This window comes from Heteronotia binoei, chromosome 10 (assembly GCF_032191835.1).
Source record: "Heteronotia binoei isolate CCM8104 ecotype False Entrance Well chromosome 10, APGP_CSIRO_Hbin_v1, whole genome shotgun sequence".
Lineage (NCBI taxonomy): Eukaryota > Metazoa > Chordata > Lepidosauria > Squamata > Gekkonidae > Heteronotia > Heteronotia binoei.
Genome location: NC_083232.1, coordinates 101049392 through 101121480, shown reverse-complemented (window position 1 = coordinate 101121480; position 72089 = coordinate 101049392). Strand labels below are relative to the sequence as shown.

Here is a 72089-nt window from a genome sequence, read left to right as displayed (position 1 = left end):
GTCAAGCATGCGGGTTCAATGACGAGTCGAAGTTGATACAAAGACTATGTTTATTGATAGACCGATACTTTCTGTGTAACAAGTTCTTGAGAGTAATGCTGCCAATACATTGATACAATACTTTTACTTCAAAAGGATTCCAAGGGATGGGGTTGCGGGGTAGCACTCACACATAAACTATCATAAATGTCTACGTTCCCATAGTGTTATCAGGACTTCGTCCTTGCTTTCCCCAGATGTCTCGTACTCCCTTACAGGAATGTATGGGAAGGTGCTGATTACTTAGGCCGTTTTCGCACTAGCGTTTGCTCCAGCGTAGCGCCCCATTTACCTCCGGATCTTCTCTTGGATTTCGCACATCTTGCTCCGGCGCTGCGGTTTGCTCTGGCGCTTCAGGGATTTTACGCCGGAGTATGTTTTTCAGCATTCTGCCGGAGTTTCCGAAAACCTCCGGATCCACTCCGGATCCACTCAGCGGAGTTTGCTGTGGGAAATCCATCCACGCCGGATCGACGCTTTGTGGGCGGCACCCTCTCCCTTTCCGTCCTCCCACCCCATCCACCCCCTTGGCCAATCATCAGCCTTTCGCGGCGCTTCCCCGAAGTGCCGGCGCGGCCATTTTTTTTTTTAAACTTCACAGTTTTGCGTAATAGCGATATTTCGAAATTAACAAAGGGAAAAAACCCCTCCTGGAATAGTTGCGTTATTTCGCTGTTGCGTTATCCCCCGCCTCTTCTCCCTTTAGGGGCCCCGGTGGGGGGACCGCGGCAGCCCCCCCAGCAGGCCTTTTCCAGCCAGTTCGTTTCGGGTCTAGTTTGGGGAGGGCGAGCGGGAAGGAGGCGGTTTCAGCGGGCCGGCGGAGGGGCCCCGGCAGCTTCGACTCTCCCCAGCTCAAACCCCCCCACTTCACTTCCATTTGCGCCCCGCTTGACCCCGCCGGCTTCCCGCTGCCGCCGCCGCCTTGGCAAAGGGAGCCCAGCCGCCCAGAGACATTTGGCGGCGGCGGCGCTTCTCCATTGTTGGGGGGGGGGAATCTAGTGCCGGTGCGGGCCAAAGCGTTCATGTGTGTGTGTTAAAAACGGAATGCCTCCCTCAGCTGTGCCACCAGGATTTCTGGACCTGCACAAAATCGCCATGTATAAAATGGGAAGTTGGAGTCCTGCATTCTTCTCCCTGGCTACATTCTGCTCGGTTAGAAAATAGACGGAGCTCGCTCTTCATACCCGCCACAGAAGGGGAAGGAGAGAATGGGGCGGGGGGGGGGGGAGCTCTGGCAGCAGGAATCAGTCAGGTCCCCCGTTGCAAGAGCCAGCCGGAGAGGGGAAAGAGAGCGGAGGAAATCCCAGCTTCGCCACCCGGGAGGGAGCGAAGGGAAGAAGCTGCCACACACACACACACACACAAACCCCTCGATTTCTCTCTCTTCGTTATTGCGATATTTCGCAACTTCAGAATTTGGGGGGGGGGGAATATAGCGCTAGGAATGCTTCTGTTAATACATAAAGGACTGTGGAGGATTCTACAGCTGCAGCCAATCCATGAGCAGCAGCAGCACACGTGATGCGGTTTGTCCACGAAATGAAGGGGAGGGAGCAGCTCGATGTTACGTTAGTACGTTAGTACATCATTACGCAACCAGACTTGCGCTTAAAAAAAAAAATGATTGACAGGGCATCGAACTCAAGTCGATGCCAGTGGGAAAACGATTTGAGCCGGGGCTTCAGGGAAGGCGACTCCGCAAAGAGTCACTAGTGGGAAAACGAAAAAAATGATCCGGAGATAATTGCGCCGGGGAATAAGGGGAGCAAACGCTAAGTGGGAAAACGGCCTTAGTTTCAGTTCTCACTACTAATTTTAAGCCATAAAGCAAGATGGGGGGAAGGGAAAGAATAACAAAGCTAACAAAGTTGGATCCTCCATGACACTTCACAGACCAGGTTTAGGCAGGACCCTATAACAATCAATTATCAATGGAATTTCACCATGCTTGACATCCACAGCAGTCATTTTCTCTAGGGCAACTGATCTCTATCATCTGGAAATCAGTTGTAGTTCTGAGAGCTCTCCAGGCAACCATAGGCTTAGCCTTGCCACAGGTTTGTCAAAGCCAGGAAGCCTGAAGTTCCCTTCCAGATCAAGGCTGAAGCTCCAGGTTAAAGTCTGCTTATATTTCCGTGAAGAAGAGAAGGAGGAAAAATATCCAGCAAGTTATTTCTTTTGTAGGGCTGTTTACAATGCCAGATGTGCTTCTGTAAAAGATGGATTCACAGTCAGTGCAGGTTGAGCTGGTCAGAGATTCATGATAAATGTAATTTCTCTTATTGCCCTGCAATTTATTACATAGTTATCATTACCATATCACTAGTAGCGAGGGGTGTTCAAGCAACACACAGTGAAGTGCTGTGATAAACTGCCAAGCCCCTGATAAATGGCATTTTCATACACACTGTACTCATCTGCGCACAGGATATTAAAGTGCAATTTCAAAGTGTTCCCTTCCTATCTGTTCTTTCCATCTTTCTGCTCCTCCCTGAACCTCCGTGTCTTCAATCATTTCTTCCATTTCAGAGCCTGGATTGATCTCCCCATCCTTCATTCTCTTTGTTGAGGTGTTACTTGAGATGGTTATGAGCAAACAAAAGTGACAGGAATGAACACTGATGTAGGTGTCCCTGCATTGCTCAAACCCGCTGCACTCCATTTTCCCTCCTGAAGGGCTGCTGGGCACATTCCTTGTTTGATGGACAAAAATGGCAAACCCAGGATACGTCTCTGACACAGACCTGAACACTTGACCGGGCACCCTTCTGAACACAACCCACAGTTATCTGTTAGGGTTGGCAACTCTAGGTTGAGAAATTCCTGGAGATTTGTGGGATGGAAACTGGAGGGTGAGGTTTGGGAGGGTTGTCAGTCTCCAGAAGATCTCTTGGGATTAGAACTAATCTCCAAGTGGCAGCGATCAGTTCATCTGGAGAAAATGGCTACTTTGGGAGGTGACTGTATTGACTGGGTTGCCAGCCTTCAGGCAAGGCTTGCAGATCTCCTGTTATGACATCTGATCTCCAGACAATAGAGATCAGTTCCCCTGGAGAAAATGGCTGCTTGGAGGTGGACTCTGTGGCCTTATAGCCCGCTGAGGTCTTTCCCCTCCCTAAATCCCATCCTCCCAGGCTCCACCTCCAGAAACTCCAGGCATTTCTCAATCTGCAGGGAAGGGACTTCAGCAGAGTATAATGCCACAGTGTTTATCTTGCAAAGCAACCATTTCCCCCAGGGGAACTGATTTTTGTGGCCTGGAGTACAGCTGTCATTCTAGGAGATCTACAGGCCCTACCTGGAGGTTGGCAACTCTAGGGTATGCCAAAAGGCTAATTACCACAAATATAAGGCCCAAGGACTATCAATTAAAAACATTTATCATAGAATCATAGAGATGGAAGGGACCTCCAGGGTCATCTAGTCCAACTCCCTGCATTGTCTGCCAAACCCTCAAATGAAACACAACCAGCAGGAATTCATTTGCATATTAGGCCACACCCCCTGATGGCAAGCCAGCTGGAACTGTGTTCCTGAGCGTTTCTGCTCAGGAAAAAAAAGCCCTGAACAAAACACAAGTTATGCGTTAAACTGGGAATTTTATGTATACATAAGTTGATCTGCACCATCTCAATAACACATTAAAGCATAGGGTGTACTGTTTTTGCAAAGCAAGCATCCTAACAGGATCCTTCTGGACCTTTCCCATCACAGCCTGCGCATCAGTGCATAGAAGGGAGGGGAGGCACATTCCAGCCAATAACTGCAAAGCCTTGAGGCTTGTCACATGCTCCCTCAACCCCAAAGAGGCCTCCAACCAAGACGCCCTGATTGCAAAGCCCATAGATATCCAGTGTAAGGAACTCTACCCCCGTCACTGATGGGGTGCTCTCCAACTCAAAATTGCTTCAACACATGCTCTTCCTGCCATGGAGGGGGTTAGCCTCAGCTTAACTTCCCTTCCGCTACCATGAACCCACCATGGTCACACAGACCGCCCTGCAGATCAGCTAAGCAAATAATTGACCCAGTAATCCCATTGTGCCCAAGAAGGTGCAGAGCCAAGGACTTGATCCCGGGGTGGGGACTGCCAATCTAGAGCTCTGATCACCACTGCTGAAATGTATGACCACAGCCCAGGGAAGTGCTCCCACCAACCAGTGATCAAAAGGGAGGGATAATGGCAGGCTCCAACGCACTCCACTCTCCATCAGCCATTCAAGAGAAGCCACTCTCCGGCCCCTAGCCAGCTGCCAAGTTGGAGCTGCCAACCATTACACTGGTGGCCTCTGTCCTTGTGCCACATCCTGTAAAGAAATGCATCAGCCAGCACCAATGACGTCCAACCACACCATACTGCCGGGAGCTCCCACAGCCCAGTGCTGGACTAGACCCTAACCCCGAGGTTGTCACAGCTGCTCCAGTGCCAAGGAGTGAGTACCAAAGTTACTCCTCGCTAGCCATCCATCCCATGTGATCACCCTGACCAATTTGGCCTCCGATTCTGGCAAATTGTTGTCCCCAACCAATCTGAAATGTGATGTTTTCGTGCTGCCACTTGAAAACATTGTAGCCATATTTTATTTAAATATGAACTGGTGTCATTAAGTTCGGAACATTTTTACCATTGCTCATTGCCCTAAGCCCTGGGTTTTCAGTTAAAGGTGGTCTACATGTTTAAATTAACTAAACAAACAAATACAAAACGTGCTCTGGGGGCACTTCACTCGCCTTCACCAAATGTTCTTAAAGATACAAGAGCAGCTTTGTTCCACTTGGTCATATTTCAGAAAATGGTATAGCATTTTTAGAAGCAAAAACAGACCAAGTTAATAGACTCATCGAACTGCAGAGTTGGAAGGGACTGCATGGGCCATCTAGTCCAAATCCCAGCTCATTGCAGGATCAGCCTAGAGCATCCCTGACACGTGTTCATCCAGCTACTGTTTGAGGACTGACAATGTGGGGGAGCTCACCTCCCTCCCAGTAGCTGATTCTACTCTTGATCAGCTCTTACTGTAAGAAAGTTTATCCAGTCAGTACCTTCCCACCTTTAATTTAAACCCATCGCTGTGAGTCCTCTCCTGTGTGGCCAACAGGAACAGCTCCCTGCCCTCTTCTAAGTGACAGCCCTTCAAAAGAACAATCCTGCCCCCCTCAGCCTCCTCTCAGCCTGTCCCTCAGTCTGTCTTCATAGGGCTTGGTCTCCTGATCTCTGATCATCTTCATCACTCTCCTCTGCACCAGCTGCATTCTGTCCACATCCTTCTTGAAGTGAGGCCTCCAGAACTGCACACAAGACTCCAGGTGTGGCCTGACTAATGCAGAGTACAGAGGATACTGACATGGATTCTCCTTCAATGTTTCCAATGTTGTTTTTCCTAGTGCGATGATTTCCAGTAATAAGAGTGCTGTCATAAATTTCACAAATCATTTGCATTACCAGGGCTTGAAACTCTGAAACAAAACAACAGAATTATATACCGACCCTTGATACAAATTAAAATCCATTTTTCCCCACAGCCTCAATAGCAATATTCCGGTATTTAAAGTCAATGCATTCAAGCAGATGATAATAATTTCACATCTATTGTTGAATGATTTTTTTTTAAAAAAAATAATAATAAGCATGACATAGCTGAATTGTGGAACAACACTTTTCTATTCAAAATAAGGATACCAAAAAACCAATATATGTTTCTGAGAACTGAGCCATCAATAAAGCAGACATACCCCAATAAACTGGCACCATTATTCCTAAACTGGGGAGTGAACTGGGGAATGCCAATGCTGACAGATGTTCATCTGACATGGATGAATAGAGGTAGGGTCATATTAGGTTCAGTTGGAAAAATCTATGTTTCGCAGCTGCTGCAATCACCAGAAATGTCAGTAATTGTCCCATTGCAATATGACATTTTGCAGATATGTTCCACTAAAGATTTGTTTGGCACTGCAAGGAGGAATAGCTACATGCATCTGTACTTTTCTAATGAGACATGGGGCACTTTCACACATACTAAATAATGCTGTTTCAATCCAGTTGCAAAGTAGATTGAAAGGGCACTATTAATGCTTTGGGAAAGCACCCATGGTCAGACAAACCAGAAGAATCTTTGTTAACTCTCTTGCCAAATCCATGAGCTGTCTTTCAGTTGATTTGCTCTGTTTCTGTTTCCTGGTTCCTTGGCCCTGCAAACTGAAGTCTGCATCTCCCTCCTTCAAGTAGTATTTTCAGACTGTAAAAATAGAGTTCATTAGGGAGCAATAACAAAAATGTACACAGGACAGAGGAGCATCTGATAAAGCACCTACCCCCCCCCCCCCGCCCCGAGATCCTGGGAACTGACCTGGGGCCCTCTAAACACAAAGATAGATAGATAAATTTATTGTCATTGTTCTCAAAAAAGAAAATGAGAGCAACGAAATGAGGTGCTCTTCCACAAACATACCAACACATCAACACCCCCAAAAAGGACATATACATAGACCATTTAAATGCATCTAAAAACAAATAACCATTCATGACCCTGCGTTTAGCCTAACCACGGCACTTGGATAAAAGCTGCCCTTGAATCTGTTGAAGCTGCCCTTCAACACTCTATATCGCCTACCTGACGGTAAGATCTCAAATAGCAAATGGCCCGGATGTGAAGGGTCCCTTAAGATCATTTGTATCTTCCTTTTACATCCCATATTATACAGATCCACCAATGAGGGGAGAGAACATCCCCAAATCTTCTGTGCTCTTACCATCACTCTTTGGAGCACCCTTCTCTCTGCTTCCGTGCAGCTCCCAAACCACATGCAGAGGCAATAAGATAAAATGCTCTCAATGGAACTACAATAAAAGGCAACCAGCAGACTCCCTGACAGTTGTGATCTTAAGAGTCTTAAATAGTATAATCGTTGCTGGGCCTTTTTCTCTAGAGCTAAAGTATTTGCCCCCCATGTTAGATCCTGTTTCATAGTAATTCCCCAAAACTTCCATTCTGTCACCTGTTCTACCATAACACCATCAATAAACAACGGCTGAATGTCCAGACTACTCTTCCTATAATCCACTATAATTTCCTTCGTCTTATTTACATTAAAAATAAGATTATTTACTTTACTCCAGAGGGACAGCTGATGAACTTCCCTCCTATACGCAGACTCATCATTCAGATGCTCTACTGCTGATGGAGCCATGGCTGGAAGGATACTAGAAAATTAAAGCACTGAGAGAAGTGGTGATGGAGGGTGGAAAAGGGAGGCCACCCACCCTCTTATGGAGCCCTGCCACAGGCTGGAGGACCAACAGGTGCACCAGCCCCTTTCTGCAAGGGCCCCAACCCCACAATGACCCTGCTGCCCTTGCCCTTGATGAGGCATGGGAAGGAAGCTGCTGCCAGCACCCCACCTCACTGCTGGAGGCCAGTGGTTGGTGGGGGCCTCTCAATGACTCTGCATGGCCACCCAGCAGCCGACCACCATGCTTCTGGAGAAACACTGGACAGGGAGCCTCCTCGCCAGTCACAACTACCAGCTGAGACCCACTGGATAAATTCTCTCCATTAAAAGCTGTGGAGGAGGAGGATGGCAGAGGCTGGTGCCATTCACCGACAGCTGATGCCCAGTGTGCTGCCAGAGTCATCAAGAGGGTGAACCCTTCCCATTCATGGCCACCCACGATGAGCTGCCATGGTGCAGTGTGGCAGGAGGTCTGAAGACCCACCCACCACTACATTCGTAGGATGGTCAAACAGAGCACCAGAAACCAAGCAGCTCGAGGGTGACTGCAAACAGGCTACCACTGAGGCCACTGGCCTTTCAAAGCACCGTTGAAAGAAAATGGGTTAGCATTCTCTCAAAAAGTAATATAGATCTTTCCACAAATGGGGGCTACATCCACCTGAACTTGCCTTATATTGCATCTGAACCCTGGCCCATCAAGGTCAGCACCCAGCAGTCGACCGATGCTGTACGCACTGCATTGGTTACCGGTTGAGTACCGGATCCGTTTCAGGGTTTTAGTATTGACATTCAAAGCCTTATGTGGCCTGGGACCGACATACCTGCAGGACCGCCTCTCCCCATATGAGCCCTGAAGGGCGTTGCGATTGGCCAACCAACATCTTCTGGTTATCCCTGGCCCCAAGGACGTTCACCTTGCCTCAACTAAGACCAGGGCCTTCTTGGCCCTGGCCCCAACCTGGTGGAATCAGCTCCCGGTGGATTTGTTACCCTTCTGTAGGGCCTGTAAGACAGAGCTGTTCCGCCAGGCATTTAGTTGAGGTAGGAAGGCGTCCTCTACTCTGTTGCCTATACCATTGGCTGCCCTCCCCCACAATGATCTATCATCTGAACCTCTATATCTGGGCCACTGAATGATTACACCTAAATTTGCCTCTGTTATTTAATGTTGATGTAATGCTGTTGTTTTAATTGTATTTTTACTTTTATTATATGTGACTGGTTTTTATCTGTATGTGATCCACCCTGAGCCCGTTTGGGAAAGGGCAGAATATAAGTGAACCAAATAAATAACTCTGCAGTACCTGGCTTTTTACCTGGAGGCGCCAACGGATTGAACCTGGGACCTTCTGCATGACAAGCAAATGATCATTCACGGCAAAAATCAGAAATTCAGAGACCCATTCCATCAGAACCATGTGGTAGAGTGAAAGCTGAATTATAACTAACTCCATTTCACCTGAAAATGTTCCAGCTCATATTAGTCCTAGGTGAATATTCTAGAGATCGGAAAACCATTCATTTATATCTCACCTTTCTCCACAATGGGGACCCAAAGCAGCATGCATGTTCTGTTCTCCTCATCACTGCAACAACCCTTGAGGTAGTAAGGCTGAGGGGATGTGACAGCCACAACGTCACCCCAAAAACTTGAACCTAAGTTTCCTGGACCTCAGTCCAACACTTTAACCACTACCCTATGCTGGCAGAATTGAAAAAAAACCTGAATCAGCCATCCCATGTTAGGTGAGTCAGGAACAAATCTCTTTCCAAGTATCATACATTTATCTGTTCAGAGTGGGTAGCTTTAAACAACTTGGCTAACAATAAAGCTAATTAAGCCACCTAATAAGGGAAGAGCCACAGTAGTTCTTGATTCTAAAATGTATAATCAGGAAGTCATGTGACAGCTCAATGATACAACCTTTTATAGTATATAGTATATATACTGGAGAGCCAGTTTGGTGTAATAGTTAAGTGTGCGGACTCTTATCTGGGAGAACCGGGTTTGATTCCCCACTCCTCCACTTGCACCTGCTAGCATGGCCTTGGGTCCGCCATAGCTCTGGCAGAGGTTGTCCTTGAAAGGGCAGCTGCTGTGAGAGCCCTCTCCAGCCCCACCCACCTCACAGGGTGTCTGTTGTGGGGGAGGAAGGTAAAGGAGATTGTGAGCCACTCTGAGACTCTTTGGAGTGGAGGGTGGGATAGAAATCCAATATCTTCTTATAGTCCTATTGGTAGTGATCCTACAAATCATGTAGTTAGACATTAAAATTATAGTGCAGGATGGACTTATTTATGTCTATATTTGTGATGCAACTTCCAATTTTTTGATTAATAACTACCCAAAGGTGCCCATTTTTAAAAATTTTAGTTGCTGAATCACACTGTTGACTCATGTTCAGTATGTGGTCCACTAAGACCCCTAATTTGTGAATACATGAAAATTATAATATATTGTCAGGGAAACTGATACTCATGTCAGAAGGGTTGCTATATTTCCCCCCCAATGGGCCCCACTGTTTGCTAGTGGCGTGGATTAGGTGCACCCCACTTTTGACGAAGCCCACTTTAAACCACTGTCAAGGCTTGCTGCTTTTGTACTAGGTTGCTAATGTTCTTCTTGAGTTGTGGCATAAATTGTTTGGCCGTTCAGGAGATAGATAATGAATATTTCTGTTTCTTGTATAGTATTCCGTTTTTATGTATACTAACCTTCGGCTACCATTTTGTTTTGTGTTAATACAACTGTTCACCTAGAATCTGAGTATCGTTTGTAAATAACCACACGGAGCAGAGATTTCTAATAGTTTATTAAGCTGGCAAGATATTTTCACAGCTGATTTTAAAAACGGAAAGAAGTTATACTCACTAATTGACTCGTCAGCCTGCTCACAAGTTGTTTCCATATATAGATTTCTCTATTGGTGACTGGTGTCATTCATGCATTTTAAGATGGGATTATCTATATCTCCTCAGGAGGAAGTTCCAGAAGACGGGTGCTCTGTTGTGCCTTCTCCGTAGAAGGCAGAACCATGAGCAAAAGTCTTACTTGAAAAACAGAAGAGTTTAAAAGGCTCACTTTTCTTTTTTATGATTATTTTAATGGATCCTCTGCAGCCTAACCAAACATTTGGTTATTCTTTTCTGCTTGGCATTTCTTTCTAAGCAAGGAGTATGAAAGTCCACCCTCCCCCATTTTCAGTTCTTTCCCCTCTTTTTTAAAATTTGGTTTTCTTATACCTCTTACTGAACATAGGGCGTTTTCGCACTCACCTTCAGCCGGCGCGACCCCCCTCTTCACCGCACAGGATCTGCGCAGATTTCGCACTAAATGCCGCGGAGCAGCCGGAAGAGCCGGAAACTCCCGGCGCAAAAGCCGCTCAAACGTAAACCACCAAAAAGCAGTTTCCGTTTGCGCGGCTTTTGCGACGGGAGTTTCCGGCTCTTCCGGCTGCTCCGCGGCATTTAGTGCGAAATCCACGCAGATCCTGCGCGGTGAAGAGGGGGATCGCGCCGGCTGAAGGTGAGTGCGAAAACGCCCATAGAGTTGCCAGGTCCCCACCTGGCCGCCAGCAGGAGATGAGTGGTAAAGATGCTCGATCCAGTTTGAGAAACTCCTAGAGATTTGGGGATGCAGCCTGGGGAGGGACCCCAATAGCATACAATGCCATACATTCAACCATCCAGAGCATTCCTTTTCTCCAGACTAAACAAATCAGTGCTCTTAGACTGGATAGCCAGGTCTTTGTGAATGGTCAGCTCTGTTTTCAATGATCTTTCTATATTCACAAAGAAGAGCATCTTGTCTTTGGAGACGCGAGGGAGCAATGTGGCACAATATGGGTAGTGAATACTGGGTTTAATACATCTGCTGATGGTTCTCATTGTTGTACTGAGTTGGACAGCAAATTTGTGGACTTGGGGGCTGTTGAGCCACATTAAAGCACCATATTCTGCAGTACTATCCACCAACCTTAAAGCTGAGTGTTGTAACAGCTGCACCGAAAGCTGTACCACATATTTTTGGCAAATGTTGTTTCACGTACATATTTTCACTGCTACATCAGTAAGATGGTGTTATAGCTCAAGGTCTTGTACAAGGTAATGCCAAGGTACTTAGGCATATGGTTGTGTGTAAGTTGAGTGCCTTTAAGGTAGACATTTAATTCACATTGGCAAAATTGTTCTTGAAATGGAAACAGGAGCATCCCTTTTTCCCCTGGACTTGAGATAAGCCAGCATTTGCAGTAGTAGTCAGTCAAAATTTCAAGGACCCTAGTCACTATTTCCTCAAGTTCTTTCAGTTGATCTGTGCTTTACTGCAATTGCCATGTAATCAGCATAAGCAGAATTCCAGGATATTGTCTCAGGAACATCAGAGACATACAGATTGAAAAGAACTGGAACAAGGACCAGTATGGACCATTACGCAGTTTCTTCTGCTTGCTGATTGATTGACTCATAATTACATGGAAAGTTCTATCACACAGCATGTTATTTAGGAATCAAAACAATGTTCTGCATGGGAAAGCTTGTAAAAAAATTTCATAAACATCAGTCAGATGGATGAAAACTGCTGATGTATTAGACACTTCTGATACCCTGCCTCAATGGAAATTGTTGAGTTAAGAGCTTGGTCTTCACAACTACAACAGGGTCTAAATCAGGCCCGTAGCTACAAGGGGGCCTGTGGGGGCACAGCCCCCTGACTGCTAGGCAGGGCCCCCTGACTCGGGGCCCTTAACCAGCCTCCAGTGCCTCGGCTGCATCCTTCTCCATTCTGCCGTCGTCATACACCGTTGCTTCTGCTTGCTTAGGGGATGTGATCATACACAGATTCTTCTGCTTGCTTAGGGGCCGGAAGAATTCTCTGACCCCTCAGCAAGCAGAAACAACGGGGCACTTTCAGAGCCCAGGACTGAAAGTTAAGCTCCCTGTTGCTTCTGCTTGCTTAGGGGCTGGAAGAAATCTCTGAACCCCCAGCAAGCAGGACTGAAAGTTAAGCTTCATGTTGGGCTAGGGGGTGCCTGCAGGAAGAGGCCGTTCTGGCCCTCAAGTGGGGGGCCCTAAAAAAATCAGGGCCCCCCAATTCTTCAAATCCTGGCTATGGGGCTGGTCTAAATCATGCTTGCTGTAGAGTGACATGTTTGTTAATGCTGTCACTGATTCTGTTCAGGATTAGCCTCTCAAGGAGTTAATAACAGGAGCTCAGAAGGGAAATAGGTCTATAACTTTCTGCTAGCATTTTGGTTTTCCAGGTTTCTTTGCTTTTTTGGATGGCTTCCATATTTTCATTTTAGTAATTGTATTGATTTAACAGAAGCATTGCACCCGCTAAGAACCACATTAACAAATGTTGAACAACTTTTGATTTAAAAGAGTCAAAAGACTTATTACCTATATTTTATAATTGTTACAAAATATGGCTGAAAATAAAGCAAACATACAAAATAAATGGCAAAAAACATAACAGTGTGATATTTCACATTTGTGATATATTTTAAAGTACAGAGCAGCATCAGCAATATGTTAAAACATAAAGCAGGGGTCTGCAACAAAATGTTATGCGATATATTGTAGTTTGTTTTAAGTTGGTTTGTAGTTTGTTTTAAGTTGTAATTGCATTTTTTTAAAAAACTGCAGTGTAGAATTTGTAGTTACTAAATGTATATATTCCTTGTGATGAGGCCTACTCAATACAGTACACAAAATGTATGCAAAGCCATAATCCTTTAGCTAACTTTGATTATCTGGGCAAATTTATTGTTATTGTGGACAGATCCCTGAACGCAGAAACAGTAGACTCCGGGTGTTTTCGCACAGAGCTTACCCCGGAGCAACGTCCCTCTTCACCGCACAGCATCTGCGCGGATTTCCCACCAACTGCTCCGCAGAACCAGGAAGAGCCGCAAAGAGCCGCGGCTTTTGTTTCACTAACATAAACTGGTTTTTAGCGGTTTACATTTGCGACAGAAAAGGCTCAGCACTTTGCGGCTCTTCCTGGTTCTGCGGAGCAGTTGGTGCGAAATCCACGCAGACGCTGCGCGGTGAAGAGGGACGTCGCTCCAAGGTAAGCTCTGTGGGAAAACGCCCTCCATGTCTACTCGGTATTTGAGTTCCCCCTGAAACAAATGAAAGTATGCTATTGTATTGACAAATGTTTTCTAAGAAATGCTATGAAAGAGGATACTGCCCAGTTAAGAGTGTTTTAAGTAATGTTGGGCACTGTACTGGCAGAATGGTCACTTTTCCATTGTGGCAGCAACTCTGATAGTGATCTCTTGATTCTTCAGTTATGAAATGCTTTGCAGAGTAGTGGTGCCAGATATGCATCATGTCTTCTGTATCATAGTAATGTCTGCTGCATTTTGAAGTGTTTTCCATTTTTCCACATGTAAAGATATGTTGTGCGTCCCAGTGGCACTGTTTGGTATGATGTGTCAAAAAGTCAATATTCATATTTTCCTTGTTTCTGTTGACTGTGTATGGACACATTTTTTTTATTAATGTCTTTTTCATAGTATAGTTGGCTATTGTTTAAATGGCTTTCTTGCAGTAACCAATTTGTTAGCCTTTTGGATTTTCTCATTTTGACAGGGCATCCTCTTTTTGTGAGGTACTTTTGGCATTATAATGTTCTGTATGGTACTGATGAAGGATTGTTGTTTCTGACAAAAAAAGGCAGAGATTCTTTCAGTTGTTCTGAGAAGTGTCCTCTTAGGGGAGAAGGCAGCTCTGTGACAGCCGTCTGTGATGGGAAGAACACTTTGCCCCCCAAGTCGGAATAAAGAGACGGACACAATTAAATTGGTGAAAATATGGGCCACTTTTATTAAAATAACTAGCAACGGCAAGGGCAACCGAACTGCGGCCAGGTCAGGGCCAGCGGTCTCCTCAGACCGCTCCCCTGCCTTTTTCAGCGGGCGAGAGACCCGGCCCCCCAGCCGGAGCTGTGAGCCACAGCTCCCGTTAGGCAGGCCCAGCAGGGAGGCTCGCACCGGAGGGCCCCAAACACCAGACGCGAGTCTCAGCGAAAGGCACCCATCCAATCGAGTCTCCAGGACAGTCTGCATTCACAAACCTCGAGCCACACCCAAGGTTGATCCTGACAGACCCCTAACTCCCCAAAAGGGGGAGGCTAACCGGTCCTCCCCAGGCCGCATGGTGCCATAAACCCCGTAGAACCTGCCCTGAAAAGTGACCAACTCTACCAAGGCACCAACCCTAAGCCAATTCCTCAATCCACTGAAATGCTATGCAAGGTAGGCAAAAAACACCCCCCAGTCAAATGCCAAATCGCCGGGGAGTGAAAAAATTCCTACCCGGCCCCTCCAAACGGAAGCGACCAGCGATTGCCTGCATAACAAATAGGGCGGGCGGGTGGGCCGAAAACGCCGGGAAGACTGCCGCGGCATCGAGCGGGGCTTCAGCAACAGCGCTGAAGCCCCGCCCCCTCAGGACGCGCTCAAAAGAGCGCCGAAGAGTCCGCTCTCCCTCCAAGGGGGGGCAAAACTTCCCCTTCAGCCACGCTGCGATGCAGCGGGCTTCAGGAGGCTTCTTTGCCCCCCAAGTCGGAATAAAGAGACGGACACAATTAAATTGGTGAAAATATGGGCCACTTTTATTAAAATAACTAGCAACGGCAAGGGCAACCGAACTGCGGCCAGGTCAGGGCCAGCGGTCTCCTCAGACCGCTCCCCTGCCTTTTTCAGCGGGCGAGAGACCCGGCCCCCCAGCCGGAGCTGTGAGCCACAGCTCCCGTTAGGCAGGCCCAGCAGGGAGGCTCGCACCGGAGGGCCCCAAACACCAGACGCGAGTCTCAGCGAAAGGCACCCATCCAATCGAGTCTCCAGGACAGTCTGCATTCACAAACCTCGAGCCACACCCAAGGTTGATCCTGACAGACCCCTAACTCCCCAAAAGGGGGAGGCTAACCGGTCCTCCCCAGGCCGCATGGTGCCATAAACCCCGTAGAACCTGCCACAACTAAGGCCAAGTCTCTACTTAGGGCTTAGCACCCACAGAAAGACCCCAAACCAACAAAAGCCCTTGCCGCAAATCTCTCAGAAAAAGCACATTACCCTTTTCCGAGAGATGCACACCATCCCCTCTGTAGAGGTCGGGACATTCCTTAGAAATATCTGGATGGGGCAAATAGTGGCCCAAACCACCCTCCAGAACCTTGCAAATTTCCTTATTCGCTCAGTGGGCAACCAAACTGCGGCCAGGTCAGGGCCAGGGGTCTCCTCAGACCGCTCCCCTGCCTTTTTCAGTGGGCGAGAGACCCGGCCCCCCAGCCGGAGCTGTGAGCCACAGCTCCCGTTAGGCAGGCCCAGCAGGGAGGCTTGCACTGGAGGGCCCAAACACCAGACGCGAGTCTCAGCGAAAGGCACCCATCCAATCGAGTCTCCAGGACAGTCTGGATTCACAAACCTCGAGCCACACCCAAGGTTGATCCTGCCAGACCCCTAACTCCCCAAAAGGGGGAGGCTAACCGGTCCTCCCCAGGCCACATGGTGCCATAAACCCCCAGGCACTGCGCCACACCCAGCACGGAATCATGGCCGACCAAACCATAATGGTACCAGGCCATCTGTTCCTTATGTACCTGAAATCGTCTCGGGCCTGCAAGATCAATGCCTTGCCCTTAATCAGCCCGAGATCATTCCCTCCCAGGTGAAAAATCAATGCCTGCGGAGGAGGGCCCCCAGACCCAGACCCATGAAACAAAAAGGGAAGCAAGCCAGGCCACTGAAGACCCCGGCGCCCCCTCCATTCTATTGTGACACGTTTGCTGAGCCCCAGCTGAGAGCCAACAGCAGTTCTCCGAGCTTGATGTGCCGCCCGAAACACATAACTGTGCCCGCAGATGAGAACTCTGCTCCTCCGGCCAGGAACAACAGCATCTAAAAGGAAAACAGACAAGTTATACAACCCAAACCTCAAAATACCCCAGCTCCTAACCAAAACTTATTAGCGGAGCAAAGGGCGAATATAACCTTTGTAAGCCTGAGACCGCCAACGGCCCAGGCGTTGAATGGACGAAGTAGGATAACCCAAGGCAGCAGCCGTAGAGGCTGCACCGATTCTGAAGGAATGGGTACCAAACCTCAATCCAGACAAACCCAACCAGGCTAAAGCCTTTTGACGTCACAGCCCAAAGTTAATGCTTTGTCAACGGACTGCCCCCAGCGTGACAAAACAGCGATCCTTCGCAGCCCCTCCGCAAAGCCAAATAGTCGGCTAATGCGGAAACTGGGCAAAGCTCCACCTCTGAGCACGAACCCAACTCTAGCACAGTCCCCGTGCCCTCTTGATCAGTTTTAGATCGCCGGATAGTAAGGACCACCTTACCCCCCAGCAACGTAATATCCTTCAATATGAAACATCACGCGTGGAGCTTGCCACCAGTTCACTAACCCTCAGAGCCCCATAAAAGGCTACCAAAGAGGCTGCGTGGAACAAAACTGCCTCGAAATGAGACGCACACACTGCGCTCCAAACCCCTTGCAAACCCCGAAGAATATCAGGAGACAAAGGGACCCTAGTATGAGGCATAGGCCCAGCCTCCCTGGACCACCCTTCCAGCATCTTTCGAATACGAAAATCTGCTGTTCCTCTTTAAACCCCAAGGCCTTGCTAGTGAAGGCCAGCGCAGACATGCGTTCCCGAATTGATTGCACGGCCAATCCCTTACCTCTCAAGGAAACATAATAATGGAGCAACTGCTCCGCTGGGAGGGGCCAAACAGTGCGATGCCCTACCTCAGCCCTAAAGTCCTCAAACTGCCGCACGGCACACTCATAAGACTTCCTGGTGCTAGGTGCAATGGCTAAGCCTATCGCTCTGCAGGCCTCGGCTCTCCAATCAGCCATAGCTCCTGGGGCATTGGCGCCGCTTCCAGATCGGCGTCTGGGGCCAGCTGACGAAACCTCTCCATTTGTTTACCATCTGTTTATGATAGAGAGCATCAGCTACCCCGTTATTCACCCCAGGAACATGCTTGGCCAAAAAAAAACCCAAAATGTTAAGCCGCAGGCAACGCAGAGTGAAGGCCCTCACCATCCCCATAACCCGCTGCGATTTGGACGAAAGGGAGTTAATAACCTGAACAACCGCCATGTTATCGCACCAAAAATGAACAGTGCAATTAACCATATTACTCCCCCACAGCCAAACCACAACTAAAATGGGAAAAATTCCAAAAACGTGAGGTCCCGGCTCAAACCGGCCTGCACCCACAACTCAGGCCACTCTTCCATGCTCCAATGTCTACGGAAGTAGACCCCATGACTTAAGGGTCCTGGACCAAGTTGGCACTCGAGGACCTTGAAAAGGAAATCTAAAACCCAACGTAAAACCGTTCAACAAATAACAACTGTCCTCCCCACATGGATACCTACGAAGCCGCTTCTCAAGAGGCCCCACCTTTATCGGGCTGGGACCCCTCTCCAGTTTGAAAGGGACCCCCGCCTGATCTTTTCTGGCCCTTACGTGGACGAACTGTAGGGCAGTTGTTGAAAGAATGTGGGCCAGCACACAGGGGGCATCCGTGCTTAAAGTAGCAGCCTTTACGACTGCACGCCCCCTGGGACCCATACTCCCATCAAAGCAAGTGGGGTAGAACCGCCTGCCCCGCAACCCTGCGGGAGGAGGAGGACACACCAGAAGGCGAAGAGGAAGCCCTAGTCACTAGGTGACCACTGTCAGAACGGTCCCCCAAATTGGGCCGAGCAGGTGACATCACCTGCAGCCACAACTGTTGGTGAATCTGATCCCAAGGGAGTGAAGGGTACAAAGCGGCCCTCATCCTGAACTCCTGGTCATATTGGATACAGGCCGAGCCGCTGAACATCGTATACCCCTTGTATATGATGTCCATATTTTGAATCAACGCGGCGGCCCGCCAGGGCTGCGCACATGCTATCACTCCCGCATATATGAAAAACCCCGGGAGCCAATTGGCCCAGGTCCGATCAACCTTCCTCTTCCTGAGCTTCTCCATCCCTTTATCGACCAGCTCCTCCTTGCCCCTCTTCTCCAAATCCCTAAATAAAAGGGAGAATACGTCCACGTATTCCCCTTTTAAGATTTTCTCTCTTGTGGCAGGCAGCAGGTGATCACCCAGCACAAAGCCACCTCCCCAAAAGTCATAGCACTAAAAGGGACCGCCCCGTACTTACCAGCCGATAAAGCAGGCACCAAAGCTGATCGAGCCAGCAGGCCCCACAGCTCCTCCAGCAGCAACTGCAGCAGATCTGCCTTCCAGAAGAGATAAGCGGGTCAATACATCTGCCTGCAAAGCACGCTTGGACAACCAACCCTTCTTGGGCAACTGAGAAGGTGGAAACCCCAATGCCTGCTCAAGTGCCCGCAGCCTCTAAAAAATGGCTGCATTAACTTCATCGTCCCCTTCATCGTCCGAAGATGAAAGGGGGGGGCGGGGGCTTAGAAGGAGGCTTAGGAGCCTTAGGGGCAGGCTGCTTCCCTTTTGATTTTCCCTGCCTTTTCGACCCGACATGTTCGCTAAAGCGCACAGCAAACAGCAGACTTTCTTTAACTAGCTTAGCCAAGCCTGAGGCCAGCAAAGGAATAAAAGGGGGAAAACAGCCCTCAAAATGGCCACCACCTCAGTGAACTCTAAAATGGCCGCGCTTAAACACCTCGTAAAATGGCCGCCCCAAGAGCAAGGGTGTGATAAAGAAGAAGCAAGGCCGAAATGGCCCCCAAGCACCAGGAGAAGTACAGCACCTCAAAATGGCCGCCGCAAGAGCAAGGGGTGTGGGGAAGAAGCAAGGCCAAAATGGGTGTCAGGCACCAGGGAGACGTACAGCACCTCAAAATGGCCGCCCCAAGCACACGGCTTGAGGGAGAAGAAGCAAAGCTAATAATGGCTACCCAGCCTCAGGGAGAAGTACTCTTACCAGCACCCCTGAACTTCAGCCTCTCAAAACAGCCGCCCAGCCCCGCTGTTCCCCACAGTCTTGGTCAAATGGCCACCCCATCCCCTGACAGCACCACAGTCCTGAATAAGACACCTAAAAAAGTCTGCTGTGAAAACGCTGAGAAAGCAGCGTCACCCCAGAGTCAAAAACGACTGGTGCTTGCACAGGGGACCTTTCCTTTTCTCCCCTCCAAGTGCTAACCAGGGCTGACCCTGCCTAGCTTCCAAAACTGGACTAGTCTGTCAGCCAGTAAGAAAAGGGGGGGGGGGAATCCCAATGGACTGCTCTTTACCCCCAAAAGGCAATGATCCTATAGTCAAAAACGACTTGTGCTTGCACAGGGGACCTTTCCTTTCCTCCCCTCCAAGTGCTAACCAGGGCTGCCCCTGCCTAGCTGCCAAAACTGGGCTAGTCTGTTAGCTAGTAAGAAAAGAGGGGGGGGGATCCTAATGGAATGCTCTTTACCCACAAAAGGCGATGTTTCTTTAACCCCTGTGAAAACCAACCCAGCAGAACACCCAGCAACAGCCCACAAGAGAAACTTTCTCCAGGGCACACACAAGCCCTGGTAATCAAACTGTTTAAAGGTAGAATGCTCCCTCGACGCTCTCAGCTCGGCTCAGACGATCCACCGACGCTCCACAAACAGACAGCCCAGACGCGACAGGAGCTCATACACAAGCTCCGAGCCAGCCGAAAACGCCGGGAAGACTGCCGCGGCATCGAGCGGGGCTTCAGCAACAGCGCTGAAGCCCCGCCCCCTCAGGACGCGCTCAAAAGAGCGCCGAAGAGTCCGCTCTCCCTCCAAGGGGGGGCAAAACTTCCCCTTCAGCCACGCTGCGATGCAGCGGGCTTCAGGAGGCTTCTTTCCCCCTTTGTTTTCTCTTCCTTTCTCCCCCCCCCTTTATTGAACACTGGAAAGAGATCCATCTGGCCCTGCTCAGTTCCCTTGTGCATAGTCAGCTGGCTAACAGAAGTTGGCTTCAAAGAGGAGTTTGCCTGGGAATTGCAATCATTCTGTTTATGTGAGGTGAGGTTTCAAAGATTGCCATCCTGGGTACTGCAGGTCTTAAGGTGCTACAGGTGTCCTGTACCACACTCCTTCTGAGTGCCCTTGCCAAAAGCAGCCGCTTAAATGGCCACTGATATATCATTGGATCAGCCTGGCACCTTTGCATGTTCAGTCTCTCGCCTGTCAGACAGTGGAGGTTCAAAGTAAGCGGACTTCCATTGCTTACAATGTTAAGGCTTTATTTGATAATCCAAAAGTTCTGAACAGTGATACATTGGAACTGATACTCTCTGAAGGGAGCATAGATGCTTTATCCAAAAGTACAGCAAAGACTTTCTAAACAAATCTGCATTCCCACACTAGAGTGATACATTTAACACCTTAGACTTCCCATATCTCATTGCAGTTCTCGTTCTCATGGAACAGCCCTGCTGGCTTTCCTTGAGGCATTTTATCTTCAAAGGGTTGTTGCTTTTTTTAGTACCAAGGACAGGAATTCACAGCAGGGATTAGTAACATCATTTCTACTTTGATATGCAAGGTCTCTGGTTTTAGGGTTAGTAGCAAACGTTCTAAAATGGAGTCGGTTAGGTCAAGCTATATATTGCATTCTACATATAATATCATATCATGACTGTAAAGCTCTCCAGTGTCTGACATCGCCTTGCCATGGAGAATGGCATGGTTGCAGGGCTCCAGTCTTCTTCAGCCTGCAATGAGTCCACATTCATCCTCAGAACCACAGCTGTCTTTGGCAGTATATTTCTCTGTCAGGGCTGCTAAGGAATGTTTTAAAAGGTGGTCTGTTACAAGGGGGTCCAATTCTACGAGCCCCCAAAGAAGGTGCCCCTATCCTTCATTATTTCCAATGGAGGGGAGGCATTTAAAAGGTGTGCAGTCCCTTTAAATGTGATGGCCAGAACTCCCTTTGGAGTTCAATCATGCTTGTCACAATCTTGCTCCTGACTCCACCCCCCAAAGTCCCCAGATATTTCTTGAATTGGACCTGGCAACCCTAGACAGGATATAAAATCATTGATCATGCAAAATGTTTGTTATCAGGCCTAACAGAATATGCTGTTCCACCTGCAAATCAGAATATGATAACTGATTTTTAACAGCAACTCAAATGGTTTTGGCTAGATGGTTGTGAGAGGCTTGTGTCCCGCTGCACTGCCTCAGGGAAAGGTTGGCTGTAGAAATACGGCTTGTGGTGGCCAAGCAGAGAAGAAAGGCACTGAGCTCATCAGCTAAATCCTCCTCCTGCAGCTGTAGGTGGAGTAGGGTTGCCAGCCTCCAGGTGGGGCCTGGAGATTAGCTAGAATTACAATTGGGCTTCAGAAACAGAGATCCATTCTCCTGGAGATAGTGGCTGTTTCAGAGGATGGAATCTACTGAGTTTTGTGCTGGGCGAGTCTTTTGAAATTGGAAATTAGGGAAATAATTGCCTTTGTCTGACTTGTTTGCTGGAATGGCCAGTTAGTTCGGCTGATGAGAATGCAGTGCCATTGCCTGCAAAGTTGTTGGTTTGATTCCCCATTCTGGCAAGTATGTTTTTTTGGGGGGAAATATGGTTTTCGTTTAAATTGACTCTGATCGCAAACATTTCAAATGCAAGGGTGATGCTGTGGAGTCTGTTCTGGGACAGCAGCAGCCTGGTGTTTTGTTTTTTTTTAAAGTCTGATCCATCTCAACTTTTCCTGTCATTTCATTTCCAAATAATGTTGGGGGAAGGTTCAGGCTGTGACAAATTGACATCTCCACCTCCCCCCTTATGAACCTCCTCCACCAAGCTGCCACCCAGCAGCCTCCCCGCTGCCTCTCTGCCCCAGTGGTCAGCGTCTCCTTCTGGGGCCATGCATCTTTAAGAACTTTTAACTAAACACATATACACACATGCCACCTCTTGCCAAAGTAAAACATTCCCTGCCAGTAATTTTTTTTCTCCAACCATCCCAGGTTAGTGTTAAACGCCAACCCAAGACTGAATTCTCCTCTCACAAAATTGTATAGATGGAAAATCTAATGGATGGTGGAGCTTGTACAATGATCAGCAGTTCCCCCACAGTACATTCAGCTTGTTCCTGTTTCAAAAGACACACCCAGTGCAAAACTGACTGGTCAGGAGAAACCAACATTGCAGCACTACCTGGGTTTACTAATTGGTATGCAGAATATATACTCCTCGATTCCCAATAGAAAACCAGAGGGGGGGGGAGGTGCAGAGTACAGGCACAGCATTCAAAGTAAAACCTAACCAACTCAACTTCAGTGAACATTTGAAGTAAGCTGTGTGTGTATAAAGACCCAGGAGCAACCCCATCCATCTCCTCCTTGGCCTGAGTTTGAGAGGGTTTAAACAGGCCTCCACAGCCCCTGCATGTTTCACCCTCTATTGTTTGGGCCGATGGGCTTCCTTCACCTCCCTCCAGCTGTGAACCCACCTCCTTGTTTCCTCCTGGTGACTCTTCTCCCTGGCTGGGACTTCACCCCTTGGCTGGGTTGGGTCCTTGACTTGTGCTTCACCTGAGCATTCATGCTGGACTGGGCGGAGGGGGGCCTGCAGAGGCATGATTGACACAAATATGCCTTCCAGCCAAACCTCCACCAGCCAGCTGAGCCACGGGAATGGCGCCACCCTCTGTCTGTTGCTGGACTGTGTCCCTGCTGCTCTGGGTTGGCTTCTTGGACCCCTGGCATAGCCCACTTTGGGACCCTCACCATGGTAAGTTAAGGCAGTGACTGGGATTGGGGACATGTTGGAAAAGCAGGGGAAAATAGGGATGTAAACATATATATTGTACAGCTGAAATCAAAGTTAACTGAATTAGCACAGCTGAGAGCCAGTTGGGTGTAGTGGTTAAGTATGCGGACTCTTATCTAGGAGAACCAAGTTTGATTCCCCACTCCTCCGCTTGCACCTGCTGGGATGGCCTTGGGTCAGCCACAGCTCTTGTAGGAGTTGGGCAGCTGCTGTAAGAGCTCTCTCAGCCCTATCTACCTCACAGGGTGTCTGTCGTGGGGGAAGAAGATAAAGGAGATGGTAAGCCACTCTGGGACTCTGATTCAGAGAGAAGGGTGGGGTATAAATCTGCCGTCTTCTTCTGAGAGATGGCAATTTTAAGAAACTATATTTTTCAATAAGATAGAAACCCTTTTCTAATTACTAGTTCAGGAAGGTGCAATTAACAATCAATTTATGTGATTGTGAATCATTTCTTTAAATCAGACTTAAACATTTCTCTGCTATGCTTGTTTGAGCAGGGTAAATGTGTATTTAAGTGATTTGTATATAAAGCAATCACACCATATTTTATTTTATTTACTTAATAAAAGGAATGTACTCATACAGCATAAAACATCCAATGAACAAAGCAATAGTGCAGAACTAAAAGACAATGTGAACATCTGCTGCGTGTTAATGTAGGCACTCCTGGCTTTTCACAAATGATGCAAAATTGAATTATTCAGAAGGGCTTTTTATACAGGTAATTGGCCTGCACTGTAAGAAAACAGGTCACTTAGATATCTGGGTAAAGAGTTAGGACCTGTGCCCTCCTATACTACTGTGTACAGTTTGTACTGCTTGTAGGATCTGACTATGTAACTTTTGAATTGTGTAACGAGTCATGTTAATATTTATGCTTCACTTCATTTGTTTTTCAAATTTCTGGTTGGTTCCAGTTTTCTACTGTTCAAATCCTATTACATTGTTCTGTTGGATGTCCCAGAGTGTTGGTTGTGTTGAGTTTGTGTAATCTGGTTGGAGTCCCAGTTAGAAACGCAGACTTGTAATGTAAGCAAAAGATATCTATCCATATGTATATGTGAGATATTTATTTTGTATCAATATCAAAGGGACATTTTAAAATGTTAAAAAAAACCCCAACTATTCCAAAATGCCACTCAGTGATTCAGATAATATTACTAAAGTCAAATTATATACAGGTTATATCCTCTCAAAGGAAAACTACCATAGCATTTCTCAAAAGTGTGATATTATATAGAATCAGTTTAAGTCCAAAATAAGGTGGGAAACATCAGCCTTATTGATCTTGAAGCACAATAGTTCCCCTATGTCCTTCATGCATAAGCAACGGCAACATTAGACATGGGGGAGGGGGTGGCTGCTAGCATATCAGGATGCATTTTCCAGTTTGCTATTTATATCAGTGCATTAACATGTTTGATAACCGAAGGGCTCCACCAGAGGTGGTAGTATCTCTGTGCATGCCGCCATTTTAAGGGTTGGATTATCTTCTAAAAGCTAGCAAAATGGTGCCTTGGATGGGCAGAGACCCAAGTGGTCTCCTCCAAGCTGAGGAGGCTTGAATGCAGTGCAGGGATTGAGACTACAGCCCTAGAAGCAGCAGAGGCAAAGGGCAGTGCTTGTCAGACTACGGAGACATCCCTATTTCCACCCTTGGCTGCTCACTCATCTTCTGGCAAGCACTATCCCCTGTCTTCACTGCTGCCGAGGATCCATTCTGCCACCCTGCACCGTTTTCAAGTCTTGGCCAGAACAAAACCACTTGGGGCTCCGCTCAGCTGGGATGCCAGTAGGTTGGCTGTCAGAATTGGTGGCCTTGAAATGGTAGTGACTTAACCATGGCAGCCATGATGATGCCATCACTGTTGGAGTAAGGCAATTCAGCATGCTTGGACATGGGAGGTGGGATGCACTATGTTGCTCTAGACGAACATATGAACATATGAAGCTGCCTTATACTGAACCAGACCCTTGGTCCATCAAAGTCAGTATTGTCTTCTCAGACTGGCAGCGGCTCTCCAGGGTCTCAAGCTGAGGTTTTTCACACCTATTTTCCTGGACCCTTTTTTGGAGATGCCAGGGATTGAACCTGGGACCTTCTGCTTCCCAAGCAGATGCTCTACCACTGAGCCACCGTCCCTCCCCAACCATATGGATATGCATGTATGTTCTTACTGGAAGGGATGCCTTTCTTTGCCTAGTCTGGGAGGCCCCTCCCCTCATTGTGGACCTGAAAGGAGCAAGATGTGCCTACGGTTTTCTCCTGTAGGAGCCATATCATCTTGCTTGCATACACGTGCTATTGGATTAGCCAGTCATTTGTGACAGGGAACAGTATTCTCTCTTTCATTTGGACTGCAACATGGATGTGAATTGAGTCTGCATCATTATAGGTAAGTTTGCCTTTCCGCAATAAACTTGCTTGGAGTTTATTTACTGCCTATGATACCACACATCTACAATTGTGCAACTCTGCTGTATGACTTAATACATATCCCCAACAGTCACCTCTAGTTGATCGCTCATTTTCAGCCTTTCACCCTCGGGGCTTTCTGAGAAAGACGGCAGGCAGCTGGTGCAGGACTGTAGCTTCAGCCTCATGCCAGCTGGTCAATGAGGAGACTGGACAGGCTATTTTAGCCTGAGCCGTGCCTCTTGTCCTCTTTTCCCTCAACGTGGCAGCTGCCCATCCTCCTGTAAGGGGCACTTAGCAGCCAAATGGGAATTTTTACCTTTTAGTCCAGACTGGTTTTACAGTTGTTACCCACTACACCTTGCATTCCATGTAAATCTGACTTTAGCATTGGTTGATTAACTTAAATAGGATTTCTCTGTTACAGTTATGAAAACTGTGTGGGTAAAGAGAGACTCAAAACACAGACCCAAAAACCCAACAGTGACACCCAAAGGCATCAACGGATGGTGAAGGGGGGCTTCTGGCAGATCAGTTGCCCAAAATTCATTGAGCTCTAGGAGACTGAGACAGACACCATGATTCCTGACCCAAAGCTTCATGGTTAGGGAGAAGACGTCTGGCACACCTCCCTTAAGGGTCTGATTGTCTGCCTGGGAGGCATGTGCACAGGACATGAGGCAGCTCATTAACTCAGAGCCAGGCTGAAGTATGGCTGCCAGCTCTCTTTGCCCACAGCTACTTCAAGAAAAACTAAAGCCCTGACATCATCTGTGCTGCCACATCACTTCCAGAAGAGATGTGGGGTTGCTCTAGGAACTCTTATCTGTCCAGATGCAGGAGCTGCTTTAGGAGGACACCTCATCCCTGAAGTGCAGATATCTGTACCAGTAGGCTGAATTGGCAGGTAACCATTTTCTGCCACTGCAGATTCTTGTTGTGGGCCTTTTGCCAACCCTCTAGCTCTTCCCATATTTCCGTGCAAAAATATTTTTGATACCAGAAAGCAGAAATATGAACATCTGAGCAAATAAGATCCCTGACTTAAATGACCCAGGCTAGTGGAATCTCATCAGATCTTGGAAGCTAAGTAGGATCAACCTGCCTAATAATAGCGCCATCCATCAAGAGCCTGGGCATGACACTGGATACCTCCCTCTTGATGAAGACCCAGGTCATGCGTATTACCAAGGTTGTCAAGTCGGCTGATTCAATAACGAGACCTTCTTGATAAAAGTTTCTAGTTTATTGATATCATTGTTCTCGACTACTCAGAGAGATTGGAAGACTAAGGAACATACAGCAAAGTGTAATCATATAAGGTATACTTCAAAGGGATTCTTTAGGGAGGAAGTACTATGCAGGGCACATTCACACATTGATGTTACAATTTCGTTCTCAGGCCTGTTGGCCTTGGGCGAGAAACCTCCCCCGGTGCCAAGCCTGAGAAAGCACCACAATCTCTTTCACATATTCCCATTTCAAAGCAAAACTACATAACAAAGGAAGAGAGGGGGGAGAGGAAAGTTCGAGCTAGCAACATTGGCATACAGTGTGGCTTTTACCCAGAATGCTTCCCCCTGAACCAAAGATGGAATACGGACTTGATCAGAGTTGAAGCAGACTTGACAAAGGTGGCATTTTTCCACCTTTGCCAAGCCCAGCAATTGACTCCCCTTCTATCACATCCTGACCTAGCCACAGTAATCCATGCAACAGTCACCTCTGGATTAGAATACTATAACTCGATCTATGCTGAGTGACCTGGAAACTCCAACAGGTCCAGAATGTGGTGACAGAAGTTCTGACAGAGCCACCATGGACAGCACATATTCAAAATGATGTGCCAGGTTTGCGTCAGGTGCAAGATTTTGGTTTTGACATTTGTGGCCTTGAGCAGTGTGGGACGATCTCCTCTGGTATGTCCCTGGAAGAGCTTTGTGCTCTACTGATAACAATGCTCTGGTGATCCCTGGCCCTAGGGAGGTCTCTGACTGTCCTCAACCAGGGCCAGGGCCCCAACCTGGTGGAACTCTCTGCCAGATGACATCAAGGCCCTGCAGGATCTTGTGCAATTCCACAAGGCTTGTAATGCAGAGATGTTCCATCAGGCTTTTCATTGAGGGCAGCAATGGTTTGTTACTTGGCCAGCACCTCCTTTTCCTCCCCCCTCAATACTTGCAAATTGACTTGCATGGGCTCCATTGAAATACATTGAAGCACAGTAACGGCTGCAATAGAAATCTGGAATGGATTTTCCAGGAAAGTCAAAACAACCTACAAGTGTCCTAGAATGCGATTGTCCAGGGGAAAGGCAGATTGCCAGTCCCTGAGACTGGCACAGGTGTTCTGGGTTTAATAGCCAGGGAGGAGGGTGGCTTGCCACCCTCTGGGACTGGATTGCAAGGGGACAGGCCACAATGCCAGCCTCTGGGACTGGATTGCTAGGGGAAAAGGTAGTTTCCCAACCTCCATGACTGGATTGCAAAGGGAAACATTAGTTTGCCAGCCTCTGGCACTAAATTGCCAGGGGAAAAATTAGTTTGCCAGCATGTGGGACTAGATTGCCAGGAGAAAAGATAGTCTGCCAATCTCCAGGACTGGATAGCCAAGAGAAAAGGTAGTTTGCCACCTTCAGGCACTGGATTGCCAAAGGAAAAGATAGTTTGCCAGCCTCAGGCATAGGATTGCCAGGGGAAAAGTTAGTCAGCCTTTGGCACTGGATTGCCAAGGGAAAAGTTAGTTTGCCAGCATGTGGGACTAGATTGCCAGGAGAAAAGATAGTTTGCCAGCCTCTGGCACTGAATTGCCAGGGGGAAAGGTAGTTCGCCAACCTCCGGGACTGGATTTCCAGGGGGAAAGGTAGTTCGTCAACCTCCGGGACTGGATTTCCAGGGGGAAAGGTATTTCGCCAACCTCCGGGACTGGATTTCCAGGGGGAAAGGTAGTTCGCCAACCTCTGGGACCGGATTGCCAGGGGAAAAGTTAGTTTGCCAGCCTCTGGCACAGGATTGCCAAGGGAAAAGATAATTTGCCAACTTTAGGCATAGGATTGCCAGGGGAAAAGGTAGTCTGCCAGCCTCTGGGACTGGATTGCCAGCTGAAAAGTTAGTTTGGCAGCCAATGGGACTGAATAGCTAGGGGAAAGGCTAGTTTGCAAACCTCTGGGACTGGATTGCCAGGGGGAAAGGTAATTTGCCAGCCTCTAGCACTGGATTGCCAGGGGAAAAGGTAGTTTGCCAACCTCTGGGACTGGATTTCCAGGAGGAAAGTTAGTTTACCAGACTCTGGGGCTGGACTGGTGGGGAACGGTTAGTTTGCAAGCCTCTGGAACTGGATTGCCTGGGGAAAAGTTAATTTGCTAGCCTCTGGGACTGAATTGCCAAAGGAAAACTTAGTTTGTCAGTGTCTGGCACTGGATTGCCAGGGGAAATGTTAGTTTGGCAGCCCATGGAACTGGATTGCCGGGGGGGAAAGGTAGTTTGCAAACCTCTGGGACTGGATTTCCAAGGAGAAGGTTAGTTTGGCAGCCTCTGGGACTAGATTGGTGGGGAAAGGTAAATTTGCAAGCCTCTGGAACTGGATTGCCAGGAGAAAAGTTAATTTGCCAGCCTCCAGGACTGGATTGCCAAAGTAAAACTTAGTTTGTCAGTGTCTGGCACAGGGTTGCCAGGGGAAAAGTTAGTTTGCCAGCTTCTGGCACTGGATTGCCTGTCAAGTCAGCTGAATTCAATAACGAGTCTTTGGTTGAAACAAAGTAACTAGTTTATTGAAAGCAGAACTGAAGACCATGATAGAGATTGAAGGACTGGGGTACATGGACAGTAACCAAGCATTTAAGGTATAGATCAAAGGATTCCTACGGGCGGGGCACTCTATGCAGTATATTTTCACACAAGGATGTTACTCCCTCATTCCCAAGCCAAGGCCTTGGCGCTTAACACTCCCACAGACACCCAGCTTGAGAAGGCTCCACAATCTTGTTCACATATCAGCATTTCAAAGCAGACTACACAACAAAGGCATAGCTAAGAGGAGGAGGGGGGGAGGAGAGGTAGCTAGCAGCATCGGTGTTCAGTAAGAGCCCAGAATCCCTTGCTTCTGAACCAGAGTTAGACAACATGTTAATAACAATACAGCAGACTTGACATACTGCCCCCCTAAGGCCCCCCCTACGGCGCGGGCTCGAGGTTGCTCCTGATTATGGCTCTGTGTTTCGGAACTGTGCTTCATTGACTCTGATTGGTGCCAATCGGTCGAGTGCGGGCTTCGACGAAGTAAGCTGCAATGAAATACAGGGTGGATTTTACCAAGAGCCGGAGGCAAATCTAATTCCACCGTTACTGGGTTAATTACCCGCTTGATCTTAAAGGGCCCCACGAATTTAAAAGCCAGCTTCCTGGATGGTTGGGAAAGGGGTAGATTTTTCATTGACAGGTATACTGAGTCCCCAACTTTTAGTTCCCAGACTGGCACGTGAGACTTGTCGTATTGCCTCTTGTAAGCCTCTTTTGCTGTTTTTAAGTTTTCCTGGATAGCTGGCCAGCACTGGCTAGGTCCCTGCCACCACTGCTCGAAAGCAGAGCCCGTTCCTGGGCCTCCCCCCCCCCGGCAGCATCGGGATTGGTTTTCCCTCATACCCAAACACTGTGGAGAAGGGGGAGGCTTTAGTGGAACTGTGAGCACTGTTGTTATAGGCATATTCTGCAAAAGGGAGGAGGTCTACCCAGTCGGACTGGCGTTGACTCACAAAGCATCGCAAATACTGTTCCAGCACCCCGTTCACTCTCTCCGTCTGTCCGTCCGTCTGGGGGTGGTATGCTGAGCTTAGCCCCTGCTCCATTCCTAACAGTTTGCAGAACTCCCGCCAAAAGGTGGCAACGAACTGAGGCCCCCGGTCACTAATAACCTTGTCTGGAATTGAGTGGAGTTTGGCCACGTGATCAAAGAATAGGGCGGCCAGTTTCTTGGCTGTGGGTAATTGGGCACAGGGGATGAAATGGGCTTGTTTTGAAAACGTGTCCACCACCACCAAAATGACTGTTTTCCCCCTCAACGAAGGGAGTTCTACTATGAAATCCATGGACACAATGGACCAGGGGCGTTTGGCTGTTTCTAGTGGCAGCAAGAGACCCGGGGGCTTCCCTCCCCTCTTCTTCGCCATTATGCACACCGGGCAACCGGTCACAAATTCTGACACGTCTTTTCGTAGAGACAGCCACCAAAACTGCCGGTTCACTAAGTGCAAGGTTTTTACATAGCCAAAGTGACCAGCCAGCTTGGACGAATGGCACAGTTGCAAGATTTCCCTTCTCAGTGACATCGGTATGTAGAGTTTCTCCCCCTTGTACCACAACCCGTCCTTTCCCTTCTGCACCCCCTCGGGCCGCCCACCTCCCTCCCTCTCAGTCTCCGAGGCGATGCACTAGCGGCTGAGCCCGTCTAGCTCCCTCCTTTTCTGTGAGCAGGTGGTGACCATGGCCGCCACTTGCGTGGGGGAAATTAGCGAGTCAACCACCTCTTCCCTCTGACTTTCGTGTTGCGGGAGCCTGGATAGGGCGTCGGCTAAGAAATTCCGGGTCCCCGGGATGTGTTTTAGGGTGAAATCAAACTTTGAAAAGAATCCTGCCCACCGGATTTGCTTTTCACTTAATTTCCTCTTCCCGGTGAGGGCTTCGAGATTTTTGTGATCAGTCCAGATCTCGAATGGCACCTTAGCTCCCTCCAACCACGATCTCCAGGTTTTTAGTGCAAACATGACTGCGAAAGCCTCCTTGTCCCACACTGACCAATTTCTCTGCTCGTCAGAGAACTTCCGTGAGATGTAGGCACAGGGCCGTAGCTTCCCCTCCCCATCCCTCTGCATGAGAATGGCTCCTACGGCGATGTCGGAAGCATCGCATTGGACCACGAAGCCCTTTTGCTCATCCGGGTGGCTCAGGACTGGCTCGCTAGTGAACAGTTGCTTGAGCCTGTCGAAAGCTGCCTGGCAAGCGGGCGTCCAGTTTAGCTTGGCCCCGAGGCGTTTCGCGACCTCCCCCTTCCCCTTTGTCCTGAGGAGGTCAGTCAGGGATAGGGCAATCTGGGCGAACCCCTCAATGAGTCTTCTGTAAAAATTGGAGAATCCGAGAAATGATTGGAGCTATCTACGTGTCCTTAGGGGAGCCCACTCTAAGACCGCCTGGACTTTCGCCGGGTCCATGGCTAGTCCGTCCCTGGACACTCGGAATCCGAGGTAGTCCAATTCAGTGCAGTGAAATTCACATTTAGACAGTTTGGCATACAGCTGGTGCTCTAGCAGGGTGGTCAGCACCTCCCTCACCAATTTTACATGGGACTGCTCATCCTGTGAGTAAATAATGATGTCATCCAGGTACACCACCACCCCCTTGTACAGAAATTTTCTCAACACATCATTTATAAAGTTCATGAATACCCCAGGCGCCCCCTGCAACCCAAACGGCATAACCAAATACTCAAATTGTCCCATTGGGGTGTTGAACGCCATCTTCCACTCATCCCCCTCTTTGATGCGCACTCGGAAGTACGCGTCTCTCAAGTCGAGTTTTGTGAAGATTCCCCCCCCCCCGCCACCGTGTTCAATAAGTCTTTGATGAGGGGGATGGGGTAGGCATTGGACATTGATATCGCGTTTATCCCGCGAAAGTCAGTGCAAAGTCTAAGCGTATTATCCTCCTTCTTTCTAAACAAAACTGGGGCCGCATGGGGGGCCGTTGCGGGTCTGATGAAACCTCTCTTCAAGTTCAAGTCTAAGAATTTGCGCAGTTCCTTTTTCTCAGCCCACCCAATCTGGTATAGTTTGGCTCGGGGCAGACTTTCCCCGGGGATTAGCTCTATAGCACAGTCTGTGTTCCGATGGGGGGGGGGGTAATTGGTTGGCCTCCCGCTCGCTGAAAACCTCCATCAGGTCGCGATAGGCACTCGGGGCCTGGTGCACCTCCTCTACCAGGACGCACGCCCTCTCTCGGGCGGCGGGCGCTCGCGGCCCCCATGCCGGGTTCCATAGGTGCCCGCTACAGTCTGGGTCGGGGAACCTGATGGTCTGTGCCTTCCAGCGGATAAGGGGCTCATGTTTTTCCAGCCACCCCACTCCCAACACCACGGGATAGCCGCACGCTTGGGCAATGACAAAAGTCTCCAGGTCCCAATGGCCCTCAATCCCCAAGGGGCATGGCTCTGTTTCCTGCGTACACGGTTCCCCCCCCATCCCCGACTCGTCCATCTGCTCAAACAACATGGGGTGGGGCAGTTGTGCGCGCTCCAGTCCCAGGGCCTCCACCACCTTGGGGGAGATTAGTTCCCGGTTGCACCCTGAGTCTATGAGGGCTCGAATCTGCAGGAATCTTTTCAATTTTGGGTTCAATATTTACCATCACAAAGTACAGTCTTCCCGTGGTTTTTACCGTTAGTGGTGCCTTTTCCCGATCGAACTGCTGGTTGGCACCGCTCAAAGCAGGTCGGAGTCGTTTCCCGCCAGCTCCTCTTCCCACGCGAGGTCGGCCAGTTCTGTGGACAGGCGGACCTCTTCTTCCTGCAGCTCCTCCTGCACCATCAACGCGCTGCTTTTTGCCGCATCCTTAGGGTGGCCAGGGGCCTTCTTGGGGGCCAGGGTGCTCTGCCTGATTGACCCCGGCGCCGGGGCGGTCCCAGGGGGAGGCTGAGGGCAGTTGGAGGCGAGGTGACTTGGGTCGCCGCACCGGAAGCAACGGCGGGGCCCCACCGGCGTGACCGCCGGCACTTTCTTGGCTTTAGGGGGGTCGACCTTCCCCGGGGTGGTCTTGGGTCCCCCCTTGCCCGCCGCCAGCACCTGGCGCAGCATGGCCACTCTTTTCAGGTTGGTTTCCACCTCTCCCGTGAGCTGGATCCACCCCACTAGCATGTCTGGTTGGGCTTGGGTGAGAGCCTGATCCAGGATGCTGGGGTTCAGCCCGTTAGTGAAGTGCTCGATCTTCATCACCTCGTTCCAGTTCCGGGCTCGGGCGGCATTCACCTGGAAATCTGCCGCATATTCTCGGATGGATCGGGCCCCCTGCTTCATGTTCCGCAGCGCTGAAAGCACTCTGGCCTCTTGCAGGGGGTCCTCGTACTGGGTCAGTAGAGCTTGCACGAACGTGTTCACGAAGTGCAAAAGCGGGCTGTTGGTTTCACACAGGCTCACATACCACTTCTTAGCAGGACCCCGCAGCTTCGACCCCAAATAGTCCACTCGGCTCACCTCATCAGGGAACAGATCTCCCCAGTAGTACATGTAGCTATTTGCTTGGATTGCAAAATAGTTCACTTCCTCCGGATCCCCGTCGAAAGTTGCATCCAGCTCTCGACCCCCACCCCTAGGTCTCGCTGTCTGGCTGGGGCAGGGGCTGCCGGCGCTTGGGGCACCACCGGCGCGGGGAGCGCCGCCGGCGCCTGGGGGCCCGCTGGGGCGACGGGTGGAGGTTGGCTCGGCCGTCCTCGCGGCCCCGCTGGCACTGGCTGTTGCTGGCGGGTCCCGGTTACCCCCAACGCTCTCCCCAGCTGGGCGGTTAGGGTCTGCAGTTGTTCCTTGAGGTCCTTCACTGCCCCGTCGACCTCGCGGCGGACCATTGACCGGAACATCTGGTAGTCCTCGTTGGGCGGGTCCTTGGGTTTCGGCCCCCCATCCTTCTCTTCACACTCCACACCTTCGCTCCCGCTGCCCGGGGCTTGTGTCACGGTCGCCTCGGCTCCTTCCTCCGGCTCGCCCAGGTTGGTAGCCGCGGCTTCGGCCAGCTGCACCCGCTTGGTGCGGCGGATCATGATCGCCTCCCGGCGGATCGGGGCCTGGTCCATTAGCGTGGTCGAGGTCCTCGGCTGGTATTGCCGGGGAGTAACTACCAGCTGAAACTGGGGAGGGGAAGCCGTGGTCCTTCTGGCAGTGTGAATGTGCCAGGGTGTCTCGGCCCCCTCTGCTCTTGTTGGGAGTTCTCCGTTGTCCGGAGGCTGGTCGGGCATTGCCTTTTCAGTTGCCGGAAAGGTTGAACTCCAAAATAGGGAGTCCTTCAAAATGTCAAGTCAGCTGAATTCAATAACGAGTCTTTGGTTGAAACAAAGTAACTAGTTTATTGAAAGCAGAAATGAAGACCATGATAGAGATTGAAGGACTGGGGTACATGGACAGTAACCAAGCATTTAAGGTATAGATCAAAGGATTCCTACGGGCGGGGCACTCTATGCAGTATATTTTCGCACAAGGATGTTACTCCCTCGTTCCCAAGCCAAGGCCTTGGCGCTTAACACTCCCACAGACACCCAGCTTGAGAAGGCTCCACAATCTTGTTCACATATCAGCATTTCAAAGCAGACTACACAACAAAGGCATAGCTAAGAGGAGGAGGGGGGAGGAGAGGTAGCTAGCAGCATCGGTGTTCAGTAAGAGCCCAGAATCCCTTGCTTCTGAACCAGAGTTAGACAACATGTTAATAACAATACAGCAGACTTGACATTGCCAGGCTGACAAACTTTACCCCTGGCAATCTAGTAGTAGAGACTGGGAAAGTGTCTTTACCCCTGGCAATCCAATGGTAGAGGCTGTGAAAGTAACTGGCAATCCAGTCCTGGAGGCTGGCAAACTACCTTCCCCCCTGGCAATCCAATGCCAGACACTGACAAACTACCTTTTCCCCTGGCAATCCAGTCCTGGAGGTTGGTAATCTACCTTTTGCCCTGGCAATCCAGTGCCAGTGACTGGAAAACTACCTTTTCCCCTGGTAATCCACTCCTGGAGGCAGGTAAACTATCTTTCCCCCTTACAATCCAGTCCTGGAGGCTGGTAAACTACCTTTTCCCCTGGCAATCCAGTGCCAGTGGCTGGCAAACTGCCTTTTCTCCTGTCAATCCAGTCAACAAGGTTGGCAAACTACTTTTTCCCCTGGCAATCCAATGCCAGAGGCTGACAGGAAAAGTAACTTTTCTCCTGTCAATCCAGTGATAGAGTCTATGAAAGTAACTTTACCCCTGGCAATCTAGTGGTAGAGACTGGGAATGTATCTTTACCCCTGGCTATCTAATGGTAGAGGCTGTTTCCCCTGGCAATCCAGGGGAATTCATTGTCCAGGGGGAATTCATTTCCCCTTGGCAATCCAGTCCTGGAGGCTAACAAACTACCTTTCCCCCTAACAATCCAGTCCGGGAGGCTGGCAATCCACTCCTGCAGGTAGGCAAATTACCTTTTCCCCGGCAATCCAGTCTTGGAGGCTGGCAAACTACCTTTCCCCCTGGAAATCCAGGTTCAGTGGCTGGCAAACTTACTTTTCCCCTGGCAATCCAGTCCTGGAGATTGGCAAACTATCTTTTGCTTTGGCAATCCAGTGCCAGAGGCTGACAAACTGCCTTTTTTCCTGGCAACCCAGTTCTGGAGGTTGACAAACTACTTTCCCCCTGGAAATCCCATGCCAGAGGCTGGCAAACTACCTTTCCCCCTGTCAATCCAGTGCCAGAGGCTGGCAAATCACCTATTCCCCTGGAAATCCAGGACCAGAGGTTGACAAATTGCCTTTTCCCCTGGCAATCTAGTGCTAGAGGCTGGAAGACTACCTTTTGCCCTGGCAATCCAGTGGTAGAAAGTGTCTTTGGAAAGTGTCTTTACCCCACCTTTTCCCCTGGCAATTCAGTCCTGGAGGCTAGCAAACTACCGTTCCCCCTGACAATCCAGTCCTGGAGGCTGGCAAACTGCTTTTTCTCCTGACAATCCAGTACTAGAGGCTGACAAACTACCTTTTCCCCTGGTACTCCAGTCCTGGAGGTTGGCAAACTACCTTTTCCCCTGGCAATCCAGTCTTTGTGGTTGGCAAACTAACTTTCCCCCTGGCAATCCTATGCCAGAGGGTGGCAGACTACCTTTTCCCCTGGCAATCCAGTGCTAGAGTCTTGCAAACTACCCTTTCCCCTGACAATCCAGTCCTAGAGACTGGCACACTACCTTTCCCCCTGGCAATCCAGTCCTAGAGGTTGACAAACTACCTTTCCCCCTGACAATTCAGTCCCGGAGGCAGGCAAACTACCCTTTCTTTTAGCAATCCAGTGCTGGAGTCTGGCAAATTACCTTTTCCCTGGGCAATCCAGTCCTAGAGGTTGGCACATTACCTTTTCCCCTGGCAATCCAGTCCTGGAGGCTGGCAAATTACCTTTTCCCCTGGCAAGCCAGTCCTGGAGGCTGGCAAATTACCTTTTCCCCTGGCAAGCCAGTCCCAGAGGTTGGCACACTCCCTTTTCCCCTGGCAATCCCATGCCAGTGGCTGGCAAGCCTACCTTTTCCCCTGGCAATCCAGTGCCAGAGGCTGACAAACTACATTTTCCCCTGGAAATCTAGTCCTGGAGGTTGGCAAACTAACTTTACCCCCGGCAATCCAGTGCCAGAAGGTGGAAGACTAACTTTTCCCATGGCAATCCAGTCCTACAGGTTGGTAAATTACCTTTTCCCCTGGCAATCCAGTCTTGGAGGTTGGCAAACTTACTTTTCCCCTGGCAATCCAGTCCTACAGGTTGGTAAATTACCTTTTCCCCTGGCAATCCAGTCTTGGAGGTTGGCAAACTTACTTTTCCCCTGGCAATCCAGTGCCAAAGATAACAAAGATAACATTTTCTCCCTCTCTCAAAACACTAGAACTTGAGGGCATCCAAGGAAGCTGATGGTCAGTAGGTTCAGGACAGACAACAGGAAACGCTCCTTTTACAGAGTGCTTAAAATGTGAAATCTGCTGCCAGAGGATGTTGTGATGGCCACAGGATAAACAGCTTTAAAGGGGGATTAGATAGATTCACGGAAGATAAGTCTATAAATGGCTACCAGCCTTGGTGACTGAGGGGAACCTCCAAATTCAGAGGCACCAATTCTCTGAATCCCAGTGCCAGGAGGCAACATCAGGGGAAAGCCTCAGTCTCTATGCCCTGTTGTTGGCTGCCCAGAGGAACTGATTGGTCACTGTGTGGGACACGATGCTACGCTTAGACGGACCATTGGTCTGATCCAGTTGGGCTCTTCTTATGTTACAATGTTAAATGCCAATACCTTTCTGTTATCTAGGAAAACAAAATTCAAGCCCACTAGCAGTCTTAGAGTTCTCTCAGCTGATTTCTGGCGTAGCGCTGTTCCTCCCCTGCTTATCAGCGATCCGATCACTGATAAGTGAAACTGGCAAGGGCCAAGCAGGAGTGAACAACAATGCTCCCACGGCCCTCCGAACACCCAAAGCAAACCAGAACAGCCCGGAGCTATAGAAAACGCTCCCGCTAATCCCCGCAGCCCCCGGCACTGTAATTTACATGGGTCATTGCCACAAACAAGCAGGAGGCAGCATGCAGCACTCCCGCATGCCCAAACTTTGACGGGGACTGAGATAGGGGGTGGATGGTCCTGTCGTTACTACGGCAAAACCCCGCCCACACCAAAGCGCACCCAAACGGACCACAAAAGTCCTCCCTTCCCTTCCAGGGAGGCAAATACACTCCTGCAGCCTAGCAGCGTTGCTGCTGGCTGCTATAAATGGATTCTCTGAAGAAAAAGGCAGCTTCAGGTGGTGAACTTTGAGGCATTCGATCTCTGCTCAGATCTCTTCCTGACCCAGATCCCTTCTCAAGCCCAGTCCCCTAATATCCAGGAATTTCCCAGCAAGGAGTTTAATAACACTAAATATCACTAGGGTTGCCAACTCCAGGTTGGGAAATACCTGGAGACTTTGGGGGTGGCGCCTTATGAGGGTCTGGGACATAATGCCATAGAGACCAACATCCAAAGTGGACATTTACTCCAGGTGAACTGATCTCTGTCTCCTGGAGATCAGTTTTAATAGCAGGAATCTAGCTACCATGTGGAGGTTTAAGTTTCACCTTAAAGACCAACAATATTTTGCAAGGGGTTAAACTTTTGTGAATTGAATCTGGCATTTGATAAAGTGAGCTTTGACTCAATGAAAGCATATACCTTGGAAAGTTTTGTTCATCTTCAAGGTACCACTGGACTTGAAATTTGTTTTGTTACAACACACAAGCAAGGCTATCCACCTGAAACTGTCTTACCTAGGAGATGTAAGACAGTGAATTTTACTTCACTGCCATTGGTTCTTAAATCTGTACAATGTTGCATTCTGGACCACTGCCTACCAGCACTGTATGGCACTGCTCAGCTATGTATGACTTTGCTCACTGTGCTGGATTCCTTGTCTGATGAAGTGTGCTTAACAGCACATGAAAGCTTATGTTCTAAATAAAAATTGGTTGGTCTTAAAGGTGAGACTTGACTCCTGCTTTGTTCAATTGCTTCAGACCAACATGGCTGCCTGCTTGGATTTACCTAGGAGAGAACTCACAAGAGGAGAATACATGGCTGGCTTCAGGCCAGAAAGTGCAATGCATACAGATTAGGCTGAAAATGGACCTGTTCTCACACACTTAACTGTGTAATGAACCACACAATGCCTCTAGAACTAGAAGCAAAAATGACACAGACAAAGCCTGCCAAAAGAGATATTCCACAGCCCATGTTATTTATTTGGGATATGTCTTGCTGCTAAAAGGGGGAACACTGGCCAGAGAGCAGAAAACAAACATACATTTCTATGCAAAAAAAGATTAAACATAAGGTATCCTGGGAGATCCACCACTTACCATTTATGTAAAGCAAAAAGCCAACAGAAGTACATAAAGGGAGGGGAGGAACTCCTCCGCAAGCAAAATCTTTTAGAAATTGGGAGGGGGCTGTCAAGAGAGGCTGGACAAGACTAGCTGAAATTCTTATCAAGGGTTCGGCTAAGAAGCACCCCGCGGTGTGATACTAAAGAATCTCACATTATGAAATAATTCAGGAATAACAAAAATAACCAGCTATGTGACCTAGTGACTCTCTTGATTCTGAGAGAGTTATGTGTCAAGTCTGCTATGGGTTACTCAATATCTGTATTAAGGTTGGTTCTGAAGTGAAGGAGTCTGGGTACTTTACAGTGTACACCGGGGGCTGCTAGCTCACTCTCCTGCCCCCTCTCTAGAAATGCCTTTGTTGTGTAACCTGCTTTGAAATGCTAACCTGTGAACAAGATAGTGGCGCCTTCCCAGCCTTGTTCTCTGTGGGGAGTATGGGGTGTCAAGACTTCGGTCTGGGAACGAAAGAAGTAGCATCCTAGTGTGAAGATGTGTTGCATAGATTGCCCCCCCGTAGGAATCCTTTAGATTCATACTTTAAATACTGGATTAGTGCATATGTGTTTCAGTCCTTCAATCTCTGCCATGGTCCACAGTTCTGATTACAATAAACTTGCTACTTTATCAAGAGACTCGTTATTGAATTCAGCCGACTTGACATTTTGAAGGACTCCCTATCTTGGAGTTCAACCTTTCCGGCAACTGAAAAGGCGATGTCCGAACAGTCTCCGGAGAATGGAGGATTCCCAACCAGAGTGGAGGGGGCCGAGACACCCTGGCACATCCATACTGCCAGAAGGACCGCGGCCTCCCCTCCACAGTTTCAGCTGGTGGCGACCCCACGGCAATACCAGCCAAGAACCTCCACTACTCTGATGGATCAAGCCCCGGTCCGTCGGGAGGCGATCATGACCCGCCACACCAAGCGGGTCCAACTGGCCGAGGCCGCCGCCGTCCACCCGGGCGAGGCGAGCGAAGGCGCCAGCGCCGCGGGGGCGCAGGACCTCGAGAGTGGAAGCGAAGGGGCCGAGTGCGGAGCGGAGGACGGAGGGGCGAGCCCCAAGGACCAGACCGATGAGGAGTACGAGACGTTTCGCGCGATGGTCCGCAGGGATATCGACAGGGCGGTGAGAGACCTAAAGGACCAGATGCAGACCCTGACCGCGCAGCTGGGCAGAGCGCTGGGGGTGACCGGGGCTCGCCAGCAACAGCCAGCCCCGGCGGGTCCGCGGGGACCCCCGGCTCGACAGGGCCCCGCCGCTCCTCCACCCGGAGCGGCCCCGCAAGCCCCAGCGGCGCCCCCCCCTGCCCCGGTCAGACAAAGAGACCTGGGGGGGGGCCGGGAGCTGGACGCCACGTTCGACGGGGACCCGGAGGAAGTGAACTACTTCGCGATCCAAGCAAACAGCTACATGCACTACTGGGGGGACTCATTCCCCGATGAGATGAGCCGCGTGGACTACCTCGGGTCGAAGCTACGGGGCGCAGCGAAGAAGTGGTATGTGAGCCTATGCGAAACCAACAGCCCGGTCCTCCATTTCGTAAACACTTTCGTGCAGGCCCTGCTGACCCAGTACGAGGACCCCCTGCAAGAAACCCGAGCGCTGGCGGCGCTGCGGAACATGAAGCAAGGGGCCCGATCCATCCGGGAGTACGCGGCCGACTTCCAGGCCAACGCCGCCCGGGCTCGGAACTGGAACGAGGTGATGAAGATCGAGCACTTCACCAATGGGCTGAACCCGAGCATCCTGGATAGAGCGCTCACGCAAGCCCGCCCCGATACCCTGGTGGGGTGGATTCAGCTGGCGGGGGAGGTGGAGACCAACCTGAAACGAGTGGCGATGCTGCGCCAAGCACTGGCCGCCGGCAGGGGAATGCCGAAAGCAAGCCCCGGGAAGGCTGAGCCACCTAAAGTCAAGAAGCAGGCGGTGGCTGCCCCGGGGGGGCCCCGACGTTGTTTTCGGTGTGGGGACCCCAACCATCTAGCCTCCGGCTGCCCCCAATCAGCCACCGGGGCCGCCCCATCGCAGGGAGCCACCCGCCCGGGCACCCCCGGCCCCAAGAAAACCACCGGCCGCCCTAAGGACGCTGCGAAGAGCAGCGCGCTCCTGGTGCAAGACGACCTACAAGAGGAGGAGGTGCGTCTGTCAGAGGAGCTGGCCGAGCTGGCGTGGGAAGAGGAGCCGGCGGGAAACGACGCCGACCTGCTTTGAACGGTGCCAACCAGCAGGTCGACCGAGAGGAGGCACCGCTCACGGTGAGACCCACGGGAAGGTTGTACTTTATAGTGGTCAAATTGTTGAACCCAAAGCTAAAAAGGTTCCTACAGATCCGGGCCCTCATAGACTCGGGCTGTAATAGAGAGCTGATTTCCCCCAAGGTGGTGGAGGCTCTGGGATTGAAACGCTTACAACTGCCCCACCCCATGCACTTTGAACAGATGGATGAGTCAGTAATGGGGGGGGAACCCTGCACGCAAGAGACTGAGCCGTGCCCCCTGGGGATTGAGGATCACTGGGACTCAGAGACGTTTGTGATCGCGCCCGCCTGCGGCTACCCCGTGGTCCTGGGAGTGGGGTGGTTGGAAAAGCACGAGCCCCTCATCCGCTGGAGAGCCCAGACCATCAGATTTCCCGACCCAAGTTGCAACCAGCACCTTTGGCAGGCAGCATGGGGGCCACGAGCGCCAGCCGCTCGGGAGAGGGCGTGCGTCCTGGTGGAAGAGGTGCACCATGTCCCGGACGCCTACCGCGACCTGATGGAGGTATTTAGTGAGCGGGAGGCCAACCAGCTACCCCCCCACAGGAGCACAGACTGTGCGATAGAACTAATCCCCGGGGAAAGCCTTCCCAGGGCCAAGCTCTACCAAATGGGGTGGGCTGAGAAGGAGGAGCTGCGAAAATTCCTAGACTTGAACTTGAAAAGGGGGTTCATCAGACCCGCGACGGCCCCCCACGCGGCCCCCGTGTTGTTTAGAAAGAAAAAGGACCACAGTCTTAGGCTTTGCACGGATTTTCATGGGATTAACGCGATTTCCATGTCAAACGCCTACCCCATCCCCCTCATCAAAGATTTGCTAAGCACGGTGGCGGGGGGGAAGATTTTCACAAAGCTTGACCTGCGGGACGCGTACTTCCGAGTGCGCATCAAGGAGGGGGATGAGTGGAAAACGGCGTTCAACACCCCGATGGGGCAATTTGAATATTTAGTCATGCCGTTTGGATTGCAAGGGGCACCGGGGGTGTTCATGAATTTCATAAATGATGTATTGCGGGAATTTCTGTACAAGGGGGTGGTGGTGTACCTTGATGACATCATTATTTATTCGCAAGACGAACAATCCCATGTGAAACTAGTGAGGGAAGTGCTGGCCACCCTGCTGAAGCACCAGCTCTACGCCAAGCTGTCTAAATGCGAGTTCCACCGCACGGAACTAGACTATTTGGGCTTCCGGGTGTCTGGGGACGGGCTGGCCATGGATCCAGCCAAAGTTCAGGCAGTTCTAGAGTGGGCCCCCCCGAGGACACATAGACAGCTCCAAAGTTTCCTCGGATTCTCCAATTTCTATAGGACATTCATTGAGGGGTTCGCCCAGATCGCTCTGCCCCTAACAGACCTCCTGAAGACGAAGGGGAAGGGGGAGGAGGCAAAGCGACCAGGGGCCAGGCTGAATTGGACACCGACTTGTCAGGCGGCTTTCGACCGGCTTAAACAACTGTTCACAAGCGAGCCGGTCTTAAGCCACCCAGATGAGCGGAAGGGGGTTGTGGTCCAATGCGACGCCTCCGACGTCGCCGTAGGAGCCATTCTCATGCAGAGGGATGAGGAGGGGAAGCTGAGACCCTGCGCTTACATTTCGCAAAAGTTCTCGGAGGAGCAGAGGAACTGGTCAGTGTGGGACAAAGAGGCTTTCGCTGTCATGTTTGCACTGAAAACTTGGAGGTCCTGGTTGGAGGGAGCCAGGGTGCCCTTTGAGATATGGACGGACCACAAAAATCTAGAGGCACTAACAGGGAAAAGAAAATTGAGTGAAAAGCAAATCAGGTGGGCGGGCTTCTTCTCCAGATTCGACTTCACCCTGAAACACATTCCGGGGACCCGCAATTTCCTAGCAGACGCCCTGTCCAGGCTCCCACAGCATGAGAGCCAGAGAGAGGAAGTGGTAGATTCCCTGATCCCCCCCACACAAGTGGCGGCTATGGTCACTACCCGCTCGCAGAGGAAAAAGGAATTGAGCGGGCTAAGCAAAGAACGAATCACCCTAGAGGCCGAACGGGAGGGAGGTGGGCGGCCGGAGGGGTTGCAGAAAAGAAAAGACGCTCTTTGGTACAAGGGGGAGAAACTGTACATCCCGGAAACATTAAGGAAAGAAATTCTCCAACTATGTCACTGCTCCAAATTAGCTGGGCACTTCGGCTATGTAAAAACCTTGCACTTGGTGCACCGGCAGTTCTGGTGGCCGTCCCTAAAGAAGGATGTGTCGGACTTTGTAGCTGGTTGCCCGGTGTGTGTGATGGCAAAAAGGAGGGGGGGGGAAACCCCCGGGACTCCTACAGCCTCTGGAAACAGCAAAACGGCCATGGGCCATGGTGTCCATGGACTTCATAGTCGAGCTACCCCCCTCCCGGGGGAAAACAGTCATACTGGTGGTGGTGGACACGTTTTCAAAACAAGCCCACTTCATCCCCTGCAGCCAATTACCCACGGCCAAGAAACTAGCGACTTTATTTTTCGACCACGTGGCCAAACATCACTCCATCCCTGACAAGGTCATAAGTGACAGGGGGCCTCAGTTCGTTGCCACCTTCTGGCGGGAGTTTTGTAAGTTACTAGGGATGGAACAGGGGCTAAGTTCTGCCTATCACCCCCAGACGGACGGACAGACTGAGAGAGTGAACGGGGTGCTAGAGCAGTACCTACGGTGCTTTGTGAGCCTACGCCAGTCGGACTGGGTGGACCTCCTCCCCTTCGCTGAATACGCTTACAACAACAGCGCTCACAGTTCCACAAAAGCATCTCCCTTTGCAACAGTATTCGGGTATGAGGGAAAGCCGATTCCCATGCTGCCAGGGGGGGAGGGATTGACGGGCTCAAGTTTCGAGCAATGGTGGCAAGGTCCCAGCCAATGTTGGCCAGCCATTCAAGAAAACCTGAAGCTGGCCAAGGAGGCGTATAAGAAACAGTACGATAAAAGCCATGTGCCAGTCTGGGACTTGAAGGTGGGGGACTCCGTGTACCTGTCAACAAAAAACCTGCCTCTGGCACAACCGTCTAGGAAATTGGCTTTTAAGTTCTTAGGGCCATTCAAAATCAAGCGGGTAATCAACCCGGTGACAGTAGAGTTAGACCTCCCCCCTGCTCTTGGTAAAGTCCACCCTGTTTTTCATTGCAGCCTACTGCGCAGATCTCCGGGGCCGTCCAAATGGCATTCACAAGATTCACCAACCCTCCCCTCGAAGGGGGAGTGCCGGAGCCTCTCGGGGCCCGAGTTCCGGAGCCATAAATGTGACTCGCCCTCCTTGCAAGGCCGCCCGGCAGGAGGGGGATCCTAGGGGGGGCAGTATGTCAAGTCTGCTATGGGTTACTCAATATCTGTATTAAGGTTGGTTCTGAAGTGAAGGAGTCTGGGTACTTTACAGTGTACACCGGGGGCTGCTAGCTCACTCTCCTGCCCCCTCTCTAGAAATGCCTTTGTTGTGTAACCTGCTTTGAAATGCTAACCTGTGAACAAGATAGTGGCGCCTTCCCAGCCTTGTTCTCTGTGGGGAGTATGGGGTGTCAAGACTTCGGTCTGGGAACGAAAGAAGTAGCATCCTAGTGTGAAGATGTGTTGCATAGATTGCCCCCCCGTAGGAATCCTTTAGATTCATACTTTAAATACTGGATTAGTGCATATGTGTTTCAGTCCTTCAATCTCTGCCATGGTCCACAGTTCTGATTACAATAAACTTGCTACTTTATCAAGAGACTCGTTATTGAATTCAGCCGACTTGACAGGTATCCTGGGAGATCCACCACTTACCATTTATGTAAAGCAAAAAGCCAACAGAAGTACATAAAGGGAGGGGAGGAACTCCTCCGCAAGCAAAATCTTTTAGAAATTGGGAGGGGGCTGTCAAGAGAGGCTGGACAAGACTAGCTGAAATTCTTATCAAGGGTTCGGCTAAGAAGCACCCCGCGGTGTGATACTAAAGAATCTCACATTATGAAATAATTCAGGAATAACAAAAATAACCAGCTATGTGACCTAGTGACTCTCTTGATTCTGAGAGAGTTATGCATCCATTGAGTCTAAGAAGAAGGCAGGATAGAAATATATTAGAATCATAGAACTGGAAGGGACCTCCAGGCTCCTCTAGTCCAACTCCTTCAACAATGCAAGAAATTCACAAATACCTTCTCCCCACACATAACTCCAGTGACCCCTGCTTCATGCCGAGAAGAAGGCAAAAACTCCAGGATTCCATGCTAAATTGGCCTGGAGAAAAATTACTCACTGGCCCCGAAATGGCAATCAGCATTCCCCCTGGGTGTGTAAGAAAGGACCACAAGAACTATGCACTGATGCAGCCCTTCCTGCCCTCTTTCTCATGATCTGCCTAATTCACAGAATCAGCATTGCTGTCAAATGGCCATCTGTTTAAAAACCTCCAAAGAAGGAGAGCCCACCACCTCCCAAGAAAACCTGTTCCACTAAGGAACCACTCTAACTGTCAGGAAGTTCTTCCTAATGTTGAGTCGGAAACTCTTCTGATTTAATTTCAACCTACTGGTTCGGGTACAACCTACTGTGGCAACCAAAAACAATTCTGCACCATCCTCTATATGACAGCCCTTCAAGTACTTGATGGTGATATCATCTCTCAGTCATTTCCTCTCCAAGCTAAATATACCCAGCTCCTTCAACCTTTCCTCATAGGACTTGGTCTCCAGACCCCTCACTATATTCCCTCTATTCCTTCATCCAAATCCTTTATTCAACCATGCCAAGGGAATTATACCAGTTCGATCTACAATTGTAAACAGAGATGCAAGGGGAGAAGCCCACCACTCTGGGTCTAATTTTAAGATTTTGGAGGAAATGGCATCCAGGCCAGGAGTTTTTTTTTCTAATTTCAGTTGTGTAATTAATTCTTTTATTTCCTCCAGAGGGACAGGAGACCAGTCAAGTAAATCAGCTAGAGGAAAATCAGATGGTTCAGCACAAGTTAGATCTTGATGGAACAGAACTGAGAAGTGCTGAAACCAAATATAAGAGGAAATGGCAGACATAGATGGGTCATCAGCCTGGAACGCACCTGAGACTATGGCCCAGAATTTATTAGAATTGTTTAAGGTAATAGCATGATATAGCTCCTCCCATTGAGTTTTAACATAATTGTGCCTCTTTTTTGTGATAAGGTGGTGCAACTGAGTCTTAAGCGCAAAGTATTGTGATGACAAGGTCAGGGCCTTTGAATTGCGGTATTGATTGTAAACTTTATGCAGTAGAGTTTTTGTTTCTTTACATTCTCTGTCGAACCATCAGTGTGTAGAGTTTACTAGAATAGTTGCACCTCTGCTTGGGCACCCTGAACTGACACTCAGTGATTCAGAGATATAAGATGTTAAAGATACAGTGGGGCCAGATCTGAAGAGCTGTTGGGTTTTCCAAACTGTGCGATCATTCCATGGAATTCTGGGCATGGATCCTGTTAGGTGGATCTGTTACTGGTTGACAGATCACGCCCAAAGAATGCTTCTGAATGGTTCCTCATCCTTTTAGAGAGGAGTGACAAGTGGAGTGCCTCAAAGACCTGTCCTGGGACCTGTTTTGTTCAACATCTTTATCAATGATTTGGATGAAGGAATAAAGAGAAAGTTTATTACATTTGCAGATGGGAGGAGTTGCAAATACAGTAGAACACAGAGATAGGATACAGGATGATCTTGACAGGCTGGAAAACTGGGCTAAAATCAATGAAATTTTAGCAGGAATAAATATAAAGTTCTGCATTTAGATAGGAAAAATCCAATGCATCATCATTGTAGGATGGGGGAGACTTGTCTTGGCAGTAGTATATGGGAAAAGGATCTGGAGGTCTTAGTGGACCATATACTAAACATGAGTCAGCAGTATGATAGCAACATAGAATCATATAGTTGGAAGGAATCTCCAGGGCCATCTAGTCCAACCCCCTGCACAATGCAGGAAACTCACAAATACCTCCCCCTAAATTCACAGGATCTTCATTGCTGTCAGATGGCCATCTAGTCTCTGTTTAAAAACCTCCAAGGAAGGAGAGCCCACCACCTCCTGAAGAAGCCTGTTCCACTGAGGAACCACTCTAACAGTCAGGAAGTCTTTCCTAATGTTGAACTGGAAACTATTTTGATTTAATACCAACCCATTGATTCTGGTCCTGTCTTCTGAGGCCACAGAAAACAATTCCACACCATCCTTTATACGACAGTCCTTCAAGTACTTGAAGATCATATAAGCTCTCAGTCACTGCCTCTCCAGGCTAAACATGCCCACCTCCTTCAACCTTTCTTTATAGGACTTGGTCTCCAGACCCCTCACCATCTTCATCGCCCTCCTCTGGACCTGTTCCAGCTTGTCTATATCCTTCTTAAAATGTGGTGCCCAAAACTGAACATAATACTCCAAGTGAGGTCTTACCAGAGCAGAATAAAGTGATACCACCACGTCAAGTGATCTGGACACTATACTTCTGTTGATACAGTGCCAAATCACATTTGCCTTTTTAGCCAGCACATCACACTGTTGACTCATGTTCAGCATATAGTCCACTAAAACCCCTAGATTCTTTTTGCACATACTACAGCAGACAAGACTACCCCATCCTATAGTTATGCATTGGATTTTTCCTACCTAAATGCAGAACTTTACATTTATTCCTGTTAAAATTCATTTTATTGGTTTTAGCCCAGTTTTCCAGGCTGTCAAGGTCATCCTGTATTCTTTTTCTTTCTTCTACTGTATTTCCAACCCCATCCAATTTAGTATCTTCTGCAAATTTAATAAACATTCCCTCTATTCCTTCATCCAAATCATTTATAAAGTTGTTGAACAAAACTGGTACCAGGACAGATCCTTGAGGTACTCCACTTGCCACTCCTCTCCAAGAGGATGAGGAACCATTCACAAGCACTCTTTGGGTGCGATCTGTCAACCAGTTACAGATCCACCTAACGGTAACAGGATCCAAAGCACATTTTACCAACTTGTCAACAAGAATGTGGAACCTTATCAAGAGCCTTACTGAAAGCAAGATGAACTATGTCTACAGCATTCTGCTGATCCAGCAAGGTAGTCACTCAAAAAAGGATATAAGGTTAGTCTGACAAGACTTGTTCTTGAGAAACTCATGCAAACTCAGTAATTACAGCCATCTTTTCTAAATGTTCCAGGACTGACTGTTTAATATGTATAGACATCAAGCTGATGGGTCAGTAGTTACCTGGTCTCTCCTGTTTCCCCTTCTTGAAGATAGGAACAACATTTGCCCACCTCCAGTCTTCTGGCACCTCATATATTTTCCAAGAATTCTCAAAAATAATGGACAGAGGCTCAGAAATTGTGCCCTCAAGTTCTTTTAGTACCCTTGGATACAGTTCATCTGGCCCTGAGGACTTAGTTTCATTTCAAGAAATGTGTTTATGTCCTACCCCTATGTCGATCCTAGGCTGCAACCCCCTTCCCTCATCATATGTTGTTTTTGCCAGGTTGATCACCGTTTCCCTCGCAAGAGAAGACTGAGGAGAATTGAGCAGTTCTGCTATCTCTTTATCACACAATTTCTCTTTCCTGTCCTCTCAATGGGCCTACCATGTCCTTGCTCTTTTTCTTACTTTGCACATAAGAAAATAACCCCTTTTTTTGTTTTTAGTATTGCTCACTAGCCTAAGCTAAAACTGAGATTTAGCTTTCCTAACTTACTCTCTGAAAGTACAGGTTATTTGTTTATAGTGATCCTTGGTTATAAGAACCTCCTTCCATTTTTTAAATGAGTCTTTTAAAAAAATTTCTCATGCCTTTAGAGAGCTGTTTATGGAGCCATCTTGGCTTCATAGGCTCCTTCCAGTTTTCCTCCTCAAAGGAATTGTTTGTAATTGTGCCTTCAATATTTCACTTTTAAGAAACTCCCACCCTCTTGCTCCCTTTTCCTTATGTAATTCTGGCCATAAAATTCTACCAAGCATAACTCTTAAGTTTATCAAAATTTGCTTTCCTGAAGTTCAGCCTATGTCTCTGTCTACGTACAGTTTTTCCCTTCCCCAAGACTGTAAATTCCAAAATCAAATGGTCACTATAACCCAGGACACCCACTATTTCCACCTCATCAGCCAGTTCTTCCCTGTCAGTGAGAATCAAATCCAAGATAACAGATCCCCTTGTTTGCTTCTCCACTTTCTGGAAAATGAAGTTGTCAGCAAGACAAGTCAGCAATTTATTTAACCTTTCATTTTTATCAGAGTTGGACTTCCAAGCAATGTCCAGGTAACTGAAATTTCCCATGACCACTGCATTCTGTCTCTTTGTGAATTTTATTATCTGTTCTAGGAGTGTCTCATTCAAGTCTTTTGCCTGACTTGGTGTTCTATAGGAGACGCCCACCATAATATCACTGTTATTTCTTACTCCTTTTATTTTTACCCAGAGACTCTCAACTGAACTGCCAGTTAGATGAATGAATTTCCTCACAAGTCTATACTTCCTTCCCATATAATCCGATGCCTCTGACCTTCCTTTATTTCTGTCCCTTTTGAATAAATTGCATCCTAATTTTCCAATTGTGAGCATCATCGCTCCAAGTTACAATAATCTATAATAATAATTTCCCTATGGTGGTGGTCAAATGGAGCTCTCCCATTGGCTTAGGGGTACATTCCATGCACTCCATAAATCATTGGCCCATCATGGCTCACTCAGCATTTCTGGCCTACCATTGGCTGACTCCCATGTCCTCACCTACTGCTGGCCCAGGAATGTTGAACAAACCACCAAAACAGTCTTACTTCAGAGACAGCCACATCTCTGTTGATCAGCTTCATGAAAGGCATCACCAGCAATATACCTCTGCTGCCCCATCAATGGTTCACACAGACAGCCACCAAGCACATGCAGCCTCTGAACTAGCCAGGAGACAGCTAAAGATCATTCAGAATTACAACCGTTCTCCAGATGGTAGAGATCAGTTTCATGGAGGTGGGTGGGAGTGAATGTCTTCATTTGGGTTGGTGGGAAGATAGCAAGGGAGCCTCTTGCCCAGAGCCTCTTTCTAGAGTATTTTTCCTCACAACTGGCCTTAAATAAATAAATAAATATTCCTAGAAGAATCATATTTCAGTAAGTTTCAGTAATGTCTATTAATCTGCAGTTCCCTTCCTGTATTAAGACTTCTGGTTCCTCCTGCTTGTTTCCCATATTCTGTGCATTAGTGTAGAGACACTGGAATGCATATTTTGTGGTCCTTGAGGTTTTCACTTCTGTACTTACCTGCAAGTTAATGTTACCTAGCCTATGTGCCACTCCATGCAAAACTTTAGCATTCTTATCTATTCTGAATTATACTAAGGTTTGATTTTTTTTCTTGCTCCCCTTATGATTTAGATTAAAGCCCTCCTTATTAGGTTTGCAAGGCTCTTACCAAACACATTTTTTTTACCCTCATGAGGTTCAAACCATCTCCAGATAGAAGTGTTTCCTCTTGAAAGTAGAATCCACGGCCCCAAAATCCAAACCATTCCTGATGACGTCATCTACATAGGCAGTCATTTACTTGCAGTATTTTGCTTTCCCTTCCTAAGCCACAGCCTTCAACAGGAAGAAATAATGAAAACACAACCTGAACTCCCAGGTCTTTCACCTTCTTGCCACATCGACTTTTATAATGTGTTCTGGATAATAGCCTGTGGGCTTGACAAGTCTTCCTACCCTTTCAGTCACGTCCTGGATGTGTGCACTCTTGAGATGACAAGTCCAGTTGGCACACTTTGGGTTCTATCTGTTGCAGATCAGCCTGAGTTGCAACCAGAGTCTGCTAACTCTGATAGTTCTATCTCAGATGACGAGCTGCCTGTCAGTTCTCAGCCATTAATAGAATAACAAGAGACTATGTCAGTAGATCAAATACTTGCAGCTGACCCAGAGCCAGAACAAGAGACTATGCCAGCAGATCAAATAATAACAGCTGAAGCTGAGCCAATGCCTGAGAGCTCAGAAGCAATTAGCTGGACAGCAGAAGCTAAGCTCAGCTGTCCTGTCTTCTCCAGGAGATGCCAGACTAAAAGGCATGGGGAGCTTCAGGAGAGGCAGAGGAATGAACAGCTCATGGCATGTTGGCAGCTGTCAAATGAGAGTGATTGCAGGATGGATGCCAAGGAAATTGGTCAGACAGCTAACTTATTAGTGTTGGCTATAATAGCACCTAGGAGAGGCAGGAAGGTCATAGATGCAACAAATGCGTTTGATACTGTTACTATCAGGCCTTGACTACTTTGACTCCTGGTCTGAATTGGACCTCCAGCTCTTCTGGACTCCTGACGTTGGACTTGTGTTGACTTGGCTATTTGACTCTGACTATTAGATTTAACTGGACTCTCTATTCTCTGGCACACTGACCTTGGACTGGACTCTCAATGCACACTACTACTTTGCTTTTCTTGACCCTCTGCCTGACCTCTTGGGAGGACCAGACCAGTGCACTATCCCTCCGAGTAGGGAATCCCCTATTAGCAGTGCACACTTTCTCCTACATTGGGGAGCAAAAGCTTGAGTCTTCTCATCCACAGGGGCCTAAGACATTTCCTTCAAGCTTTGTGGGGGCTGGGGAAGGAGCCCTTGTTTTAGTGGTCCAGAAAACAATATCTATGGGGATGTCCTTGAACTGATTGCTTAGCAACTCTGCTTTCAAATAATTACAATTTTACACTCACAGCTTTACTGGACTGACAGAGTGTTTCTGTCTGAGAGAGAGAGAAAAAAATGGAACTCCTCCTTAGGGTCAGGTTGTCTCTTGGGAGATTTCCCTCAATCCCCTCACAAACCACCATTTCCCCCAGGTGGCATAGGATACCTGCTCTATTCTTGCCTCTTCAATAGCCTTTGAGCCTTATGAACCTATCCTACAGATGTCTGAGTTCTTTTCTTTCACCAGGCAAAGCTGAACTTTAAATTCTCTCTCTCTCTACCTCATACTGCTTCTTAACTTATTAGTTTTAAGAAGGTTATTAAAATACAGAAAAGCCTAACAGCCCAACTGTTCTCATAGATTCAGGTGGGCAGCCATGTTGGTCTGAAGCAACAGAATAAAGTTTGAATCCAGGGGCACCTTTAAGGCCACCAAAGTTTTATTCTGGTAGAAGCTTTCATGTGGATGCACGGAACTCAAATTTTGTTTTATCCTCCTGGTAGTTCCCCCCACATTACTCTGTTGCTTCCCAGATACTTCTCTGAGGCCATATCAGATTTTCCTTTCATTTAACTCCCCTCCCCCAGAGTTTTCACAGCCTTCCATTGGCCTCTTGTAGGCCATGATCTTGTAGGCAGGTTGCCTCTCTGGGTTGGGAAATACCTGGAGATTTGGGAGGTGGAGCTTGAGGCTGGTGAGGTTTGGGGAGGGGAAAGACCTCAATGGGGTATAATGCCGTAGAGCCCACCTTCTAAAACAGCTATTTTCTCCTGGGGAATGGATTTCTGTCACCTGGAGATCAACTGTAACAACAGTAGATCTCCAGCTGCCAGGTGGAGATTGGCAACCCCAGTATAATATCTGGTCTTGCTGTACGTTGCAGAAACATCCCCTCCCTTTCCCCTGAAGACCAGCCAAGCTAAAATAGACCCAGCACCTTCCCTCAAAATTTAACCTGGGAAATTTCCATCCTGCCAATTTTCCATCAGAAATGAAAACTATCTTGATCGGTACTATGTGGAAAAAAGATTAAGTCACTAAACAGAAGGCTGCTATATCCCAAAAGGGCCTCTGAAGGACACTGATAATTTGTGAAAATGAGGCTCAGTGGCAATTTTTGTTCTGTCATTCCTAATAAAGGTGACTTCCTGTAGACGCTTCTCTCTGCATAACATGCCTCTATTCAACCATTATAATCAAGGTACATTATACATTTTCAAGTTAAAAAGGATAGTAATGTTAGATCAAGGCTCTCACAATGCTAATTGTGTATTAAAACCCACACCATGAAGAGTATCTTACTATTACTTTATAGAGATGAATTACAAATGAAACAGGATAGAAATAAAGTGTGCTTTATCATTTATGGATGGATATGCTTTGCGGGGGAAAGGCACCTTTGTTTTTGTACTCAAACAGAGAGCAGCTATACATGATCTGTCTGGATTCTAGAGCATCAGGCCATAGGTGGTGGAATGAATTCTTGAAATGTGTCCTCATTAGAGCTTCCCCTAGAAAGCTACCTAAAGAGAAACTAAAAGAAGTTATTGAATTTCGCACCAACTCTGGTTCAATACTAAAGTTCAGGCTTCTTTCATGGTTTCTTCACAGGACAAAATTCCAAACATCTTTTTTTTCCTCCTGGGATATTAACAAAATTCAGTAGGAGTGTTGCTCTTAAAACTGACACCAGCCTTAGCTTCAACAGCATAGCAGCAGTGTAAAAACTGTGATTACTAAAAGAATGCCATACAGAAATAAAACAATTGCGGAACATTCATCCAAGAAAAAAAATAGGATGACTGTGGTCTTCCCAACACTGCATATGAATTTAAAGAGAAAAAGTGTATACACACAAGCGCATGCATATTCATATATTAGGGTTGCCAACCTCCAGGAGAGGGCTGGGGACATCCCAGAACAACAGTAGTCTGTACATAAATTGTTCGTATATTGATTTAAAACATGTATTCCACTTCTCCTGGAGAAAATGTCTTTGGAAGGTGATTAGACCCCGCCAAGACCCCTCCCCTTCCTAAATTCTCCTCTCACAGGCTGTACCCTCAAATCTTCAGGTATTTCCAAATCCGGCATTGACAACCCTACCATAGATGAAATTTTAGGCTGTAGTTTAGTGCGAGTCATAAAAAGCTATTCCCTGGGACTGAGGGCACTCCTGGCCCTTAATTAAGCATTTGGAAATGGGCATTTGTAAGAAATAGTCAGAATGCTGTTACAAGGTTAGTTGATTGGCTTACGAAAAAGCTAGAAACAGTGAAACGTGATAAAAAGCTGGTGATCACGTGAAGGTGATTTTTTTTCTTTATAGCCAATATCTGAGGTTGGACTCCGGAGTTCAGAAGATTTTGGAGTTATTCACCCATCGAAGATTGGAAAAGCTTCTTCAGAGTCACTCAATGGAATGGACATAGTATCAGTGGTACTTTCCCTTTTAACCTTTTTGATATATTTGTATGAATTTGTTGATGCTTGAGCACTTATGGAATGAAATATTTTTTTCTAATGTAACTATTTGATATTTTGGGGGCACAGTTGCTTTCTGGTTGTCTATAAAGTAAGGCTGGAAGTATCTGCTTCTAGACTAGCTGGATCTAGATACTGCAATGGTCAGAGCCATCCAGGGACCCTCCCTCCTGTCATTCCAAACGTAGATTTACTCGGTGTGAAGAAAAATCCTGTTTCCATTGACTTCAGACCAAACGCTTCTGGAAATCCTATTTACTTGAAGTAGTTTCTATAAAATATCGCTGTTAAAGTGCATAAATTGAACATTACTCTCTTTCTCCCTTAATATGCACATTATTGCCATGTATTCAGGTGGGAGTTGAGCATGTATTTGAGAAGCTTAACATAAATAATCCCTTGAAAGCAAAGCAATTAAAAGTGATGCTGGAAATGAAATTCCATCTTTAACGCTATCCTCTGCGGAGACTTACAGAAGAACAGATGGCACCACAGCTCATCTCCTCCTCCTATCATTTACAAACCCTTAATCAGGTACAAAAATCTTTAAGACACACACACACACACAAAATAGGATTTGGGGATTTTTTAAAGAAGATTTTTTTTCTGGAATAAATTTTTAAAATTGGTGCTTTAATCAATGAAAACAACAGCTGCCATGATCAGACATGTTGCCCCCTGCCAGGACCTGGTCCGCCCCCTGAGCGGAGCCTCCAGAGTCAGGGTCTCTGTCAGGGTTCGGAACTCAGGCATGTTAGCCACACACCAGGGATTTTGCTCTCCCTTTGGACAGGGATCCTCAACCCTTTTGAGCCTCAGCCCTTTTGAACCTTTGAAATTCTGACACAGTGTCAGAGGCACAGTGAAAAAGGCACAGGCACAAAATGACTGCCACAGAAGGTAGAGCTAGACACAAAATGGCTGCCACAGCTTACCTTCAGTCACACAGTGAAGATCCTTTTGTTGAGATGGCAGCTGATGCCAAATTAACATTTAGAAATAAAAAAATATTATTATTATTATTAAAAAATTGCACAGCTACTCCCATGGCTATTTCATCCCCACAACAGCCCTGTGAGGCAGGTTAGACTGAGAGAGCATGACTGGCCCAGGGTCACCCAGCAAGCTCCCATGGCATGTGTAGGGATTTGAACCCAGGTCTCCCAGTTCCTAGCCTGTCACTTTTAATCACTACACCACACTGGCTCTCAAATTTTTGCTTGTTTATTGGCTTTATTTTACCTTGCCTTTTCCCCCTCATGGGGACTCAAAGCAGCTACATTGTTTCCTCCCCTCTGTTTTATTTACACAACAACCGTGTTAGGTAGGTTAAGAGAGAGCGACTGGCCCAAGGTCACCCAGCCAGCTTCCATGCCATGAGTGGGGATTCAGACTTGGGTCTTCCAGATATTTAACCACTATGCCATAGCATCATCCTGGTTGGGGTTTAAATAGTGCTATGGGGGCTGTGATAGGGTGTGGAGGACACGGTTTGGTCGCTGTTGGGGAGCATCCTGTGCACCGTCAAGGCTTTTGATCACCATTGTGCCAGGGAGGACATCCCCCCCTCCCCAATGCATGGCAGCCTATGTGCTGCTCTCTGGGTTTTGATGGAATAATTCTCTGTCGGTCCGGAGAGGGGGCGGCATTCCAAGGCTTATGACAGCTTAGGATCTGAGTGACTCTTGCCACACCAGTGCAAGGGGTTCTGCCAATATTGTTCTGAAGCTTTGCCATGCTGGCATCCAGCTGGAGCACAGTGCCATGAGGCTGCTCCGCTGGCACATCTCAAAGATTTGCCATTGTATCTCTGAGATACAACGGTAGAATCATAGAATTGGAAGGGACCTCCAGCGTAATCTAATCCAGCCCCCTGAACCATGCAGGAAATTCAAAAATACATTTCCCACACAAGCAGCAAGTGACACCTGCTCTACATCCAGAGGATGGCAAAAAAATACCCCAAACCCTCCAGGGTCACTGGCAAAACTGGCCTGGAGAAAAATTGCTGCCCGAACCCAAACTGGCAAACAGCATTTCCATGGGCATGTAAGAAGGAGGCCATGAGAAATAAACACTAGTGCAACCCTTCCTGCCCACTGTCAAGTTCCTTTGCCAGGCTAATGTTGTACTCTGTCTTATTGTTGTTCTCAAACCCCTGCTATGCTGCTGGGAAACGAAAGTATGTGGGCCTTCTAACAATCTCTGTCTCTCAAGGTCTTCACTATCTGGTAGAATGTTGTGCTAACGAATTTCACAGTGTGAGAATGTCTGCCTTGTAACAACTTAGAGTTTGGAACTTATCTCACCCCAGAAAACTAGGAGCGCATGTAACGGCTAACTGCTTTCCTATATATATGCCTTCATTAGCCTCCCGCCTTAATTTCATCACTGGCTTTGCTGGTGGTACTGTCCCGTCTTACAATAAATGCTAATCCTAAAGAAATGGAGAGTTGTTATTACTGAAGATAAATGTAGACCTGACACCCACCTTCTCATTATCTGCCTAGGTTCACAGAATTAGCATTGCTGTCAGATGGCCATCTAACCTCTGTTTAAAAGACATCCCAAGAAGGAGATGTCAAGTCGGCTGAATTCAATAACGAGTCTCTTGATAGAGTAACAAGTTTATTGTAATCAGAACTAGCGACCATGGCAGAGATTGAAGGACTGAAATACATATGCACTAATCCAGTATTTAAGGTATGAATCTAAAGGATTCCTATGGGGGGGGGGCAATCTATGCAACACATCTTCACACTAGGATGCTACTTCTTTCGTTCCCAGGCCGAAGCCTTGACACCCCATACTCCCCACAGAGAACAAGGCTGGGAAGGCGCCACTATCTTGTTCACATGTTAGCATTTCAAAGCAGGTTACACAACAAAGGCCTTTCTAGTGAGGGGGCAGGAAAGTGGGCTAGCAGCCCCCGGTGTACACTGTAAAGTACCCAGACTCCTTTACTTCAGAACCAAACTTAATACAGATATTGAGTAACTCATAGCAGACTTGACAGGAGAGCTCACCACCTCCTGAGGAAGCCTGTTCCACTGAGGAACTGCTCTGTCAGGAAGTTCTTCCTAATGTTTAGTCCCGAACTCTTCTGATTTAATTTCAACTTTCTGGGCAATAGACAACAACTCCACAACATTCTCTATATGACAGCCCTTCAAATACTTGAAGATCTTGATCATATCACCTCTCAGTCATCTCCACTCCAGACTAAACAGGTTCAACTCCTTCAACCTTTCCTCATAGGATTTGGTCTTCAGACCCCTCGCCATCTTTGTTGCCCATCTCTGGAAAAGTTCCAGCTTGTCTATATCCTTCTTAAATTGTGATACCCAAAACTGAACAAAATACTCTAGATGAAGTCAAACCAGAGTAGAGTAAAGCAATACCATGGCTTCATGGGATCTGGACACTATACTTCTGTTGATACAGCCCCAAATCACATTTGCCTTTTTAGCCACCACATCACACTGCTGAGTCATGTTCAGTGTATGGTCCACTAAGACCCCTAGATCCTTTTCACACATACTACTGCCAAGATAAGCCTCCCCCATCCTATAATTATGTCTTTGATTTTTCCTACATAAATTCAGAACTTTACATTTATCCCCATTAAAATTTATTTTATTGGTTAAAGCCTAGTTTTCCAGCCTGACAAGATCATCCTGTATCCTGACTCTGGCCCTTTCTGCATTCTGTTTTTACTCCATATTTTCCCAGCACTTAAGTAGTCATGCCTTTGATTCAGATCACTTTCTGTCATTCTGCATATGTTAAATTGCCTCAGTACTTCATGCATAGAACATCACTCTTCACAGATTATGCTTTCTGCATTTCCACCACATCTGAGGAGGGGGGATCTGCAGCTGGCTAGTCTAGTTGGAAATGGAAAAGTTCCATGTTGGGGCCAAGGAAGAAGAAAGAGAAGTCAGAGAAAACAGCACCCCACCTGATGCTTCAGGCATTTGTAAAGCATTAAAAAAAAAAAAAAACCTGGAGACTGGCAACCAAACTAATTTCCTTCAAACAGTGCTTGCACTTGTTCCCTTATCGCTGCATTCCACAAAACATCAATAAAACTATTAATGAGGAAGGAGAGAGTTCAAGAGGATCATGATTGAACATTGCTGGCATTTTCCTCTGATGGGGCGTGAGAACAGAATACAGGACAATGTACCCTAAAGAGGAATGGAATGTAGGAAATCACTCTATGACCTCACAGTTCAGTATTTTTTTTTCCACCAGTGATCCTTGAGTTTAAAAATTAAAAGTTCTTTCTTTCTTTCTTTCTTTCTTTCTTTCTTTCTTTCTTTCTTTCTTTCTTTCTTTCTTTCTTTCTTTCTTTCTTTCTTTCTTTCTTTCTTTCTTTCTTTCTCTCTTTCTTTCTCTCTTTCTCTCTTTCTCTCTTTCTCCCTCCCTCCCTCCCTCCCTTCCTTCCTTCCTTCCTTCCTTCCTTCCTTCCTTCCTTCCTTCCTTCCTTCCTTCCTTCCTTCCTTCCTTCCTTCCTTCAAAATGTACCTGCCAGCCCCACACATGCAAGACTGACACATTTGGGATCAAAGAATCCTCTGGTCCTTTATACTTACTGATTTCATCTTATGCTCTCTCTGACTTTTAAAAAGTTTGCCTGAACATGAGAACATGTCCACTTTTATCTTTAAGGAAGGAGAGAAAGAAAACAGAATGGGAAGGGGGCATTAACATAAAAAAAGATAAAGGCAGAAACAGAGGAGGATAATGGGGAGCACTTAAATACCTGCACAAACAATTCTACTCTAGAAAGGATTAGCCATTCAAAAGTGAATGAGAACAAAGAACTGCAACAAAAGGTGTTTAGGTTACTGCAGGACATCAGAGTGCTGGAAGTGGTCTGAATGCTGAATGGACCCTAACCAAATGCAGAATACATAAGAAGGAGAGTAGCAAGACCGACGCGAAAGTGGGATACAATGTAGAAGGGAAGACTTGGAAGAGCTCAGAAACAGAGACAAAATACAGATGCAGAGAGGGCATCTGTCTTCTACAGCAGTGGCCCCCAACTTTTTTGGTCCCAGGGACTGGCCCCAGAGCCGGCAGGATGGGGCACCGAATTCGGCCTCGCCCCCCCCCCCATGCCTCCTCCTCCTCCCTCCACTTTTACAATATTAAGGGGCCATGAAGCGCCTTCCAGGCTCTGTAAAGGCCGACCCACACCCCCACTGATCGCTTGATCGGTGGAGAAACTGCATGAAACTGCAGCAGCAGTGGCCACTGAAAAAGCCGCACTGTCCTTGCCCAGGAAGGAAGTGGGAAGGAAGCAAGGGCAGCATGACTTTTTCAGTGGCTGCTGGCCGCTGCTGCTGCGATTTCACATGGTTTCCCCGTCAATCAGGTGATTGGTGGAGGGTGGGGTCAGCCTGGAAGGTGCTTCATGGCCCCTTCCCCAGCCTTAATATTGTAAAAATGGAGGGAGGAGGAGGAGGCACCATGGGGGGGGAGGCACAGCGGGGGGCAGCGAGGCTGAATGGGGCCGTGGGGGGGCACCAAGGCTGGGCAGTCCAGTTAAGGACAGGCTGTGGCCTGGTACCGGTCCGTGGGCCAGGGGTTGAGGACCCCTGTTCTAAAGTATTTGCTACCTCTCCCAATTTAGAATTATCTTCAGATTTAATAATCATTCCCTCTATTCCTTCATCCAAATCATTTGTAAAGATGTTGAACAAGACAGTCCCAGAACAGATCCCTAAGGCACTACACTTTTCACTCATCTCCAAGAGGATGAGGAACCATTTGCAAGCACTCTTTGGGTGTGATCTGTCAAACAGTTACAGATCCACCTAACACTAACAGAATCCAGACCGCATTTTCCCAACTTGTCAACACGGAAGTATGTGGAACCTTATCAAAAGCCTTACTGAAATCAAGATAAACTATGCCTACAGCATTCCCTTGATCCAGCAAGGTAGTCACTTTCTCAAAAAAAGAGATGTTAGTTGGACATGACTTGTTCTTGAGATACCCATGCCAACTTTTAGTAATCACAGCCGTCCTTTCTAAATGCTCCAGGGCTGACTGTTGGATGATTTGTTCTAAAAATTTCCAGGTATAAAATTCCAACTGACAGGTTGGTAAATACTCAGATCCTCCTTTTGCCCCTTCTTGAACATGGGGAAGACATTTGCCTACCTCTAGTCTCCTGGCATCTCACCTCTTCTCCAAGAATTCTCAAAAATAATGACTGGAGGCTCAGAAATTACACCCACAAGTTCTTTTAGTATCCTTGGGTGCAGTTCATCTTACTTGTTTCATTTAAAGAAACTAGGTGTATAGGTATGTACTACCCTGCTGCCCTCTCCCTATCACCTGTTAAAATTCCATTTTCCTGTCCCTGCAAGAGGCCTACCATGCCCTTGCTTTTTCTCTTACTTTGAACATAAAAAGAGCCCTTTTTGTTGTTTTTAATATATCTTACTAGCTTAAACTCATACTGAGCTTTAACTCTCCTAACTCTTTTTTTTACAAGCATTTGCTATTTGTTTATATTCATCCTTGGTTATAAGACCTTCCTTCCATTTCCTAAATGAGTTTTTTTTTATTTCTCAAGACTTTAGAGAGCTATTTATGGAACCACCTTGGCTTCTTTAGGCTCCTACCATTTTCCTTATCATAGGAATTATTTGTGATTATGGTGGCATCATACTCGGCTTTGACTTTTTGTCTCAGTCTCCCATAGGATTTAGTTTAAAGCCCTTCTTCTTAGGTATGCAAGCTTTTGTTTTGGGTGCTCCTCCATTTGCTGAGATTCCTTCCCATCCTCTTTCTGTTTTCTTCTCAAGAGTGCTTCATGTGTTCTGTCCATGAACTCTTCACTTTCCCTTATAACACGGAGTATGGACTAGCATGCCTCAAGTCCCTGTGTCTTCTCCACCAGTGGAGCTACCTGTGTACACTTGCTGCAAGTGTAATTGCTGTTACCCCCAGGTAAGAGTACAAACATGCCACAGAATTTCCATGTCACTGCCTCAGCTCCCTTACCAGCCATGCTGCTGCAATCCATTGCCAAAACTGTTCACTTTATCTTGCACTTCCCTGATAACTCCCCTGCCAAACTGCCTCACAAGACTACCTATGACAAGCTTGCAGAAGCAAAGAAGGTTAAAATATATAGGATGTAAGTGCTACTCAGCTTCCTACAGGACCGCCAGACCAGACCCCCAGGCTAAGAGCAACAGGGAAAGAGCCCTTGAGTGTGTGCTTCTGTGAAGGTGGAGTCTTACACAGTTGAAGGCTCATACAGCAGAGGGCAAGGCCAGCAGCCAGCCCCATGCAAAACAGTTAAGCTACAATCAGTTGCAACCCAGGTGAAAGAGACAAGCAGAAACAACACTTATCCAAACGGGCACCACATTCCAGCAGGCTATACATATCCTCAAATAATGTCCTCCCAAGCAGTAGCCTCAGTTAATTCTCCCCAGCAATTAAGGAGGAAAAATATATTCACCATTCCAGCAGCTCTCTTTTCTGCTCCTTTTCAGAGCCCTAGAACAAACAAAACATTGTGTCAGCTACTAGTTATCCTATTTATGAACTCACACATATTAACAAAAACATTTATCAGACTAACCACAAAGATCAAAATCCAAAGATTAAATTATACACTTTGTAATAAATTCCCTTCATATATTGTTATAGGTTTTCCATTAATATATTATTACAAAAATCCCCAACAATGTATATATCTATAAACAAACTGTTTAGAGTTCAATTCAGGTGTAACATGGATGAACTTACTTGAGTTCCAGTTAGATTGTGTAATATCAGTCTTATCTTGGAGTTAATTAGATGTCAAAATTCATGATCCAATAGATCTCCAGTAATTCATCCATTTTCAAACCTTTTTCAAGAATCACAAGCTTCCTTAAGCATTTAACTGTGCTGTCTTTGTTGTAAAGTTGTACAAAATCACAACTTGAATTCTTCTCAGAGCTCAGTTGACTGTGATCTGCCTCTGACTAGGAGGAGCCTCACACAGATCAAGGCTCACCCAGCAGAGGGCAGGGTCACCAATCAGCCCCAGGCAAAACAGACCCTCCCCAATCAGCGTCACCTTCCTCAATCAGCACTTCAGCAGCTCTCTTTCCTGCTCCTTCTCAGAGCCCTGATGACTGCAGTCAATACATGGGGTTTTAACATGGGAGGGGGGAAAGAAAGGGGAGATTCATATTTAATTGTACATTGACAGCCTCCAGTAGTGATCATTTCATTTTTGGACTAAAGGATTTGTTTTGTTACTTATGATCTGTATTGAGATCAATATTTATAACATGCCTGTGAGTCCAAAAAGAAAATAATTCCCTTTTAACATTCAATTAAAAAGGCAGTAGGATACCACAAGGAGATAACCATTGACTTTAATAATTGACTTTAGAATAAGTGTTGTAGAATAACAGCAAAGCAAGGATAATGCCATTTTTGACTGATAGAATTTAGTCTTTAATTTGTCCTGTGAAATGGATGATGAACTCCTTTGAGGATATCCTGACTTTTAAAAAGACATTTCTTTCAAGGCAGCATTCAAGCTTTTATTGATATTGTATACTGTAATATTACCTTGTCAATTCAGACTACAACCTTTTGGTTTGAGTACTGGATTTTCAGTCAAGCTAGGTTATATTCAAATACAGAGGAGGAATTCATTTTGAAGGCCCAAAGTTTCAAGGAGAAATTTAATCCAGAATAACCCACCTCTTCCCAGATCGGAGTGCCAGGACTGATCTACGGTGGGTTGACTCTCATTACAATTCCTCTTCTAACAGCACTGCTGAATTATTATCCCAGTTAATAGAACTACCAGGTAGTAACAGCCTGAAAGTTCTATAATTCTATGATTCTACATGACTGTATGCAAGAATTTCTGCATGCCTATTTATCTTTGGAGTAGAAATTTCAGGATACAACTAGTCATCAAGCTTTTTCATATTCTCATTTGCCTTGCTTGTTTGTTCCTGTTGTTTTGAGGGAGGGCAGTTCTGTTCTGCACATGTTTTGGACCCCTCTAGTGGTTGATTCAATAAGCAGGTCAGGATCAGGAAGGAGAGTAGATGCAAGCCAGAGAATAGACTTGTTGCTTCCACAAGTTTACCAGGTCCTGGGTGGGAGCTATATGGGAGTCTCAATCAGCCTGCTTCCTGGGTGGCAGTGACTCAGGCAACTCTTCCAGCTCCTTCTCATCAGGGCTCATGACATGCACCCCCGCCAGAAGAAGTCCATCCACAACCTGAAGGAGTAGAGGCGACAAGAGCAGCTGGGCGATCAGAGGCTCCTGGCCGAAGACCCCAGCAACCTGCGGGATGGCTCCCTACCCTGAGCCTGCTTCAGCGGGGAGGGCGGGATATAAATAAAATACCCTGGACCACCACTGGAGGTGCCAGTGAGAGCCCAGTGTTTGACAGTGCCTTCACACCAGAACAGCAGGAGGACTGGAGGGGCCAAGTGCCATGGGCCCAGTGGAGGCTGTTTCAATTAAAAGAATGCCCTTCGGCCGTAATGGGGCGGCGGCATCATTCCAATGACTCATAGACCAAACCCTGGCCCAGTGCGAAAGTTTCGCTTGGACCTACATCGACGATATAATAGTGTGCAGCCTGACAGGAGAGACCCACCTGGACCATCTACGCCAAGTGTTACGGGCCTTGCAAGAGGCCGGGTTACGGGCCAACTCCTGGAAAAGCCACCTCGGGTTCCAGGAGCTTAGGTATCTGGGGTTCCTGGTGGGGAAGGGCCAGCTCCGACCCCTGCTCGAGAAGATTGTCACCCTAGAGTGGCAACCGCACCCCCGCACCAAGAAGCAGCTGCGGCACCTCTTAGGATTCACTGGGTATTACAGCAAATTTATACCCAATTTCGCAGCTGTGGCCACCTCCCTCACAGACAGCCTCCGGAAAACCCGCCCGAAGACTCTCCGGTCCAGCCTTTGAGCTGCTCCGCACCAGCCTTTCCCAGGAACCCGTCCTACAAAATCCAGATTCTGTCCAACCCTTCACTTTGCATACTGATGCCTTGGGTACTGGGTTTGGGGTGGCCCTATCCCAAGGGGAACCCGAGAAAGAATGCCCGGTATTGTTCATCAGTTGCAAGATATTCCCAGCCGAACAGGCCTACTCCACCGTAGAGAAAGAGGTCCTGGCCGTGAAGTGGGCCATCAGGGCATTAAAGTTCTACCTAGCCAACAACTCCTTTTGACTGGTAGTCGACCATGCCTGCCTCCTGTGGATGTCTAGAATGAAAGAGCATAATGACCGTGTTCTCCAGTGGTACTTGTCACTTCTTCCTTTTCATTTCACAGTGTACCATCAGACCAGGCCGACCACCAAGTGGCAGACTACCTCTTCGGGCCAGGCCAGGACTCAGCCAGGGGTCCCCCCCGCAACAGATGACTCCCGTAGCCCCCCGACAACGACTCTGCAGCCACCCCGGAGGAGGCGGCCACTGCAGCAGTGGAGCCCCGACCTACCTGGAAGCCTGGAAGCTGCGGTTTGCCAACAATGAAGCCCACCAGTCCTGGCACCGGCCGTGCCCATCCCAAGCCCTGTGGGGTGTTGCATGGCCCCAATCTCCCTGATGAAGAGCAGGAGGCCAGGAAGCTGCAGGGTGTCGAAAGGTGGTGAGGGCCTCCAGCACAAGCAACGAGGGCCTCCACCCCAACCCACTGCCCCAGGCCCAGACACCCCAGCAGCCCTCGGGGCAGGCACACCCCAGGACACCACTCCTCAGTGTCCAGCCTTATGGGGAGGGGCAGGACCAGCCAGGAGTGGGCCTTGGGAAGGAGGAGGGAGCCCCAGGGAGGTTAAAAAGGTGAGCTCATGGAGAGGTCGGGGAGGAAGTGGGCTTCTGCTGAGAGAGGGCTGTCAAACAGAGAGAGAGAGACTGGAGCCCAAGCACAGCCTGGGAGCGGAGGTAGTGGGTGAAGTAACCCAGCCCCCTCCCAATTCTGATACTTCTGGGTTAGTCGCTAAGGGGCACTAAAGGACAAGGCTTCTTGGGGGCGACAGCCACGTCGGGGATGCCTGGATGGCCCCAGGGGCCTGACACTTTAAAAGGGGTGTTTTTATCATATGTGGAGTTAATGTACAGGGATAAAAGACTGTACTACAGTGCAGCTCAGCTAGACTGTTTCCAGGAACAGACTGGTGGGGGAGGGAAAGGTGAAGACAGGAGGCAGGTAAAGGTAGGTTGCCAGTAGGTAACAGCAAGGAAAGGAATCAGGAAAAGGGGATAGGCTTTGGGGACTGCCAGGGAAGGAAAAGAGGAAACAGTGGGGGAGGGAACATGGAGGACCACAAGATGCCCCTCTCAAGTTCTAGCAGGACCCCAGGGGTGTCAAACTCATTTTTTTTTGAGGGCCGAATCTTGACCTTGTCAGGCCAGGCCATGTGTGTCATAAAATGTAATGTCAGGTAGGGGAGAAACTGTATAAGGCACACAGACAAACAAACACACGCTGCCTAATCCACCTCACTGGCTTGTTGAGCCTCAGTCAACAGAAGGAAGAGAGGCTTGGCTCTGTAGCTGATGGCAAAGCTAGTTCTCCTTCCCCCACTCCCCAAGGGAGGAGCTTTGTCTTGTAGCTCTGTTGTGCAATTGAGCAAGCCTAGCAAAGCGAGTTTTGATGTAGAAGGAAGCAAGAGAGGGAGAAGGAAGCAGATATAATATAAGCACTAACCAGACATTCTCAGACAGGCAGTACTTTACCATGTGGATAAGTGCAGCCTTGGCATTCCAGCCAGCAATTTTCCACCAACCTACAGAGGAAAGAATAGTCAGAGAGAGTGGCAAGTCAGCAAGGCTTCCGCTCAACTCCGCACTTATGTTTTTATTTTAATTTTGCACTGCCTTAATGTTTATTTTATCCTTATGACTGCTTTTTGTTAAAACAAATTTTAAAAAGCCTTATTTTGTTACTGGTGCTGGTCTGCGTCTTGCCCGTTAGAGCTCTCCAGGGATTTGATGACCTTGACCTCAGCTATCTTAATTTGTCCAACCAATGTGCTGGGTGGGGGAAGCAACCTGTGTTGGCCTTCGGGCGGGTCTGCTGAATCTCTCTGCAGGTAGAACCAGGTGGGGGTTCTCCTTTTCTCTCTCCTGGGGATTTTCTGTAAAGGGAGTGGTGGCAGACTACCAAGAGGGCTGGGTACTAAACCAGCCAATGTTTCCTGGGATAGCTCCCTGGCTGGGCTAGCCGGTAGAGGCTGAGTATAGCAAGGACTGAGAAACAGTTAAGAAACCCCTTCCATGACCCCTTACCAGCCTGTAAGTGTTAAATTCCAAGGGTGATCCTGAGAGTAAGAGTCAACAAAGGGGGGGGGTGCTGGAGAGGTGGTTCATGACAGTCACATTATAGGTAAAGCAGGCATATACTTCTGAGAAAATATGTGGATCTGAGTATAGAAGTTCAGGTGAGCATCTCTGGGTAAAAATAAAAGTAGCAATAAGTAAATGATATTATGGTGGGGTCTGCTATAAACCACCAGGCCAGGCAGAGGACCTGAATGGGACACTCCTAGAACAGATTACAAAGTTCTCAAAGAGACAAGACACAGTGGTCATGGGATTTCAGTGATTTGGATATCTGTTAGAAGTCCAACTCTGCTACAAATAAAAGGTCAAATAAATTCCTCATTGTCCTGCAGACAACTTCATTTTCCATAAAGTGCAGAGGGAAACAAGGGGATCTGCTATCTTGGACTTGGTTCTCAGTAACAGGGAAGAACTGGTTGATGAGGTGAAAGTAGTGGGCACCCTGGGTATTAGTGACCATGCAATTTGGGAATTTACAGTCTTGGGGAAAGGAACAGCTAGTCAGACATATAGGCTGGACTTCAGGAAAGCAAATTTTGACAAACTTCAAGTTATGCTAGGCAGCATTTCATGTCCAGAAATACTTAAGGAGAAAGGAGTTTAAGAGGGGTGGGAGTTTCTTAAAAGTGAAATATTGCTTTGAGAAGGAAAGTAGGAAGGAGCCTAAAGAAGCCATAAACAGCTTTCTAAAGATCTGAGAAATTAAAAAAAAAACTTATTTAGAAAATGGAAGGAGGGCCTTATAACCAAAAATGAATAAAACCAAATCACCATTGAGAAAGTTTGGAAAGCGAAAGCGCATTATGAGCTTTGGCTAGCAAGAGATGCTAAAAGCAACAAAAAACACCCGGTCTTTTTCTTAAGTTCAAAGCAAGAAAAAGAGCAAAGACATGGTAAGCCCTTTGAAGAGACAGGAAAGTGAAATTTTAACAGGTGATGAAGAGATGGCAGAACTACTCAATTCCTACGTTTCTTCCACCTTCTCTTGTGAGAGAAATGGTGTTCAACGTGGCAAAAACACAAACCATGATGGGGAAAGGGAGTTGCAGCCTAAGATTGGCATAGGGATAGTACAAAAACACTTAGTGTTTTTTTTAAGAAACCAAGTCTTCAGGGCCACTCCCTGATGTATGCGCCGCTCCAAGCGAAGGCAGGCTCCAAGCAGCACAGGTGCCGCCCCTCTGATTTCACCTCTCTGGGTCTGTGGATAGATCCAGGCAGATGAAAATAGCAGTGACCTGTGCACTGCCTGCCACTTCTACCCACTGTCGCCACGCTCACCCTTGCTGCCTCCAGCCCCCCACGTGGGGGGGGGGGAAAGGCACACCACATGGGCAGTGGGGGTGGGGTGGGGCGTCTTGCCTGAGGCAGCAGAACCCCTAGCACCTGCCCTGAGGATGGGGAGAAACTGGGCTAAATAGTTGATTGTGTTCTAGACAGAACTTGCTGGTTATTGCGTTGCTCTGGCAATGGAGCAGGAGGATTTGGCCATTGGCCTTGATCCCCTAAATAACTTCAGGCAACGCCATCCATGGGAACAAGTGCTAGATTGGAGGAAGAAGTTTTGCACACTTTTTTTTGGCAATAACTGTGTACATTGTTATTGCATTTGTTATTCCTGACTTTGGCTGTTCATCGCACAAGGCAATGCTCTGTAGTTGAATCCAATAAAGCCTTTTATTCTTTTATTATGACAATTAGTGCCTGGGGTCAATAACTGGCAGAACCTTACATTCTCACCATCAGCCATTCCAAACAGATCTCAGTCAAGCACCAATTTAGATTTAAGGTGCTTTACATCCTGTTGCTATAAGAAGCATAAACAAGGTGAATTGAAAGCTAAAGGAGAGATTTCAGACAAGAAAGTTTTTTGTTTCCAACCCCAACTCATGAAATTAACATCCCTGGCTCTATTCGAATGGTCAGAATAAAACATATTTCTGTGGTATAATAATCAGTTTATGAATAGTGTAGTTCTTCAGAAGGCAAACTTGATTTGCAAGTGAATGCCAAGCAGGAGATACTTACTCTGTAATGACCCAGCCACTTCACAGTGAATGGGAGGAAGTGATACTTTTTAAATCATGTTGCATGAGCAGACTAGCAACTTGAATAGGGGGAGACTGAGTTAAATATGCCTTGACACTAACCACACAAATTCGCCATTTCTTGTCACAGACCCCTATGCCAAGAAGTGACTAATGAGAAAACAGAGGAAATCCACCTGAAAAAGCTTAGATGAATTAACTTGCCCAAGTGTATTCTTTCCTCTTCCATCATTGTCAACTGAAAACCACTGTTATGACCACATGGGGGCAGGTTGGAGGCTGGCACTTCCTTGATCACATGCCAAAAGTCAGTGCTCTGGGGGCAGTGAGTGACTGGAGAGGCTGGACTGGTCGACTTTTCTAAAATGGGTTCATTGCTATGATCCAAGTAGTGTCAGACAATGGAACTTCAAATTAACCGGACTCCATTTGTTACAATGTTAAGGCTTTATTTGATAGTTCATAGTTTCTGAGCGCAGCAAGATTGGAACTGATACTTTTCCCTAGGTGCATAGATACTTTAAGCACTTGTACATCAAAGGCTTCTAAGCAAATCTACATTCCCACTATGAAGTGATACATTTCACACGGTTGCTTTCTCTTATCTCCTTGTGGTTCCCATTCTCACAGGGAAGGCCAAGCCGGCATTCCTGGAGGCACTTTATCTTCAAAGGGATGTTGCTTTTGTTAGTATCAGGGACAGGAATTCACACCAGTGTTAGTAGCAACTATGCTTCTACTTTGATATGCAAGGTTTCTTCTTGAGGTTAATAACATGGGTTAGAAAATGGAGTCAGTTAAGCTAAGCAGTTCACCACAGTTTAAACTAAGCATTATATTATATCATAGTAACTTTCCAGTGCCTGACGAGTAGGTCTCATTACATAGTTCATGGTGAGAATGAGATTCGCCAGACGCTCTTGCAGTTCTATTTCTGCCATTCCTGTAGCAAACTCCGTTCCCTTGAATGTGTCTCTCATGAACTGGATTCTTCTCACTGTTGTCCCAATTGCTTGGAAAGTATGCCATCAGCTGAAGCCAAGCTGAAGAAAAACAGGTGTGCTACCTGTTTTCACTGCCTGTGCTGCATGTATACCCTTTCCATCCGTGCTACAAGCATTCCTGCTCCACTGCCTGATGATCCAGCTAAGACTACAATGAAGAAAGCTTATTATCTGGTCTGTGGCTTTTGCTGCTGAACATCCAGAGATGTTGACATGGCATGGCAGATAAATCAGTTGTCAGCGCAGGTTGGCAGGAGTCAGAGAATCCTCATACTCAAAAGATAAATTGGTTGAGTACTATCAGCAACTGGCTCAGAAGGAGAAGATGGGAAAAGATCACGAAAAGCAGGTTCAGCACTGTCCCTACCTGCCCCTGGCTTTTTTGCAACACACTGTACATGCAGTGGAAAATAGGGCCTTGGCACCAGGCTCCAGTGTCAGAAACCCAGAGCACCAATCTGGGCTTGCTGGACTTTAGCAAAAGTAGAGGGAACCAGAAGGAAATAAAAATCGAACTGGCCCAGGCTGTGGAGGAAGTGGAACCTCTGCTTGAGGATTATTATACAAGACTGATCAATTTAACAGAAGTGACAACCCCACAGCAGTGCCTCCTGCATCAGGACTTCCAATTCCAACCCATCTGTGCTTCTCAGAGCAAGTTTGGTGTAGTGGTTAAGTGCACAGACTCTTATCCGGGAGACCTGGGTTTGATTCCCCACTCCTTCACTTGCAGCTGCTGGAATGGCCTTGGGTCAGCCATAGTTCTCAAAGAGCTTGTCCTTAAAAGGGGCAGCTTCTGTGAGTGCCCTCTCAGCCCCACCTACCTCACAGGATGTTTGTTGTGGGGGAGGAAGAGAAAGGAGATCATGAGCCACTCTGAGACTTTTCGGAGTGGAGGGCGGAATAGAAATCCAATGTTGTTGTCTTCTTCTTCTTCTCCCACATCATAAGTACCTGCTGATCAAACACTCATTATGGTGCAGGAAATGTGAACACAATTTGAGTAAACCACAATTCAATCCTACATCCCTGTCTACATCCCTGAAGTGAGAATCATGTCTATTCTCAATCTGCACTGCATGAAGGAGAGTCAAGTTCTTCTGACTCTAATCTAGTGGAAAACCTTACCCATGTGACATTGAAAAAATGTCAGGAAGGTGATCCTGATGACATCAATAGTCCACCTATAGTAACACCAAGGAGTTAGTTCTGGCCGCATGGTGCACAAAATGCAAACTGCACACCGGTGCCGCCTCCCTCCTCCTCCTCTCCTTCATGCAGCAGTGGCGGCAGCAGCCTGAGATGCCCCGGCCACAGCACTGGTTGGTGGCTCAGGCTCCTCCGCCTCCTCCAGGGGCCCGCTCTGCTTGGGCATGAGTGGGTGGCTCAGTGCGGGTACACGGGGAGAGGGTTACTTGCCATGTTTTACATTTATTATTATTCTTTTTACAAGCAGCATGAGTCTAGCAAAATGAGATTATCCCTGGACTCAGAACTCTGAGGATCCAAAACACCACGGAGGGCAAGGGAACTTGATTTACATTGCATAATTTACCATCCTTTATTTTAGAAAAAAAGCACCCTCTGGCATAATGATGCACATCTACAGAACACAGCCGTTGGTCTTTTTCTCCCTCCCTCCTTCCCCCCACTCTCCCTCCTCCCTATCAGAGTTTGCAAAGAGGTTTCTCAGAGAATGCGAAGAAGGTCCTCAGGTTCAACTCCAGTTAGACCAGTAAGTAGATGGTGTGGAAAAACCTCTGCGTGAGAGTCTGGAGAGCTGCTTTCAGTCTGAGTTGACAACACTGAGCTTGCTGGACTAATGTGTCAATATAAGGCAGCTTCATGTTCACTTCATGTTCTGAAGCCCTCGGGTATGCCTAGTGAAGCTCTTAGGACTCAATCCATGGTTATGTTCTACTTAATGAACTTCACACAGGAAAGCTTTCTGATGGATTATGTGTCATGTATCTTTGCAGCCTTCTCTTCTCATTGTCATCAGGAGCAAATGGCAGATCAACAACCTTAGGGTGAGCAGTAGAGCAGAAGGGGGTCGGTATGAAGGAGTCCTGAAGGACTATGAACTTTCCTTGCTCTTTTTATTGTCATAAAGAATAACATGATTAAAAAGCAATTGGGGAAAGAAGAGCTGGTTTTTATATTTGGCTTTCCCCTACTCTAAGTAGTCTCATGTCATGAGCC

General features: G+C 47.8%; 1 pseudogene; it reads left to right on the top strand.

Annotated features, from left to right (window-relative positions):
• The first annotated feature begins 40189 nt into the window (after window positions 1-40189).
• Window positions 40190-71264, top strand: LOC132577956 (dynactin subunit 4-like; annotated as a pseudogene).
• Window positions 71265-72089: the final 825 nt, after the last annotated feature.